We start from the raw sequence: 65,540 nt of genomic DNA on the forward strand, positions 1-65,540 counted from the left end.
ATAATATCAAAATCAATAGTATACTTAATACACCACAATAGAAACAATTATTTTAGTATATTATTTCTTAAATAGTTGTTTTATTTATTTATTAATTTTTTGATCTGAATTGTTGTGTGTTCATTATGCTGAATTTCAGAGCCGTCAATTTATATTTTACCATCAAGCAATTACAACAATATGTTTCAATAATACATATTTTATTGCAATGGTTATCAATTTACTATACAGGTTCGGTGATTTCCCACTTTTTAAGTATCGCCAATTATTTACGATATAAATGGCATCAGGACGTTACGAATACTCATTATTATTGTCGTGTTTTTTAGTTTTATATGTATTACTATGATGATGATAATGATAATAGTAATAATAATAATAATAATAATAATAATAATAATAATAATAATAATAATAATAATAATGATAATAATGATCAATTCTAATATACAATAAAATTATAATGACAGTATTGTTAGGAACATATTATGTGAGGTGTACTAATAATTAATACATATGACAGAGAAAAAAATTAAACATTATTTAATGTACAACATACATGTATACTTGTTAGAAATTAAAAATTTGACAATATATTAAACAATTAACTAACTTAATATTAAACTTTATAGTTAAGTAATAATCTAAAACTAGCAATTTAAAGAACTAAGAGTTATATTTAACAAATCCTGCTCCACCAGCTCTTCGAGCATGTATCACGCGTACTCGGTGTCGTAACCGAACACTGGTGTAAGTGCCGCACGCCCGGCCTGTCTTTGTATTTGTGATTTAAAAACATCTTTGTTTGTACTCGTATATGTTAAGGTGAATGATGACATTAATATTGGTGAATGTCAACATATTGAATAAATATAAAAAAATTACCAACAGTCACCGGTGAAAGTCAACATTCACAACGATTATCGGTGAGTGTTAACATTCACAATTGAGTTTTGGTGAATGTTGACATTCACAATATTAAGTTTTGATGAATTTTAAAAATGTTTTGTTAGAATTGGCAATGCAGGGTATTAATGAATTAAAAGTTAAAATTGAGTTAAAACGTTAAGTTAATGTTAATTAAGTTCATTAACTCATTACTTTTATTTCAAATTATCTTTTAACTTAACGAGTTACTTTTTTTTAAGATTAATATGTTAATTTCAAGTGAATTTTATTCAAAAATAAATTTTCGTCCAAAGAATAATGCAAATTTTTTTATGAGGATTTTAGAAAAGTATGTTTTTCGATAGCTAGTTAATGCTTTGATGTATCATTTTAAATTTCCCCAGTAATTTTCTTGGGCGTGAAGAAAAACTAACTAATAAACATTATTATGTGTTTGGAATTTTTTATTTTTCAAATTAGAAAATGTTAACTTTAAACTAAGTTAAGTTACTTTTTTTTTCTAAGTTAACGTTTAACTTAACGAGTTAACGAAAAAATATGAATAACTTTTAACTTAACTTTATTATTTTAAAACAACTTAACTTAACGAGTTTAAAAAAATCGTTAACTTTCCCAGCCTTGAAAATTGGAGTCTAGACGTTCAACGATTGGAGTGTGGTGTATCGTGTCACACGTAAAGATCGTGAATGTTTATAGATATGATATTGTTCACACAATAGCTGAAGGGAAAATTATGTTTCAGTAGAAACGTATAATAGTTTAATCGTACAGCGTTTAATGATCTATATAATATTATCAGAGATGCGTTCAACGACTTTAACACTTTAACGTTACGGTATCTGTCTATCTGTTTGTACCCATTATATAATTTATGTTTCATTATTAACCCTTTAATTAAAACTATTTTATCACTAGGTATTAGTATCTTTTTTTTACAGCATGTCAACATTCACCAGTGAATGTCTACATCTAAGAAGAAATTGACATTCACCAGGAATTTCGGCGAATGTGACATTCACCAAATGTCGTCATTCACCTTAACATTATACAATTTAATAATTTACTTCATGATAATGTCGCGATAGAAAATAAAAATAATAAAACGCATTTTTGGACATTAAATACCTATATTAATTATAAAAATATTGCAATATCGTTTTGGTGCTTTAGTACTACCGTGGCACTTTAACTTGTATTTGATGGATGGTCATTTTTCTTATTTGGATAATTCGCCGAACTCGTAAGAAATCGCTTATTGATAAATTGTTCAAGGGACAAAGCACCGTTAAACAGACGATTAAGTGAAACTCGAAATGGTTGTGATATTTATAGCTTAAAAGACCCGAATAGCCGAAACTGTCGACTATCGGAATCGATTAATTCAACAATGTTCACGAGACCATTAAGTATAAAACATTAATTACAATTCACGAGTGCACGTCATCATCGTCTGTTTATTTTTAAAAATATTTGTCCAGATTTTTGGGGAAGTTTGATAAATATGCCATGTTTCTTCCGTTTACATTGAAATTGTTATAAATAGATAAACAAATAATAACTATCTAGGTTTCTCCCATTGCGAAAAAAAGATCATTAATGCACGTATAATAAAATATATCCAATGTTATTTCTATTTGTTATTGCGATTATTTAGGTGGCATCAAGTATTAGTCATCATTATTAATACCAATTTATTATTATTATTCATCGGCAATTGTTGTTTGTTTACACAGGCTGGCGAGATTTGATGTTTTTCGTATGTTATAAAATCATTTGGGCCACTCTAGTTGTAGCTAATTTTCTTGACAAGTCTAGGGTCCAGCACTGATAACCGTAATTAATGTTTCATACACTACGGGAAATTATTTTGTTACGATAATCGATGGGAGATTTAACTGTGTGATTGGTGGCCCTGAAAAGGGCCTTTTTAGATGGGTTATACAGTTGGAGACTGCTTATTTGGAGCTGGTGTATTTGGTCACTGCCTTGGTGCCTTCACTGACGGCGTGCTTGGCCAATTCACCGGGCAACAAAAGTCTGACGGCAGTTTGGATTTCCCGGCTGGTAATGGTCGAACGCTTGTTGTAGTGGGCCAGACGACTGGATTCGGCGGCGATGCGCTCGAACAGATCGTTGACGAAACTGTTCATGATGCTCATGGCTTTGGACGACACACCGGTGTCGGGATGTACTTGTTTCAACACTTTGTAGATGTAGATGGCGTACGATTCTTTCCTCTTGGGCTTGCGCTTTTTGTCGGACTTGGCGATGTTCTTTTGTGCCTTGCCGGACGATTTCTTCATTGCTTTACCCGCGGATTTTCCTCCTGGAGCCATTTCGAATGATATTGTAAGTTTACTCGTGTGGACGACTGTACCGTTGAGAACTAAATGATAAACTGTACGCGATAACGGTGAGTATATATTCCCAAAACCCAAGCGATAACTCGTTTGTTTATTGGTCAATATAGTACAACGATGAACGGTATAAGTAGGATCGTCGACTTAGCCACAATAACTAAAAACGGTAGTTTATCCACGAGTATGTTTCACGATTATGCCGAATGAAAACCACATGGTTTGGTAGCGAATGTCGACCAGACGTTGTGATGGAGCATCGTCATACCGTTTGTTCCTCTGTCCAATCACAGAGTTGTCATTCACATTTTGTACTATATATACCGAAATGTCGGGGGTTTTACACATCAGTATTGTTTAGTAACGAGTTTTGACCTAACGATAGACTACCACCAACCACAATCATGAGCGGACGCGGTAAAGCAGGAAAATCCAAGGGAGGCAAATCCAAGACCAGGTCGTCACGTGCCGGACTCCAGTTCCCGGTGGGTCGTATCCATCGTCTGTTGAGAAAAGGAAACTACGCTGAACGTGTCGGAGCCGGAGCACCGGTATATCTGGCCGCCGTCATGGAGTACTTGGCGGCTGAAGTTTTGGAGTTGGCCGGTAATGCCGCCCGTGACAACAAGAAGTCTCGTATCATCCCCAGACATTTGCAATTGGCCATCAGAAACGACGAGGAGTTGAACAAATTGTTGTCCGGAGTTACCATCGCTCAAGGCGGTGTGTTGCCCAACATCCAAGCCGTTCTTTTGCCCAAGAAGACCGAGAAGAAAGCCTAATTCTCTCAGTTATCTGATACCGCCGAACACTATATTGAAAACGGCCCTTTTCAGGGCCACCAAAAATTAAAAAAAAAAATCTTCCATTCGGCGATAGATGAATTTTATTGCCATGATGCCGTGAACAACGAGTATTCCAAACCGGAAATTCATTAGAATAATTCAATCACAATACACACTCACACACACTGTGATCGTCGACCACTAATTATCACTTGATTGCCAATCTTTCAACGAGAAAAACCGGTGACAGCAAATTGTTCACCGATTACCGACCGGCAGGCTAAACAATAATAAAACTGTTGTCCGTTACGAATTCGTGTAGTGTATCCGTGAAACTTGTTCAGAGATTTTAAAAATTGAAAATAATAATGTGAAGGGAATTCTGTTACTTTTCAACTGAAGGAAGCACTACATTCAATCATACATCATGCATTCCGATCCGAAAAATTCCACAAACTTTAGTTGACCGGTTAGCATGTTTCATTTTCATCATCAAATATTAACATTGCCATCGGAATTGTAATCGAAGAACGTTCACCGATGGTAACTTTTGAATCCGAATTTCCATTAGATCCATTTCTACGAGATAAACGAAGAGACAATCTTTTCGGTAATCTAAAAGACCAGTCGAGGCGAAGAACCGACAATTGTTCGAGATATACGGATTTTATAACCATTTGGAAATAAATTTGTTTTCGATTATATAACCCCCATTCGACTGACTTGATAACCGACAATTGTATTGCAAGATTATAAAAGGTTTAATTGATGCGATATTCAATTAAATCGAATTACTATACTGTACTCGTGTCGATTATTCTTATAAATTGTTCTTGAATAGTTCATTATCTAAGATAAGAGGATTTTCAAAATAAACTCAGACCAGTTGTGACACTTTAAATTCCCATGGTTGCCATTTTATTCGATCGAGACCCGGTTACGGCAAGATTTTCAATTAAATATGGACAATATACAACTATCGTTTCAATGTAATTGAAATATTGTAAACATAGTCAATTTAAAACATACGAACAATATTCCAAGAACAACATTATATTACGTTAATGACGTATTAATCTTATCGTACGTAATATTATTCAGGGATTTAAAATTCGATAGTACAAAAAACTAAAAGAGCGCATTTGGGAGATATAATCGTTACTTTTTTTTCTAGTTTTGAGAAATATTGTGATAGCGTTCAAATTAAAATATCTAATCTTGTTATAGAACTGCCGCCTGGGACTCACTTTTTCGCTATGCCATTCGTTCCGTGAACGCACTATTAATAACCTATGGGGGTCTTTGTCTAACGATTTATATTTAGAATGTTTTTTTTTTCCCCATCATTCCGATCCTTGTTATCAATAGTGGGTAATACCCGCATAGATTTCTATTAATAATATAGTTGATGCCGTATTATATTACAGTATACGCTTTTTGTATTTTCAAGAAACATCGCAGACACAGATATTTCAATTCCATAACCAAACGGAGTAAAAGAAAATGTATGAACACGACTACATTTCCAGGTCTTTAAAGGCTCCGATTTAAATACTCAAGCCCACCCCCATGGAACGCGTGATTTTGAAAACTGTACAATACAGCGTTGATATCATATTTACCATAAACGAAACAATTGGCAAACCTCAGTGGTTACACTGGCAGTCCCAGGGTTAATTAGCAGGCATATATATCTGAACTGGTTATTAACAACTAAGAGTATTGGATTATAGACGGTATATGGTGGCCCTGAAAAGGGCCTTTTTAAGGTGTTATGAATTTCACAAGTAAAAAAATTACGTCGGTTCTTAACCTCCGAAACCGTACAGAGTACGGCCTTGTCGTTTAAGAGCGTACACGACGTCCATGGCGGTGACGGTCTTTCTCTTGGCGTGCTCGGTGTATGTGACTGCGTCGCGGATCACGTTTTCCAGGAACACTTTCAGGACACCGCGGGTTTCTTCGTAAATCAAACCGGATATACGTTTGACACCACCTCGGCGGGCTAACCGACGGATGGCAGGCTTGGTGATTCCCTGGATGTTATCGCGGAGCACTTTGCGATGACGTTTGGCGCCTCCTTTTCCCAAACCTTTTCCTCCTTTGCCTCGTCCTGTCATTTTGAATCGTGGAACTAGTAGTCGACTTGTTCTGGATGCGAACTGAACGTTGACTGATACCGTACCTCAGGACGGCGTCTCTTTTAAGCGTTCTTCACGAAACAACCACCACCAATCGGAACCACGGCCGGTTATCCCCCCGCTACCTGCCCAATCGTTAAACACGGACCAATGAGGACGACGTATACGGTATCGATTTGCGTATATATACGGGTTGGCAGTGCGTTCGTACCGCATCAGTCGTCTGATATTTACGTTTTTCAGCACAACTCAGTGTATCCCGATACTGTAGAGCAGCGCAATGGCACGTACCAAGCAGACAGCCCGTAAGTCGACCGGCGGAAAGGCGCCCAGGAAACAGTTGGCCACCAAAGCCGCACGTAAGAGTGCACCCGCCACCGGAGGAGTGAAGAAACCACATCGTTATCGTCCGGGAACCGTCGCCCTCCGTGAAATCCGTCGTTACCAGAAGAGCACGGAACTGTTGATCCGCAAATTGCCATTCCAACGTCTGGTACGTGAGATCGCCCAGGACTTCAAGACCGACCTGCGTTTCCAGAGCTCGGCCGTTATGGCGTTGCAAGAAGCTAGCGAGGCCTACTTGGTCGGTCTTTTCGAAGACACCAACTTGTGCGCCATCCACGCCAAGCGTGTCACGATCATGCCAAAGGATATCCAATTGGCCCGTCGTATCCGCGGCGAACGTGCCTAAATTCAATTATTAATAGCCAATAATAGTTGTTTCCATACCTTAAAAAGGCCCTTTTCAGGGCCACCAATATTTTTACCTACACTTTTGCTGGTCGTGTAATAAAAATGTTGCTGTAACCGGTATTCGGTAAAACCATATGCAACGCGCCAAGTGGGTTAATATGTTTGCATCCCATTTGTTTAGATTTCTTAAGAAATTTAATGTTGGCAGCCCAGGGGCTCTGTCGGATGGCGCATTTATTAGAAATTGTTTTCTTTATGCATTCGCAGTTGATAAACAGGAAGACCAAATAATCTAACATCAATGTAATACACGTTATAGTGTGATCAATGTGTAACGTTTTTTTTTTTTTTTTTTATCAAATAATATATACGTGTTATTAATTGTTACACAATATATAAAATTAAAAAAGCACAACAATAATAATTAGTATTCTAAAGGTCGAATCTTAAGCGGGAACGGTAGTTACAGTTTTTTACAAACGATTAAATTGAATATATATTTTGAACCCGAGAGTAGTCCGACCATTTAATTTGGGTGAAAAGTGCAATTCGACTATCCAGGAACGATTTTAGGTACAGAATATGTAGCGATGAAAATGGTCCGACCGTCGGAGGACACGAAAGCTTCCAGGATAAAAGGGCGATGGGGGCCATCAGCACGTTCAGTTCAAAAAAATATAAAAAATTTTATAAGTTTATTCGTTTTATCATATTGACAGAACATTGAACTTTAAATTAAAAACAATATCATATTCGGAACGTTCTGAGTATATTGGGTTATATTGGTATCATGGTTTACTGTTGGAAAAAAATAGTGGCCCAGAATAGTGTTCATAAAAAATTGTTGTTGGAAAATAATCAAATCAGACATGTTTTGTTTGTATTTCCTTTTCTAAAAAAAAAAAAACATGAAACAATAATAATGCATTAGATTCTTATAAAAACCGAGTGTCGTCGAATTGGACCATCCTATGCACAATAACACGGATAAAAAGAAAATAACGAAAACATCTGTCGTTCGGTTATGTAAGAATTATACTGAGATTGCCGTTTCTATTATGGTATGATTAGTGCACGTGAATTACTACCTACAATGGATATCGTTAATATTATTAATAGCCGTTCGTGCGGGTTAAACCGTCGATAACAAGAAATCGGAAAAAAAACATTCTAAAAATAACTAACCAATTAAAAATCCCAGAGCATAATATTGAAAATACTGAGTAAAAAAGTGTGTCCGATCACATAGAAAATGTAAATAAACCGCCGGTTGATTCGGTCATGGCTTGCGTTTGCTATCAAGCGTCTACATTATATTTTTCTACGACCACCAGTTACGGAAAGTCATACCACGCGGCCAGCTTGGCTAACCGTGTTGGAGTAGGCCGTGGCCCGGTCTGTTGGTTGTTGGTTTGCGATTAGATTACCAGCTAACGATATTACTCTGGAATATGATCAACACTCAAATGTTTTATTAATTTAATTTATACTTTTAATCTACGAGTTGTTTTTAGAATGTTTTTTCAATTTCTTGCTATCGACGGTAATACCGGCACAATGGCTTTTAATAACATTAATATATCTACCGTATTTGGTATATATTTAATATATTAGTATATATTATTACGGTTATTACAAATATAGTTTTACAAAAGTTGACTGATCGATTTCGAGTAGAGGAATTGAAATAAGTTTTCAGATATCCAATGTCACTATCGCGTCCCATCGGTATGAATGACAAAATATTGGCACATTTCGGTTAAAATAACTGTCCGTTTGCGATCCCGTTAAAATAAATAACCAATTTGTTATTGTTTCGATTAGGAGTTGGATTCCAAACAATAATTTGTTTTTAAACATTTTAAAAATTACCATTAAGGTACGTACTTTCAAATAATAGACGCCGTACAATATCATAAATTATTATCAGCTACTATACGTAAAAATAACGTATACTTGCTATGTGCATTTAAAATTGAGTATCGACCTTAATCCCGGAACAACGTGTTATTATAATTATTTATTCAAAATCATTAAGTCGGTTACGATTAATACGAGATTTATCGATAAAGTCTGGTTCGTAAAAGTTTTAAAGGTAGAAACCGGCAGGTAACGTCGCACCGTAGCGGAGTCCTAAAACCCTCATTTTCGAAAAGCTGCTGTTCATCTGGAAATCGATCGATTGTAAATCTCCAAACGCTACGATCTCGGTAAACTCGTGGAGAATTCGTCTAAAATATTTTTGACAGTTTTCAACAAGTTCCAATCATACGGAATACTTTCTTATATGGTCTACGAAAACCCCGTTGGAAGCGTGGAAATGACGGCCTGTGGTGGTTTCGTGTTACAGTGTGTCGATACAAAAATCACCGGCGATCGTTGAGAATTTAGTTGGCTTTCAAAAAAGATCAAAATCACATTTTTACAACCATTTCCCGTTGAGATATTGTAATAAACGATTGTACAACCATAGCCCGGAGAACGACGAGAATCGCTATGGTTTAATAGTCGGTACGGCGCACAGTATATATGTACAAATGTTCAAACTCACTCGGCATCACTGAAGTTAACAGTTGAATTTTTACCAGTACAACACGTAGTCCTCGACATGACAGACACCGTCACAACAACTCCGGCTCCAGTAGCCGCGTCGCCGGCCGCGAAGAAGTCACCTGCCAAGAAGAAGTTGGCCGCTAAAGCCGCGAAGCCCGCTGCATCTCATCCGACCACATCCGTGATGGTTACGTCGGCCATTAAAGAGCTCAAGGAGAAGAAAGGTTCGTCATTGCCAGCCATCAAAAAATACTTGGCTGCCAACTACAAAGTCGATCCCGCAAAGTTGGCGCCATTCATCAGAAAGTTTTTGAAAGCCGCCGTCGCCAACGGTACCGTCGTTCAGACAAAAGGCACCGGCGCTTCAGGTCACTTCAAATTGCCTGTCACTGAGGTTAAGCCGAAAAAGGCTGTTATAGCCAAAAAGAAGAAATCCATCGTCAAAAAAGTAAAAACCGCTGGAACACCGAAGAAGAAGAAGCTAGCGACCGCCAAGAAACCAGCGACCGGCGAACCCGCGGCCAAAAAAGCGAAAAAAGCAACTGCCGCCAAACCTAAGGCGACTACACCGAAGAAGGCTCCAGCCAAAGCGAAAAAGCCAGCTGCTGCCAAACCCAAATCGAAAAAAACTCCAACAAAGAAAACCGCAGCCCCCAAAAAGAAGTAAAGGAAAAATATTTCATTCCCCTCTGTAAAACGGTCCTTTTCAGGACCACCAATTTTATTACACAATTATTGCCAAGTATCATTAAAAAATGGGTACTTTTTTTTCAAGTACGGATGCGATTTTAAATTTAATGTTGTTTCCTTATGAGAATATGATAACACGATTGTTAGAAAATGATTCTTGAAAACCAAATTAACATAATAATATGTGCGATAATTTTTAGTAACATTTCATATTATGTAAAAATCTAGTAACATTATAAATTTTAATTGATGAATAACAATTTATTATGTTTTCAATTTTTTATCTATCAAAAACGTGTTATCATTTTCTGTTTAGAATTCAGGTATTTTTAGTCTTTCCTGTAATTTTAGACTTAATAAAAATAAAAAAAAATGTTTTATTAAATACTATTACTAACTCCCACTATGTATCATTTACATGAATTAATGAAAATTAAACAAAATATGTTCGTTACAACTAATTTGACGAATATAATATGGAAGAAAAAAATTTTTAAATGCCTCTTTAACAAAATTTTTGTTGAAATGAAATTGTTTAAACTTACTAAAATCATAAAAACAAGTGATAGACTCATGAGTGGCGCTCGGAATAAATGAACTTAAAACCATACAAATATGTTCTAAAAAATAGTCGAAAATGTCCTTACAAATACCATTTGTATATATTTTTTTTTATACAAATGGGTATTTTCATTTAGAATTATACATATTTATTATTTATCAAATTGGAAAAATTGACTTGTTGCTGTTATGATGTTGACACGCATATGTTTTGGGACAATTGCATTCATTAAAAACACATATCAATAAAAATAAACAATAATATACAGTAAAATATAATATATTAATAAATACGCTAAATTTGTATAGTATGCGTATTAAACAAAATATATGCATTAAAAACCATAGAAATTACCCAATAACGCTAAAAAAAAAGCGCTAAATTAAATTGTTAGCTTTGAAACACTCGTTACTTGAAACAAATTATGTACTTTTTTTATTTACGCATTTGTATTTATGTTATTTTTTTGTTCATTTTTGAGTAAATTATACTATCTTGATAAAACTAGAACATCTATGGATAATTTTATCACTGTTCTTTAACTTTGAAGAAACATCAGGATCAACTTAATTACGAAACAAATATAGATTAAAGTCGATTTGATTAAGATCCAAGGATGGAGACCGTTAGTTTTGAAACCATTCTTTGCTCAGCAGATCTAGTTTACCTCTGTTTATAGTGTGGGGCAATTATCTGGGGTGTTGGGTGTGTAATTCACAGGGACCACCGCATTTGGGGGCCCCACCTCCCGATACATTTTAAATATAACTCTTAGTTCTTTAAATTGCTAGTTTTAGATTATTACTTAACTATAAAGTTTAATATTAAGTTAGTTAATTGTTTAATATATTGTCAAATTTTTAATTTCTAACAAGTATACATGTATGTTGTACATTAAATAATGTTTAATTTTTTTCTCTGTCATATGTATTAATTATTAGTACACCTCACATAATATGTTCCTAACAATACTGTCATTAGAATTTTATTGTATATTAGAATTGATCATTATTATCATTATTATTATTATTATTATTATTATTATTATTATTATTATTATTATTATTACTATTATCATTATCATCATCATAGTAATACATATAAAACTAAAAAACACGACAATAATAATGAGTATTCGTAACGTCCTGATGCCATTTATATCGTAAATAATTGGCGATACTTAAAAAGTGGGAAATCACCGAACCTGTATAGTAAATTGATAACCATTGCAATAAAATATGTATTATTGAAACATATTGTTGTAATTGCTTGATGGTAAAATATAAATTGACGGCTCTGAAATTCAGCATAATGAACACACAACAATTCAGATCAAAAAATTAATAAATAAATAAAACAACTATTTAAGAAATAATATACTAAAATAATTGTTTCTATTGTGGTGTATTAAGTATACTATTGATTTTGATATTATTAATATATTATGTCGTGTGGGAATAACCGTCGATAACAAGAATTCGGAAAAAAACAAACATTCTAAAAATAACTAATCAACTAAAAATTCCCGAGCATTTTGGTTATAGAAAATTAAAGCAGTTATTACGATTGGACATAATTATAGACCTGAATAATATGTATTCGTAAATACGATTTTAGCATCAATGTTGAACAAAAACTTAAATGACAATTATTGTTCTTGATATATTAATAATTGTTGTGCAGGAATAACCATCATGAATTATGAACATGGCAGCAATCTTTACGACCACAGCGCAGCCTGTTACCACTAAATGTTTAATCACGAGACTCATTTCACGACATTTTCAGGAGCGGAATATGGTTCAATAATTTGTTCTTTTATTCTACTACCTACTCTTCACATCAATATATCGTACATATTCGTTTGATTATAAATTTATAAATAATTATTTAATAGTTATTTTTAATAATAAATTACACTTCGCTCATGTTGTGGGATTCATGTTTCAAAATAATGATTGACGATTGTTTGATACATTTATACTATTTTTTTACAGAAATATCTCTAATAGGAATATAGCTAGAAATTCGCTTGGTTAGACCGGTGTAAAATTCAATTAAAACACCGGGAATCCTGTGGTATAATAGACCATCGTTGATATTATGGTTTATGGACTTTTTCATCAAATACCTACAGTTCCTACAGCAGTTGGACACGCTTCGGTGTATCTACAATTGAGATAAGCAACTATGAAACTCTAAACATAATATTGGTAACGTCAAGTTCTTAAATTAGCTGTAATCTATTCAATAACTTGCTACAAAATTGAACTATCGTAATTATAAAACCCACATACAAACACAGATATTGATGTTCTAAACATCAATTTTAATAATAGGTCGATTCACTCTAATTTTTAAACTAACGGAGCTAATGGCGCAACTTGATAATAAGAGTCCTATGTGCTAATGTCCAGACTGAGGCTCTTACTTACCAATAAGAATGAAGAACAGTCCATATGCCTAATTATTATAACTAAAAAATATTATTTTTCATCCAATTCAGCTGTTACTGAAGATTATTTAAAATGTATCGGGAGGTGGGGCCCCCAAATGCGGTGGTCCCTGTGAATTACACACCCAACACCCCAGATAATTGCCCCACACTATAAACAGAGGTAAACTAGATCTGCTGAGCAAAGAATGGTTTCAAAACTAACGGTCTCCATCCTTGGATCTTAATCAAATCGACTTTAATCTATATTTGTTTCGTAATTAAGTTGATCCTGATGTTTCTTCAAAGTTAAAGAACAGTGATAAAATTATCCATAGATGTTCTAGTTTTATCAAGATAGTATAATTTACTCAAAAATGAACAAAAAAATAACATAAATACAAATGCGTAAATAAAAAAAGTACATAATTTGTTTCAAGTAACGAGTGTTTCAAAGCTAACAATTTAATTTAGCGCTTTTTTTTTAGCGTTATTGGGTAATTTCTATGGTTTTTAATGCATATATTTTGTTTAATACGCATACTATACAAATTTAGCGTATTTATTAATATATTATATTTTACTGTATATTATTGTTTATTTTTATTGATATGTGTTTTTAATGAATGCAATTGTCCCAAAACATATGCGTGTCAACATCATAACAGCAACAAGTCAATTTTTCCAATTTGATAAATAATAAATATGTATAATTCTAAATGAAAATACCCATTTGTATAAAAAAAAATATATACAAATGGTATTTGTAAGGACATTTTCGACTATTTTTTAGAACATATTTGTATGGTTTTAAGTTCATTTATTCCGAGCGCCACTCATGAGTCTATCACTTGTTTTTATGATTTTAGTAAGTTTAAACAATTTCATTTCAACAAAAATTTTGTTAAAGAGGCATTTAAAAATTTTTTTCTTCCATATTATATTCGTCAAATTAGTTGTAACGAACATATTTTGTTTAATTTTCATTAATTCATGTAAATGATACATAGTGGGAGTTAGTAATAGTATTTAATAAAACATTTTTTTTTATTTTTATTAAGTCTAAAATTACAGGAAAGACTAAAAATACCTGAATTCTAAACAGAAAATGATAACACGTTTTTGATAGATAAAAAATTGAAAACATAATAAATTGTTATTCATCAATTAAAATTTATAATGTTACTAGATTTTTACATAATATGAAATGTTACTAAAAATTATCGCACATATTATTATGTTAATTTGGTTTTCAAGAATCATTTTCTAACAATCGTGTTATCATATTCTCATAAGGAAACAACATTAAATTTAAAATCGCATCCGTACTTGAAAAAAAAGTACCCATTTTTTAATGATACTTGGCAATAATTGTGTAATAAAATTGGTGGTCCTGAAAAGGACCGTTTTACAGAGGGGAATGAAATATTTTTCCTTTACTTCTTTTTGGGGGCTGCGGTTTTCTTTGTTGGAGTTTTTTTCGATTTGGGTTTGGCAGCAGCTGGCTTTTTCGCTTTGGCTGGAGCCTTCTTCGGTGTAGTCGCCTTAGGTTTGGCGGCAGTTGCTTTTTTCGCTTTTTTGGCCGCGGGTTCGCCGGTCGCTGGTTTCTTGGCGGTCGCTAGCTTCTTCTTCTTCGGTGTTCCAGCGGTTTTTACTTTTTTGACGATGGATTTCTTCTTTTTGGCTATAACAGCCTTTTTCGGCTTAACCTCAGTGACAGGCAATTTGAAGTGACCTGAAGCGCCGGTGCCTTTTGTCTGAACGACGGTACCGTTGGCGACGGCGGCTTTCAAAAACTTTCTGATGAATGGCGCCAACTTTGCGGGATCGACTTTGTAGTTGGCAGCCAAGTATTTTTTGATGGCTGGCAATGACGAACCTTTCTTCTCCTTGAGCTCTTTAATGGCCGACGTAACCATCACGGATGTGGTCGGATGAGATGCAGCGGGCTTCGCGGCTTTAGCGGCCAACTTCTTCTTGGCAGGTGACTTCTTCGCGGCCGGCGACGCGGCTACTGGAGCCGGAGTTGTTGTGACGGTGTCTGTCATGTCGAGGACTACGTGTTGTACTGGTAAAAATTCAACTGTTAACTTCAGTGATGCCGAGTGAGTTTGAACATTTGTACATATATACTGTGCGCCGTACCGACTATTAAACCATAGCGATTCTCGTCGTTCTCCGGGCTATGGTTGTACAATCGTTTATTACAATATCTCAACGGGAAATGGTTGTAAAAATGTGATTTTGATCTTTTTTGAAAGCCAACTAAATTCTCAACGATCGCCGGTGATTTTTGTATCGACACACTGTAACACGAAACCACCACAGGCCGTCATTTCCACGCTTCCAACGGGGTTTTCGTAGACCATATAAGAAAGTATTCCGTATGATTGGAACTTGTTGAAAACTGTCAAAAATATTTTAGACGAATTCTCCACGAGTTTACCGAGATCGTAGCGTTTGGAGATTTACAATCGATCGATTTCCAGATGAACAGCAGCTTTTCGAAAATGAGGGTTTTAGGACTCCGCTACGGTGCGACGTTACCTGCCGGTTTCTACCTTTAAAACTTTTACGAACCAGACTTTATCGATAAATCTCGTATTAATCGTAACCGACTTAATGATTTTGAATAAATAATTATAATAACACGTTGTTCCGGGATTAAGGTCGATACTCAATTTTAAATGCACATAGCAAGTATACGTTATTTTTACGTATAGTAGCTGATAATAATTTATGATATTGTACGGCGTCTATTATTTGAAAGTACGTACCTTAATGGTAATTTTTAAAATGTTTAAAAACAAATTATTGTTTGGAATCCAACTCCTAATCGAAACAATAACAAATTGGTTATTTATTTTAACGGGATCGCAAACGGACAGTTATTTTAACCGAAATGTGCCAATATTTTGTCATTCATACCGATGGGACGCGATAGTGACATTGGATATCTGAAAACTTATTTCAATTCCTCTACTCGAAATCGATCAGTCAACTTTTGTAAAACTATATTTGTAATAACCGTAATAATATATACTAATATATTAAATATATACCAAATACGGTAGATATATTAATGTTATTAAAAGCCATTGTGCCGGTATTACCGTCGATAGCAAGAAATTGAAAAAACATTCTAAAAACAACTCGTAGATTAAAAGTATAAATTAAATTAATAAAACATTTGAGTGTTGATCATATTCCAGAGTAATATCGTTAGCTGGTAATCTAATCGCAAACCAACAACCAACAGACCGGGCCACGGCCTACTCCAACACGGTTAGCCAAGCTGGCCGCGTGGTATGACTTTCCGTAACTGGTGGTCGTAGAAAAATATAATGTAGACGCTTGATAGCAAACGCAAGCCATGACCGAATCAACCGGCGGTTTATTTACATTTTCTATGTGATCGGACACACTTTTTTACTCAGTATTTTCAATATTATGCTCTGGGATTTTTAATTGGTTAGTTATTTTTAGAATGTTTTTTTTCCGATTTCTTGTTATCGACGGTTTAACCCGCACGAACGGCTATTAATAATATTAACGATATCCATTGTAGGTAGTAATTCACGTGCACTAATCATACCATAATAGAAACGGCAATCTCAGTATAATTCTTACATAACCGAACGACAGATGTTTTCGTTATTTTCTTTTTATCCGTGTTATTGTGCATAGGATGGTCCAATTCGACGACACTCGGTTTTTATAAGAATCTAATGCATTATTATTGTTTCATGTTTTTTTTTTTTTAGAAAAGGAAATACAAACAAAACATGTCTGATTTGATTATTTTCCAACAACAATTTTTTATGAACACTATTCTGGGCCACTATTTTTTTCCAACAGTAAACCATGATACCAATATAACCCAATATACTCAGAACGTTCCGAATATGATATTGTTTTTAATTTAAAGTTCAATGTTCTGTCAATATGATAAAACGAATAAACTTATAAAATTTTTTATATTTTTTTGAACTGAACGTGCTGATGGCCCCCATCGCCCTTTTATCCTGGAAGCTTTCGTGTCCTCCGACGGTCGGACCATTTTCATCGCTACATATTCTGTACCTAAAATCGTTCCTGGATAGTCGAATTGCACTTTTCACCCAAATTAAATGGTCGGACTACTCTCGGGTTCAAAATATATATTCAATTTAATCGTTTGTAAAAAACTGTAACTACCGTTCCCGCTTAAGATTCGACCTTTAGAATACTAATTATTATTGTTGTGCTTTTTTAATTTTATATATTGTGTAACAATTAATAACACGTATATATTATTTGATAAAAAAAAAAAAAAAAAACGTTACACATTGATCACACTATAACGTGTATTACATTGATGTTAGATTATTTGGTCTTCCTGTTTATCAACTGCGAATGCATAAAGAAAACAATTTCTAATAAATGCGCCATCCGACAGAGCCCCTGGGCTGCCAACATTAAATTTCTTAAGAAATCTAAACAAATGGGATGCAAACATATTAACCCACTTGGTGCGTTGCATATGGTTTTACCGAATACCGGTTACAGCAACATTTTTATTACACGACCAGCAAAAGTGTAGGTAAAAATATTGGTGGCCCTGAAAAGGGCCTTTTTAAGGTATGGAAACAACTATTATTGGCTATTAATAATTGAATTTAGGCACGTTCGCCGCGGATACGACGGGCCAATTGGATATCCTTTGGCATGATCGTGACACGCTTGGCGTGGATGGCGCACAAGTTGGTGTCTTCGAAAAGACCGACCAAGTAGGCCTCGCTAGCTTCTTGCAACGCCATAACGGCCGAGCTCTGGAAACGCAGGTCGGTCTTGAAGTCCTGGGCGATCTCACGTACCAGACGTTGGAATGGCAATTTGCGGATCAACAGTTCCGTGCTCTTCTGGTAACGACGGATTTCACGGAGGGCGACGGTTCCCGGACGATAACGATGTGGTTTCTTCACTCCTCCGGTGGCGGGTGCACTCTTACGTGCGGCTTTGGTGGCCAACTGTTTCCTGGGCGCCTTTCCGCCGGTCGACTTACGGGCTGTCTGCTTGGTACGTGCCATTGCGCTGCTCTACAGTATCGGGATACACTGAGTTGTGCTGAAAAACGTAAATATCAGACGACTGATGCGGTACGAACGCACTGCCAACCCGTATATATACGCAAATCGATACCGTATACGTCGTCCTCATTGGTCCGTGTTTAACGATTGGGCAGGTAGCGGGGGGATAACCGGCCGTGGTTCCGATTGGTGGTGGTTGTTTCGTGAAGAACGCTTAAAAGAGACGCCGTCCTGAGGTACGGTATCAGTCAACGTTCAGTTCGCATCCAGAACAAGTCGACTACTAGTTCCACGATTCAAAATGACAGGACGAGGCAAAGGAGGAAAAGGTTTGGGAAAAGGAGGCGCCAAACGTCATCGCAAAGTGCTCCGCGATAACATCCAGGGAATCACCAAGCCTGCCATCCGTCGGTTAGCCCGCCGAGGTGGTGTCAAACGTATATCCGGTTTGATTTACGAAGAAACCCGCGGTGTCCTGAAAGTGTTCCTGGAAAACGTGATCCGCGACGCAGTCACATACACCGAGCACGCCAAGAGAAAGACCGTCACCGCCATGGACGTCGTGTACGCTCTTAAACGACAAGGCCGTACTCTGTACGGTTTCGGAGGTTAAGAACCGACGTAATTTTTTTACTTGTGAAATTCATAACACCTTAAAAAGGCCCTTTTCAGGGCCACCATATACCGTCTATAATCCAATACTCTTAGTTGTTAATAACCAGTTCAGATATATATGCCTGCTAATTAACCCTGGGACTGCCAGTGTAACCACTGAGGTTTGCCAATTGTTTCGTTTATGGTAAATATGATATCAACGCTGTATTGTACAGTTTTCAAAATCACGCGTTCCATGGGGGTGGGCTTGAGTATTTAAATCGGAGCCTTTAAAGACCTGGAAATGTAGTCGTGTTCATACATTTTCTTTTACTCCGTTTGGTTATGGAATTGAAATATCTGTGTCTGCGATGTTTCTTGAAAATACAAAAAGCGTATACTGTAATATAATACGGCATCAACTATATTATTAATAGAAATCTATGCGGGTATTACCCACTATTGATAACAAGGATCGGAATGATGGGGAAAAAAAAAACATTCTAAATATAAATCGTTAGACAAAGACCCCCATAGGTTATTAATAGTGCGTTCACGGAACGAATGGCATAGCGAAAAAGTGAGTCCCAGGCGGCAGTTCTATAACAAGATTAGATATTTTAATTTGAACGCTATCACAATATTTCTCAAAACTAGAAAAAAAAGTAACGATTATATCTCCCAAATGCGCTCTTTTAGTTTTTTGTACTATCGAATTTTAAATCCCTGAATAATATTACGTACGATAAGATTAATACGTCATTAACGTAATATAATGTTGTTCTTGGAATATTGTTCGTATGTTTTAAATTGACTATGTTTACAATATTTCAATTACATTGAAACGATAGTTGTATATTGTCCATATTTAATTGAAAATCTTGCCGTAACCGGGTCTCGATCGAATAAAATGGCAACCATGGGAATTTAAAGTGTCACAACTGGTCTGAGTTTATTTTGAAAATCCTCTTATCTTAGATAATGAACTATTCAAGAACAATTTATAAGAATAATCGACACGAGTACAGTATAGTAATTCGATTTAATTGAATATCGCATCAATTAAACCTTTTATAATCTTGCAATACAATTGTCGGTTATCAAGTCAGTCGAATGGGGGTTATATAATCGAAAACAAATTTATTTCCAAATGGTTATAAAATCCGTATATCTCGAACAATTGTCGGTTCTTCGCCTCGACTGGTCTTTTAGATTACCGAAAAGATTGTCTCTTCGTTTATCTCGTAGAAATGGATCTAATGGAAATTCGGATTCAAAAGTTACCATCGGTGAACGTTCTTCGATTACAATTCCGATGGCAATGTTAATATTTGATGATGAAAATGAAACATGCTAACCGGTCAACTAAAGTTTGTGGAATTTTTCGGATCGGAATGCATGATGTATGATTGAATGTAGTGCTTCCTTCAGTTGAAAAGTAACAGAATTCCCTTCACATTATTATTTTCAATTTTTAAAATCTCTGAACAAGTTTCACGGATACACTACACGAATTCGTAACGGACAACAGTTTTATTATTGTTTAGCCTGCCGGTCGGTAATCGGTGAACAATTTGCTGTCACCGGTTTTTCTCGTTGAAAGATTGGCAATCAAGTGATAATTAGTGGTCGACGATCACAGTGTGTGTGAGTGTGTATTGTGATTGAATTATTCTAATGAATTTCCGGTTTGGAATACTCGTTGTTCACGGCATCATGGCAATAAAATTCATCTATCGCCGAATGGAAGATTTTTTTTTTTAATTTTTGGTGGCCCTGAAAAGGGCCGTTTTCAATATAGTGTTCGGCGGTATCAGATAACTGAGAGAATTAGGCTTTCTTCTCGGTCTTCTTGGGCAAAAGAACGGCTTGGATGTTGGGCAACACACCGCCTTGAGCGATGGTAACTCCGGACAACAATTTGTTCAACTCCTCGTCGTTTCTGATGGCCAATTGCAAATGTCTGGGGATGATACGAGACTTCTTGTTGTCACGGGCGGCATTACCGGCCAACTCCAAAACTTCAGCCGCCAAGTACTCCATGACGGCGGCCAGATATACCGGTGCTCCGGCTCCGACACGTTCAGCGTAGTTTCCTTTTCTCAACAGACGATGGATACGACCCACCGGGAACTGGAGTCCGGCACGTGACGACCTGGTCTTGGATTTGCCTCCCTTGGATTTTCCTGCTTTACCGCGTCCGCTCATGATTGTGGTTGGTGGTAGTCTATCGTTAGGTCAAAACTCGTTACTAAACAATACTGATGTGTAAAACCCCCGACATTTCGGTATATATAGTACAAAATGTGAATGACAACTCTGTGATTGGACAGAGGAACAAACGGTATGACGATGCTCCATCACAACGTCTGGTCGACATTCGCTACCAAACCATGTGGTTTTCATTCGGCATAATCGTGAAACATACTCGTGGATAAACTACCGTTTTTAGTTATTGTGGCTAAGTCGACGATCCTACTTATACCGTTCATCGTTGTACTATATTGACCAATAAACAAACGAGTTATCGCTTGGGTTTTGGGAATATATACTCACCGTTATCGCGTACAGTTTATCATTTAGTTCTCAACGGTACAGTCGTCCACACGAGTAAACTTACAATATCATTCGAAATGGCTCCAGGAGGAAAATCCGCGGGTAAAGCAATGAAGAAATCGTCCGGCAAGGCACAAAAGAACATCGCCAAGTCCGACAAAAAGCGCAAGCCCAAGAGGAAAGAATCGTACGCCATCTACATCTACAAAGTGTTGAAACAAGTACATCCCGACACCGGTGTGTCGTCCAAAGCCATGAGCATCATGAACAGTTTCGTCAACGATCTGTTCGAGCGCATCGCCGCCGAATCCAGTCGTCTGGCCCACTACAACAAGCGTTCGACCATTACCAGCCGGGAAATCCAAACTGCCGTCAGACTTTTGTTGCCCGGTGAATTGGCCAAGCACGCCGTCAGTGAAGGCACCAAGGCAGTGACCAAATACACCAGCTCCAAATAAGCAGTCTCCAACTGTATAACCCATCTAAAAAGGCCCTTTTCAGGGCCACCAATCACACAGTTAAATCTCCCATCGATTATCGTAACAAAATAATTTCCCGTAGTGTATGAAACATTAATTACGGTTATCAGTGCTGGACCCTAGACTTGTCAAGAAAATTAGCTACAACTAGAGTGGCCCAAATGATTTTATAACATACGAAAAACATCAAATCTCGCCAGCCTGTGTAAACAAACAACAATTGCCGATGAATAATAATAATAAATTGGTATTAATAATGATGACTAATACTTGATGCCACCTAAATAATCGCAATAACAAATAGAAATAACATTGGATATATTTTATTATACGTGCATTAATGATCTTTTTTTCGCAATGGGAGAAACCTAGATAGTTATTATTTGTTTATCTATTTATAACAATTTCAATGTAAACGGAAGAAACATGGCATATTTATCAAACTTCCCCAAAAATCTGGACAAATATTTTTAAAAATAAACAGACGATGATGACGTGCACTCGTGAATTGTAATTAATGTTTTATACTTAATGGTCTCGTGAACATTGTTGAATTAATCGATTCCGATAGTCGACAGTTTCGGCTATTCGGGTCTTTTAAGCTATAAATATCACAACCATTTCGAGTTTCACTTAATCGTCTGTTTAACGGTGCTTTGTCCCTTGAACAATTTATCAATAAGCGATTTCTTACGAGTTCGGCGAATTATCCAAATAAGAAAAATGACCATCCATCAAATACAAGTTAAAGTGCCACGGTAGTACTAAAGCACCAAAACGATATTGCAATATTTTTATAATTAATATAGGTATTTAATGTCCAAAAATGCGTTTTATTATTTTTATTTTCTATCGCGACATTATCATGAAGTAAATTATTAAATTGTATAATGTTAAGGTGAATGACGACATTTGGTGAATGTCACATTCGCCGAAATTCCTGGTGAATGTCAATTTCTTCTTAGATGTAGACATTCACTGGTGAATGTTGACATGCTGTAAAAAAAAGATACTAATACCTAGTGATAAAATAGTTTTAATTAAAGGGTTAATAATGAAACATAAATTATATAATGGGTACAAACAGATAGACAGATACCGTAACGTTAAAGTGTTAAAGTCGTTGAACGCATCTCTGATAATATTATATAGATCATTAAACGCTGTACGATTAAACTATTATACGTTTCTACTGAAACATAATTTTCCCTTCAGCTATTGTGTGAACAATATCATATCTATAAACATTCACGATCTTTACGTGTGACACGATACACCACACTCCAATCGTTGAACGTCTAGACTCCAATTTTCAAGGCTGGGAAAGTTAACGATTTTTTTAAACTCGTTAAGTTAAGTTGTTTTAAAATAATAAAGTTAAGTTAAAAGTTATTCATATTTTTTCGTTAACTCGTTAAGTTAAACGTTAACTTAGAAAAAAAAAGTAACTTAACTTAGTTTAAAGTTAACATTTTCTAATTTGAAAAATAAAAAATTCCAAACACATAATAATGTTTATTAGTTAGTTTTTCTTCACGCCCAAGAAAATTACTGGGGAAATTTAAAATGATACATCAAAGCATTAACTAGCTATCGAAAAACATACTTTTCTAAAATCCTCATAAAAAAATTTGCATTATTCTTTGGACGAAAATTTATTTTTGAATAAAATTCACTTGAAATTAACATATTAATCTTAAAAAAAAGTAACTCGTTAAGTTAAAAGATAATTTGAAATAAAAGTAATGAGTTAATGAACTTAATTAACATTAACTTAACGTTTTAACTCAATTTTAACTTTTAATTCATTAATACCCTGCATTGCCAATTCTAACAAAACATTTTTAAAATTCATCAAAACTTAATATTGTGAATGTCAACATTCACCAAAACTCAATTGTGAATGTTAACACTCACCGATAATCGTTGTGAATGTTGACTTTCACCGGTGACTGTTGGTAATTTTTTTATATTTATTCAATATGTTGACATTCACCAATATTAATGTCATCATTCACCTTAACATATACGAGTACAAACAAAGATGTTTTTAAATCACAAATACAAAGACAGGCCGGGCGTGCGGCACTTACACCAGTGTTCGGTTACGACACCGAGTACGCGTGATACATGCTCGAAGAGCTGGTGGAGCAGGATTTGTTAAATATAACTCTTAGTTCTTTAAATTGCTAGTTTTAGATTATTACTTAACTATAAAGTTTAATATTAAGTTAGTTAATTGTTTAATATATTGTCAAATTTTTAATTTCTAACAAGTATACATGTATGTTGTACATTAAATAATGTTTAATTTTTTTCTCTGTCATATGTATTAATTATTAGTACACCTCACATAATATGTTCCTAACAATACTGTCATTAGAATTTTATTGTATATTAGAATTGATCATTATTATCATTATTATTATTATTATTATTATTATTATTATTATTATTATTATTACTATTATCATTATCATCATCATAGTAATACATATAAAACTAAAAAACACGACAATAATAATGAGTATTCGTAACGTCCTGATGCCATTTATATCGTAAATAATTGGCGATACTTAAAAAGTGGGAAATCACCGAACCTGTATAGTAAATTGATAACCATTGCAATAAAATATGTATTATTGAAACATATTGTTGTAATTGCTTGATGGTAAAATATAAATTGACGGCTCTGAAATTCAGCATAATGAACACACAACAATTCAGATCAAAAAATTAATAAATAAATAAAACAACTATTTAAGAAATAATATACTAAAATAATTGTTTCTATTGTGGTGTATTAAGTATACTATTGATTTTGATATTATTAATATATTATGTCGTGTGGGAATAACCGTCGATAACAAGAATTCGGAAAAAAACAAACATTCTAAAAATAACTAATCAACTAAAAATTCCCGAGCATTTTGGTTATAGAAAATTAAAGCAGTTATTACGATTGGACATAATTATAGACCTGAATAATATGTATTCGTAAATACGATTTTAGCATCAATGTTGAACAAAAACTTAAATGACAATTATTGTTCTTGATATATTAATAATTGTTGTGCAGGAATAACCATCATGAATTATGAACATGGCAGCAATCTTTACGACCACAGCGCAGCCTGTTACCACTAAATGTTTAATCACGAGACTCATTTCACGACATTTTCAGGAGCGGAATATGGTTCAATAATTTGTTCTTTTATTCTACTACCTACTCTTCACATCAATATATCGTACATATTCGTTTGATTATAAATTTATAAATAATTATTTAATAGTTATTTTTAATAATAAATTACACTTCGCTCATGTTGTGGGATTCATGTTTCAAAATAATGATTGACGATTGTTTGATACATTTATACTATTTTTTTACAGAAATATCTCTAATAGGAATATAGCTAGAAATTCGCTTGGTTAGACCGGTGTAAAATTCAATTAAAACACCGGGAATCCTGTGGTATAATAGACCATCGTTGATATTATGGTTTATGGACTTTTTCATCAAATACCTACAGTTCCTACAGCAGTTGGACACGCTTCGGTGTATCTACAATTGAGATAAGCAACTATGAAACTCTAAACATAATATTGGTAACGTCAAGTTCTTAAATTAGCTGTAATCTATTCAATAACTTGCTACAAAATTGAACTATCGTAATTATAAAACCCACATACAAACACAGATATTGATGTTCTAAACATCAATTTTAATAATAGGTCGATTCACTCTAATTTTTAAACTAACGGAGCTAATGGCGCAACTTGATAATAAGAGTCCTATGTGCTAATGTCCAGACTGAGGCTCTTACTTACCAATAAGAATGAAGAACAGTCCATATGCCTAATTATTATAACTAAAAAATATTATTTTTCATCCAATTCAGCTGTTACTGAAGATTATTTAAAATGTATCGGGAGGTGGGGCCCCCAAATGCGGTGGTCCCTGTGAATTACACACCCAACACCCCAGATAATTGCCCCACACTATAAACAGAGGTAAACTAGATCTGCTGAGCAAAGAATGGTTTCAAAACTAACGGTCTCCATCCTTGGATCTTAATCAAATCGACTTTAATCTATATTTGTTTCGTAATTAAGTTGATCCTGATGTTTCTTCAAAGTTAAAGAACAGTGATAAAATTATCCATAGATGTTCTAGTTTTATCAAGATAGTATAATTTACTCAAAAATGAACAAAAAAATAACATAAATACAAATGCGTAAATAAAAAAAGTACATAATTTGTTTCAAGTAACGAGTGTTTCAAAGCTAACAATTTAATTTAGCGCTTTTTTTTTAGCGTTATTGGGTAATTTCTATGGTTTTTAATGCATATATTTTGTTTAATACGCATACTATACAAATTTAGCGTATTTATTAATATATTATATTTTACTGTATATTATTGTTTATTTTTATTGATATGTGTTTTTAATGAATGCAATTGTCCCAAAACATATGCGTGTCAACATCATAACAGCAACAAGTCAATTTTTCCAATTTGATAAATAATAAATATGTATAATTCTAAATGAAAATACCCATTTGTATAAAAAAAAATATATACAAATGGTATTTGTAAGGACATTTTCGACTATTTTTTAGAACATATTTGTATGGTTTTAAGTTCATTTATTCCGAGCGCCACTCATGAGTCTATCACTTGTTTTTATGATTTTAGTAAGTTTAAACAATTTCATTTCAACAAAAATTTTGTTAAAGAGGCATTTAAAAATTTTTTTCTTCCATATTATATTCGTCAAATTAGTTGTAACGAACATATTTTGTTTAATTTTCATTAATTCATGTAAATGATACATAGTGGGAGTTAGTAATAGTATTTAATAAAACATTTTTTTTTATTTTTATTAAGTCTAAAATTACAGGAAAGACTAAAAATACCTGAATTCTAAACAGAAAATGATAACACGTTTTTGATAGATAAAAAATTGAAAACATAATAAATTGTTATTCATCAATTAAAATTTATAATGTTACTAGATTTTTACATAATATGAAATGTTACTAAAAATTATCGCACATATTATTATGTTAATTTGGTTTTCAAGAATCATTTTCTAACAATCGTGTTATCATATTCTCATAAGGAAACAACATTAAATTTAAAATCGCATCCGTACTTGAAAAAAAAGTACCCATTTTTTAATGATACTTGGCAATAATTGTGTAATAAAATTGGTGGTCCTGAAAAGGACCGTTTTACAGAGGGGAATGAAATATTTTTCCTTTACTTCTTTTTGGGGGCTGCGGTTTTCTTTGTTGGAGTTTTTTTCGATTTGGGTTTGGCAGCAGCTGGCTTTTTCGCTTTGGCTGGAGCCTTCTTCGGTGTAGTCGCCTTAGGTTTGGCGGCAGTTGCTTTTTTCGCTTTTTTGGCCGCGGGTTCGCCGGTCGCTGGTTTCTTGGCGGTCGCTAGCTTCTTCTTCTTCGGTGTTCCAGCGGTTTTTACTTTTTTGACGATGGATTTCTTCTTTTTGGCTATAACAGCCTTTTTCGGCTTAACCTCAGTGACAGGCAATTTGAAGTGACCTGAAGCGCCGGTGCCTTTTGTCTGAACGACGGTACCGTTGGCGACGGCGGCTTTCAAAAACTTTCTGATGAATGGCGCCAACTTTGCGGGATCGACTTTGTAGTTGGCAGCCAAGTATTTTTTGATGGCTGGCAATGACGAACCTTTCTTCTCCTTGAGCTCTTTAATGGCCGACGTAACCATCACGGATGTGGTCGGATGAGATGCAGCGGGCTTCGCGGCTTTAGCGGCCAACTTCTTCTTGGCAGGTGACTTCTTCGCGGCCGGCGACGCGGCTACTGGAGCCGGAGTTGTTGTGACGGTGTCTGTCATGTCGAGGACTACGTGTTGTACTGGTAAAAATTCAACTGTTAACTTCAGTGATGCCGAGTGAGTTTGAACATTTGTACATATATACTGTGCGCCGTACCGACTATTAAACCATAGCGATTCTCGTCGTTCTCCGGGCTATGGTTGTACAATCGTTTATTACAATATCTCAACGGGAAATGGTTGTAAAAATGTGATTTTGATCTTTTTTGAAAGCCAACTAAATTCTCAACGATCGCCGGTGATTTTTGTATCGACACACTGTAACACGAAACCACCACAGGCCGTCATTTCCACGCTTCCAACGGGGTTTTCGTAGACCATATAAGAAAGTATTCCGTATGATTGGAACTTGTTGAAAACTGTCAAAAATATTTTAGACGAATTCTCCACGAGTTTACCGAGATCGTAGCGTTTGGAGATTTACAATCGATCGATTTCCAGATGAACAGCAGCTTTTCGAAAATGAGGGTTTTAGGACTCCGCTACGGTGCGACGTTACCTGCCGGTTTCTACCTTTAAAACTTTTACGAACCAGACTTTATCGATAAATCTCGTATTAATCGTAACCGACTTAATGATTTTGAATAAATAATTATAATAACACGTTGTTCCGGGATTAAGGTCGATACTCAATTTTAAATGCACATAGCAAGTATACGTTATTTTTACGTATAGTAGCTGATAATAATTTATGATATTGTACGGCGTCTATTATTTGAAAGTACGTACCTTAATGGTAATTTTTAAAATGTTTAAAAACAAATTATTGTTTGGAATCCAACTCCTAATCGAAACAATAACAAATTGGTTATTTATTTTAACGGGATCGCAAACGGACAGTTATTTTAACCGAAATGTGCCAATATTTTGTCATTCATACCGATGGGACGCGATAGTGACATTGGATATCTGAAAACTTATTTCAATTCCTCTACTCGAAATCGATCAGTCAACTTTTGTAAAACTATATTTGTAATAACCGTAATAATATATACTAATATATTAAATATATACCAAATACGGTAGATATATTAATGTTATTAAAAGCCATTGTGCCGGTATTACCGTCGATAGCAAGAAATTGAAAAAACATTCTAAAAACAACTCGTAGATTAAAAGTATAAATTAAATTAATAAAACATTTGAGTGTTGATCATATTCCAGAGTAATATCGTTAGCTGGTAATCTAATCGCAAACCAACAACCAACAGACCGGGCCACGGCCTACTCCAACACGGTTAGCCAAGCTGGCCGCGTGGTATGACTTTCCGTAACTGGTGGTCGTAGAAAAATATAATGTAGACGCTTGATAGCAAACGCAAGCCATGACCGAATCAACCGGCGGTTTATTTACATTTTCTATGTGATCGGACACACTTTTTTACTCAGTATTTTCAATATTATGCTCTGGGATTTTTAATTGGTTAGTTATTTTTAGAATGTTTTTTTTCCGATTTCTTGTTATCGACGGTTTAACCCGCACGAACGGCTATTAATAATATTAACGATATCCATTGTAGGTAGTAATTCACGTGCACTAATCATACCATAATAGAAACGGCAATCTCAGTATAATTCTTACATAACCGAACGACAGATGTTTTCGTTATTTTCTTTTTATCCGTGTTATTGTGCATAGGATGGTCCAATTCGACGACACTCGGTTTTTATAAGAATCTAATGCATTATTATTGTTTCATGTTTTTTTTTTTTTAGAAAAGGAAATACAAACAAAACATGTCTGATTTGATTATTTTCCAACAACAATTTTTTATGAACACTATTCTGGGCCACTATTTTTTTCCAACAGTAAACCATGATACCAATATAACCCAATATACTCAGAACGTTCCGAATATGATATTGTTTTTAATTTAAAGTTCAATGTTCTGTCAATATGATAAAACGAATAAACTTATAAAATTTTTTATATTTTTTTGAACTGAACGTGCTGATGGCCCCCATCGCCCTTTTATCCTGGAAGCTTTCGTGTCCTCCGACGGTCGGACCATTTTCATCGCTACATATTCTGTACCTAAAATCGTTCCTGGATAGTCGAATTGCACTTTTCACCCAAATTAAATGGTCGGACTACTCTCGGGTTCAAAATATATATTCAATTTAATCGTTTGTAAAAAACTGTAACTACCGTTCCCGCTTAAGATTCGACCTTTAGAATACTAATTATTATTGTTGTGCTTTTTTAATTTTATATATTGTGTAACAATTAATAACACGTATATATTATTTGATAAAAAAAAAAAAAAAAAACGTTACACATTGATCACACTATAACATGTATTACATTGATGTTAGATTATTTGGTCTTCCTGTTTATCAACTGCGAATGCATAAAGAAAACAATTTCTAATAAATGCGCCATCCGACAGAGCCCCTGGGCTGCCAACATTAAATTTCTTAAGAAATCTAAACAAATGGGATGCAAACATATTAACCCACTTGGCGCGTTGCATATGGTTTTACCGAATACCGGTTACAGCAACATTTTTATTACACGACCAGCAAAAGTGTAGGTAAAAATATTGGTGGCCCTGAAAAGGGCCTTTTTAAGGTATGGAAACAACTATTATTGGCTATTAATAATTGAATTTAGGCACGTTCGCCGCGGATACGACGGGCCAATTGGATATCCTTTGGCATGATCGTGACACGCTTGGCGTGGATGGCGCACAAGTTGGTGTCTTCGAAAAGACCGACCAAGTAGGCCTCGCTAGCTTCTTGCAACGCCATAACGGCCGAGCTCTGGAAACGCAGGTCGGTCTTGAAGTCCTGGGCGATCTCACGTACCAGACGTTGGAATGGCAATTTGCGGATCAACAGTTCCGTGCTCTTCTGGTAACGACGGATTTCACGGAGGGCGACGGTTCCCGGACGATAACGATGTGGTTTCTTCACTCCTCCGGTGGCGGGTGCACTCTTACGTGCGGCTTTGGTGGCCAACTGTTTCCTGGGCGCCTTTCCGCCGGTCGACTTACGGGCTGTCTGCTTGGTACGTGCCATTGCGCTGCTCTACAGTATCGGGATACACTGAGTTGTGCTGAAAAACGTAAATATCAGACGACTGATGCGGTACGAACGCACTGCCAACCCGTATATATACGCAAATCGATACCGTATACGTCGTCCTCATTGGTCCGTGTTTAACGATTGGGCAGGTAGCGGGGGGATAACCGGCCGTGGTTCCGATTGGTGGTGGTTGTTTCGTGAAGAACGCTTAAAAGAGACGCCGTCCTGAGGTACGGTATCAGTCAACGTTCAGTTCGCATCCAGAACAAGTCGACTACTAGTTCCACGATTCAAAATGACAGGACGAGGCAAAGGAGGAAAAGGTTTGGGAAAAGGAGGCGCCAAACGTCATCGCAAAGTGCTCCGCGATAACATCCAGGGAATCACCAAGCCTGCCATCCGTCGGTTAGCCCGCCGAGGTGGTGTCAAACGTATATCCGGTTTGATTTACGAAGAAACCCGCGGTGTCCTGAAAGTGTTCCTGGAAAACGTGATCCGCGACGCAGTCACATACACCGAGCACGCCAAGAGAAAGACCGTCACCGCCATGGACGTCGTGTACGCTCTTAAACGACAAGGCCGTACTCTGTACGGTTTCGGAGGTTAAGAACCGACGTAATTTTTTTACTTGTGAAATTCATAACACCTTAAAAAGGCCCTTTTCAGGGCCACCATATACCGTCTATAATCCAATACTCTTAGTTGTTAATAACCAGTTCAGATATATATGCCTGCTAATTAACCCTGGGACTGCCAGTGTAACCACTGAGGTTTGCCAATTGTTTCGTTTATGGTAAATATGATATCAACGCTGTATTGTACAGTTTTCAAAATCACGCGTTCCATGGGGGTGGGCTTGAGTATTTAAATCGGAGCCTTTAAAGACCTGGAAATGTAGTCGTGTTCATACATTTTCTTTTACTCCGTTTGGTTATGGAATTGAAATATCTGTGTCTGCGATGTTTCTTGAAAATACAAAAAGCGTATACTGTAATATAATACGGCATCAACTATATTATTAATAGAAATCTATGCGGGTATTACCCACTATTGATAACAAGGATCGGAATGATGGGGAAAAAAAAAACATTCTAAATATAAATCGTTAGACAAAGACCCCCATAGGTTATTAATAGTGCGTTCACGGAACGAATGGCATAGCGAAAAAGTGAGTCCCAGGCGGCAGTTCTATAACAAGATTAGATATTTTAATTTGAACGCTATCACAATATTTCTCAAAACTAGAAAAAAAAGTAACGATTATATCTCCCAAATGCGCTCTTTTAGTTTTTTGTACTATCGAATTTTAAATCCCTGAATAATATTACGTACGATAAGATTAATACGTCATTAACGTAATATAATGTTGTTCTTGGAATATTGTTCGTATGTTTTAAATTGACTATGTTTACAATATTTCAATTACATTGAAACGATAGTTGTATATTGTCCATATTTAATTGAAAATCTTGCCGTAACCGGGTCTCGATCGAATAAAATGGCAACCATGGGAATTTAAAGTGTCACAACTGGTCTGAGTTTATTTTGAAAATCCTCTTATCTTAGATAATGAACTATTCAAGAACAATTTATAAGAATAATCGACACGAGTACAGTATAGTAATTCGATTTAATTGAATATCGCATCAATTAAACCTTTTATAATCTTGCAATACAATTGTCGGTTATCAAGTCAGTCGAATGGGGGTTATATAATCGAAAACAAATTTATTTCCAAATGGTTATAAAATCCGTATATCTCGAACAATTGTCGGTTCTTCGCCTCGACTGGTCTTTTAGATTACCGAAAAGATTGTCTCTTCGTTTATCTCGTAGAAATGGATCTAATGGAAATTCGGATTCAAAAGTTACCATCGGTGAACGTTCTTCGATTACAATTCCGATGGCAATGTTAATATTTGATGATGAAAATGAAACATGCTAACCGGTCAACTAAAGTTTGTGGAATTTTTCGGATCGGAATGCATGATGTATGATTGAATGTAGTGCTTCCTTCAGTTGAAAAGTAACAGAATTCCCTTCACATTATTATTTTCAATTTTTAAAATCTCTGAACAAGTTTCACGGATACACTACACGAATTCGTAACGGACAACAGTTTTATTATTGTTTAGCCTGCCGGTCGGTAATCGGTGAACAATTTGCTGTCACCGGTTTTTCTCGTTGAAAGATTGGCAATCAAGTGATAATTAGTGGTCGACGATCACAGTGTGTGTGAGTGTGTATTGTGATTGAATTATTCTAATGAATTTCCGGTTTGGAATACTCGTTGTTCACGGCATCATGGCAATAAAATTCATCTATCGCCGAATGGAAGATTTTTTTTTTTAATTTTTGGTGGCCCTGAAAAGGGCCGTTTTCAATATAGTGTTCGGCGGTATCAGATAACTGAGAGAATTAGGCTTTCTTCTCGGTCTTCTTGGGCAAAAGAACGGCTTGGATGTTGGGCAACACACCGCCTTGAGCGATGGTAACTCCGGACAACAATTTGTTCAACTCCTCGTCGTTTCTGATGGCCAATTGCAAATGTCTGGGGATGATACGAGACTTCTTGTTGTCACGGGCGGCATTACCGGCCAACTCCAAAACTTCAGCCGCCAAGTACTCCATGACGGCGGCCAGATATACCGGTGCTCCGGCTCCGACACGTTCAGCGTAGTTTCCTTTTCTCAACAGACGATGGATACGACCCACCGGGAACTGGAGTCCGGCACGTGACGACCTGGTCTTGGATTTGCCTCCCTTGGATTTTCCTGCTTTACCGCGTCCGCTCATGATTGTGGTTGGTGGTAGTCTATCGTTAGGTCAAAACTCGTTACTAAACAATACTGATGTGTAAAACCCCCGACATTTCGGTATATATAGTACAAAATGTGAATGACAACTCTGTGATTGGACAGAGGAACAAACGGTATGACGATGCTCCATCACAACGTCTGGTCGACATTCGCTACCAAACCATGTGGTTTTCATTCGGCATAATCGTGAAACATACTCGTGGATAAACTACCGTTTTTAGTTATTGTGGCTAAGTCGACGATCCTACTTATACCGTTCATCGTTGTACTATATTGACCAATAAACAAACGAGTTATCGCTTGGGTTTTGGGAATATATACTCACCGTTATCGCGTACAGTTTATCATTTAGTTCTCAACGGTACAGTCGTCCACACGAGTAAACTTACAATATCATTCGAAATGGCTCCAGGAGGAAAATCCGCGGGTAAAGCAATGAAGAAATCGTCCGGCAAGGCACAAAAGAACATCGCCAAGTCCGACAAAAAGCGCAAGCCCAAGAGGAAAGAATCGTACGCCATCTACATCTACAAAGTGTTGAAACAAGTACATCCCGACACCGGTGTGTCGTCCAAAGCCATGAGCATCATGAACAGTTTCGTCAACGATCTGTTCGAGCGCATCGCCGCCGAATCCAGTCGTCTGGCCCACTACAACAAGCGTTCGACCATTACCAGCCGGGAAATCCAAACTGCCGTCAGACTTTTGTTGCCCGGTGAATTGGCCAAGCACGCCGTCAGTGAAGGCACCAAGGCAGTGACCAAATACACCAGCTCCAAATAAGCAGTCTCCAACTGTATAACCCATCTAAAAAGGCCCTTTTCAGGGCCACCAATCACACAGTTAAATCTCCCATCGATTATCGTAACAAAATAATTTCCCGTAGTGTATGAAACATTAATTACGGTTATCAGTGCTGGACCCTAGACTTGTCAAGAAAATTAGCTACAACTAGAGTGGCCCAAATGATTTTATAACATACGAAAAACATCAAATCTCGCCAGCCTGTGTAAACAAACAACAATTGCCGATGAATAATAATAATAAATTGGTATTAATAATGATGACTAATACTTGATGCCACCTAAATAATCGCAATAACAAATAGAAATAACATTGGATATATTTTATTATACGTGCATTAATGATCTTTTTTTCGCAATGGGAGAAACCTAGATAGTTATTATTTGTTTATCTATTTATAACAATTTCAATGTAAACGGAAGAAACATGGCATATTTATCAAACTTCCCCAAAAATCTGGACAAATATTTTTAAAAATAAACAGACGATGATGACGTGCACTCGTGAATTGTAATTAATGTTTTATACTTAATGGTCTCGTGAACATTGTTGAATTAATCGATTCCGATAGTCGACAGTTTCGGCTATTCGGGTCTTTTAAGCTATAAATATCACAACCATTTCGAGTTTCACTTAATCGTCTGTTTAACGGTGCTTTGTCCCTTGAACAATTTATCAATAAGCGATTTCTTACGAGTTCGGCGAATTATCCAAATAAGAAAAATGACCATCCATCAAATACAAGTTAAAGTGCCACGGTAGTACTAAAGCACCAAAACGATATTGCAATATTTTTATAATTAATATAGGTATTTAATGTCCAAAAATGCGTTTTATTATTTTTATTTTCTATCGCGACATTATCATGAAGTAAATTATTAAATTGTATAATGTTAAGGTGAATGACGACATTTGGTGAATGTCACATTCGCCGAAATTCCTGGTGAATGTCAATTTCTTCTTAGATGTAGACATTCACTGGTGAATGTTGACATGCTGTAAAAAAAAGATACTAATACCTAGTGATAAAATAGTTTTAATTAAAGGGTTAATAATGAAACATAAATTATATAATGGGTACAAACAGATAGACAGATACCGTAACGTTAAAGTGTTAAAGTCGTTGAACGCATCTCTGATAATATTATATAGATCATTAAACGCTGTACGATTAAACTATTATACGTTTCTACTGAAACATAATTTTCCCTTCAGCTATTGTGTGAACAATATCATATCTATAAACATTCACGATCTTTACGTGTGACACGATACACCACACTCCAATCGTTGAACGTCTAGACTCCAATTTTCAAGGCTGGGAAAGTTAACGATTTTTTTAAACTCGTTAAGTTAAGTTGTTTTAAAATAATAAAGTTAAGTTAAAAGTTATTCATATTTTTTCGTTAACTCGTTAAGTTAAACGTTAACTTAGAAAAAAAAAGTAACTTAACTTAGTTTAAAGTTAACATTTTCTAATTTGAAAAATAAAAAATTCCAAACACATAATAATGTTTATTAGTTAGTTTTTCTTCACGCCCAAGAAAATTACTGGGGAAATTTAAAATGATACATCAAAGCATTAACTAGCTATCGAAAAACATACTTTTCTAAAATCCTCATAAAAAAATTTGCATTATTCTTTGGACGAAAATTTATTTTTGAATAAAATTCACTTGAAATTAACATATTAATCTTAAAAAAAAGTAACTCGTTAAGTTAAAAGATAATTTGAAATAAAAGTAATGAGTTAATGAACTTAATTAACATTAACTTAACGTTTTAACTCAATTTTAACTTTTAATTCATTAATACCCTGCATTGCCAATTCTAACAAAACATTTTTAAAATTCATCAAAACTTAATATTGTGAATGTCAACATTCACCAAAACTCAATTGTGAATGTTAACACTCACCGATAATCGTTGTGAATGTTGACTTTCACCGGTGACTGTTGGTAATTTTTTTATATTTATTCAATATGTTGACATTCACCAATATTAATGTCATCATTCACCTTAACATATACGAGTACAAACAAAGATGTTTTTAAATCACAAATACAAAGACAGGCCGGGCGTGCGGCACTTACACCAGTGTTCGGTTACGACACCGAGTACGCGTGATACATGCTCGAAGAGCTGGTGGAGCAGGATTTGTTAAATATAACTCTTAGTTCTTTAAATTGCTAGTTTTAGATTATTACTTAACTATAAAGTTTAATATTAAGTTAGTTAATTGTTTAATATATTGTCAAATTTTTAATTTCTAACAAGTATACATGTATGTTGTACATTAAATAATGTTTAATTTTTTTCTCTGTCATATGTATTAATTATTAGTACACCTCACATAATATGTTCCTAACAATACTGTCATTAGAATTTTATTGTATATTAGAATTGATCATTATTATCATTATTATTATTATTATTATTATTATTATTATTATTATTATTATTACTATTATCATTATCATCATCATAGTAATACATATAAAACTAAAAAACACGACAATAATAATGAGTATTCGTAACGTCCTGATGCCATTTATATCGTAAATAATTGGCGATACTTAAAAAGTGGGAAATCACCGAACCTGTATAGTAAATTGATAACCATTGCAATAAAATATGTATTATTGAAACATATTGTTGTAATTGCTTGATGGTAAAATATAAATTGACGGCTCTGAAATTCAGCATAATGAACACACAACAATTCAGATCAAAAAATTAATAAATAAATAAAACAACTATTTAAGAAATAATATACTAAAATAATTGTTTCTATTGTGGTGTATTAAGTATACTATTGATTTTGATATTATTAATATATTATGTCGTGTGGGAATAACCGTCGATAACAAGAATTCGGAAAAAAACAAACATTCTAAAAATAACTAATCAACTAAAAATTCCCGAGCATTTTGGTTATAGAAAATTAAAGCAGTTATTACGATTGGACATAATTATAGACCTGAATAATATGTATTCGTAAATACGATTTTAGCATCAATGTTGAACAAAAACTTAAATGACAATTATTGTTCTTGATATATTAATAATTGTTGTGCAGGAATAACCATCATGAATTATGAACATGGCAGCAATCTTTACGACCACAGCGCAGCCTGTTACCACTAAATGTTTAATCACGAGACTCATTTCACGACATTTTCAGGAGCGGAATATGGTTCAATAATTTGTTCTTTTATTCTACTACCTACTCTTCACATCAATATATCGTACATATTCGTTTGATTATAAATTTATAAATAATTATTTAATAGTTATTTTTAATAATAAATTACACTTCGCTCATGTTGTGGGATTCATGTTTCAAAATAATGATTGACGATTGTTTGATACATTTATACTATTTTTTTACAGAAATATCTCTAATAGGAATATAGCTAGAAATTCGCTTGGTTAGACCGGTGTAAAATTCAATTAAAACACCGGGAATCCTGTGGTATAATAGACCATCGTTGATATTATGGTTTATGGACTTTTTCATCAAATACCTACAGTTCCTACAGCAGTTGGACACGCTTCGGTGTATCTACAATTGAGATAAGCAACTATGAAACTCTAAACATAATATTGGTAACGTCAAGTTCTTAAATTAGCTGTAATCTATTCAATAACTTGCTACAAAATTGAACTATCGTAATTATAAAACCCACATACAAACACAGATATTGATGTTCTAAACATCAATTTTAATAATAGGTCGATTCACTCTAATTTTTAAACTAACGGAGCTAATGGCGCAACTTGATAATAAGAGTCCTATGTGCTAATGTCCAGACTGAGGCTCTTACTTACCAATAAGAATGAAGAACAGTCCATATGCCTAATTATTATAACTAAAAAATATTATTTTTCATCCAATTCAGCTGTTACTGAAGATTATTTAAAATGTATCGGGAGGTGGGGCCCCCAAATGCGGTGGTCCCTGTGAATTACACACCCAACACCCCAGATAATTGCCCCACACTATAAACAGAGGTAAACTAGATCTGCTGAGCAAAGAATGGTTTCAAAACTAACGGTCTCCATCCTTGGATCTTAATCAAATCGACTTTAATCTATATTTGTTTCGTAATTAAGTTGATCCTGATGTTTCTTCAAAGTTAAAGAACAGTGATAAAATTATCCATAGATGTTCTAGTTTTATCAAGATAGTATAATTTACTCAAAAATGAACAAAAAAATAACATAAATACAAATGCGTAAATAAAAAAAGTACATAATTTGTTTCAAGTAACGAGTGTTTCAAAGCTAACAATTTAATTTAGCGCTTTTTTTTTAGCGTTATTGGGTAATTTCTATGGTTTTTAATGCATATATTTTGTTTAATACGCATACTATACAAATTTAGCGTATTTATTAATATATTATATTTTACTGTATATTATTGTTTATTTTTATTGATATGTGTTTTTAATGAATGCAATTGTCCCAAAACATATGCGTGTCAACATCATAACAGCAACAAGTCAATTTTTCCAATTTGATAAATAATAAATATGTATAATTCTAAATGAAAATACCCATTTGTATAAAAAAAAATATATACAAATGGTATTTGTAAGGACATTTTCGACTATTTTTTAGAACATATTTGTATGGTTTTAAGTTCATTTATTCCGAGCGCCACTCATGAGTCTATCACTTGTTTTTATGATTTTAGTAAGTTTAAACAATTTCATTTCAACAAAAATTTTGTTAAAGAGGCATTTAAAAATTTTTTTCTTCCATATTATATTCGTCAAATTAGTTGTAACGAACATATTTTGTTTAATTTTCATTAATTCATGTAAATGATACATAGTGGGAGTTAGTAATAGTATTTAATAAAACATTTTTTTTTATTTTTATTAAGTCTAAAATTACAGGAAAGACTAAAAATACCTGAATTCTAAACAGAAAATGATAACACGTTTTTGATAGATAAAAAATTGTTATTCATCAATTAAAATTTATAATGTTACTAGATTTTTACATAATATGAAATGTTACTAAAAATTATCGCACATATTATTATGTTAATTTGGTTTTCAAGAATCATTTTCTAACAATCGTGTTATCATATTCTCATAAGGAAACAACATTAAATTTAAAATTCTTCCCATTTAAAGGTCATACTTGAAAAAAAAAAGTACCCAATTTTTAATGATACCAATAAGCTAAACCCATTTTAGACGGATAAAAATATGAAATTGAGTTTAAAATTTACGTTTAAAAAAAAAATATATATATATTTAATTTAAACAACAATGTTTAGTTAAAACAGATTTCTAATGGTATAATCTATCTTTGATCATAATTCAGAATATTAGTACTATCACTAGGTATAATGTCTGAAAAATAAATTTATAATGTTATATTACAACAAAAGTGATGTGTAGCATTGTTTCTAACAATTGCGCGTATTCTAAATGATTTTAATAATTCAGATGAGGTGTCATCAATTAGTAGGGTAGTAGAGTATCAGTAGAATAGAACTAGTTGTCAATCAACTCAGATTTTATTGGAAAATCGAAAAAAAAAACAAGAAATAATGGTAATATCATATCATTGTTTACAGAATGGATTATACCACACATAAAATACCTAAGGCTAAATGGCTGTCAAACTGCAACACCATATATTATACATTATTCACTTGAGATGATCAAACAGGTCTTTTGCGATACATTTATCAACGACTTCCAGAAAATCCCAGAATTCTTCAACACAGGTTTCAGCCGTTGCTTTTCTAGAATTTACCCGAGTGTTGCATTCTTGCAGCTTGGCAAACCGTTCTTGCGCTTCTTTTTGTTGTTCACACTTAGCCTAAAAATACACATAACATTGATTTCGGTGTCGTAGTGTAGTATCACCAAACTTACCCTCAACACCTTGGCAGGGTCAACTAATTCTTCTTCTTCGGCTCTGACCACGCCAAAAGGAGACTGCACAAGCTTGGAGAGCGTTTCTTTTATACCGGCGAACAACATCCTGAAACAAATTATGTCAGTCGTCAATGATGACGGTTCCTTGTGTTGACCTTTGACTACGACGTCCCTCCTTTACAGAAAGGCGTTAGTCACGTGTATCATCAAACGAAAATTGGTTAAAAAAAAATACTCACTTATGTCGACTGATTCTTACTCTTTATGGACGATATTAAAATAATTTGGTATGTATATTACTAATCTCGTAGGAACGAGGTCGGAAAATTCTCTGTGAAGTCGATCTTTCGGCTTTGAAAAGAAATCTCTGCAATCAGTTTTCTAAACAGCTGTGGCCGTCCGTATTATCGGCCTGACTCTTGGAGAAATAAACGTCGATATCGTTGGCTCCATAGAATAAAAGAGCGATAAATATGCATAGATCTGTGTAAAAAGAAATTATGATAAATTCGCCGCGCCGATAAGGCGATAACATTGTGGACATGGTTATGAATGATAATAAATAATATTAAACATTTTATATTTAGACTGACGTCGTACTCTTTAGTCTATTAGTCTTTACTCGTGTGACGTGTAGTTTTATCTCATGCTCATCTCTCGTATTCTTTACTAATTTTCTGTGGTCAAACGCTCGAACTACCGTCATCTAAGTATCTCGTATTCCGAAATTCGGTAGGTTCAATTACGAATTCAAACCATTTAAACAACATATTATTAACATCTATTGTTGGTTTTTCATTCTAGTTTTCAATTCCCATTTCTTCGACGTTCTGTAACTGCGCTATGTGACACATCCGGTTTGAGTCCTCGACGAAACGATGGAGTCCTGCTCGTCAGGTTACCAAAATCTAAACGAATCTGACCGCAGAATCAGCAATGCCTTTAGCTCCAAGAAACAAGCACAAGACTTTGAAATGAGTAACGTGACCGTTGTGCCGGATGGTAAGTACTGTTTTCACGATCGTTATATTAGGCTATGAGGCCATTTGCCAACAAAAACTGAAAAACATCATTCAGTTATGCCTACAAGTTGGTTGTATAAGACCTGTGGCTCGCAAACAGTTTTAACGTTTTTCTATTCTACTCCTGGCAGAAACATATACGGTCGCTCAAGCTGTAGATGCTTTTGGATTCGGTAGATTTCAAGTGAAATTGTCGTTATTCACTGGACTTTGTTGGATGGCTGATAGCATGGAAACGACCATACTGAGCATTTTATCACCCACTTTGCAATATGAATGGCAGATAACACTGTTTCAACAAGCTTTAGCAACAACTGTGAGTTTACCTTAAGTGTTCAACTAATTCTGTATGTTATTGGTTTTTATAAGTTAAGTTACTTACAGTAGAGCCTTTATTAACCGTTGTACTTAGTTAACCATCAGCGTCTACAATCCCTTATTAACACAATGCAAATTACTCACACATTGGAGTAAAATCTTGTCACCTTTTGTGTGTGCAGGTGTATCCGTTACATTCCTACAATATATGCTAGATAATTGATGTAATCGATTCTTGAGCGAGGTAAATGCATCAATAAGTATTAGTAATTATGCGCCAAAATATATAAATTCTTGAAGAAAATATTAATGTATACCTTTATAGGTATATTATTGTGTTTAATATTTCCAATTTCTCGCTTATCTTGGATTATCCATCAAAATTCTACTGTTAAAATTTGTAATATAATATTGTTTTGTATTCTGTTTTTATACTTATATTAATTGTTTTTAGGTTGTTTTTATGGGTATGATGTTGAGTTTACCATTTTGGGGATCATTCAGCGACAAGTTTGGCCGAAAAACGGTATGCTTATTGATTACTTTACTAAGTCAAAGAGGGATTAAATGACTATTTGGTCCATAATAATATAGCCTAACAGACCATTTTCATCAAAAACATATAGCCATTTGTACTTGAATAGATTCAATAATAATTAATGATTAATTAATACTTTGATACGAGTCCTTCTGGGACCCATACGAGTATTTATATTCATGATATTATTGTTATGAAATTATGATATAAAAAAAAACTATTGAAGTTGTTAAATTAGTTTAGAATTAAGTTTAACTCCAAATTAAAAACACTACAAAGTACAAATGTCACTTAGTCCCTTTTAATTTACTATCAAAAATTAATGAAAAACATTTATTTTTTATTCCATATTAATTTTAATGAAACTTATACTATAATGTTCTATATTTTACAGGCTTTAACTCTATGTTCAGTGCTATTGTTCTATTTTGGCATTCTTAGCTCAATATCACCAAACTATACATGGTTATTGGTTTTACGAGGATTAGTCGGATTTGCTATTGGTTGTTCTCCACAGTCGTATGTTAAAATAATTATATTACGTAACAATTGTTTCATTTAGTATCTTGACATATTTTGTTTGTGATGTATTGTATATTTGTTAGTGTTACGTTATATGCAGAATTTTTACCTTGTAAACAGCGGGCGAAATGTGTAGTGCTACTTGATGTAAGTTTGGGCATTAGTTATATTGGAATAGATAATATTATGTGTTTATAGTCATATTGTATTGTTACGTAACTTACGTATGATTATATCAATAACAAATAGAGGCGTTGTGAGAAAAAATTTTCAAATGACATTTTTTTCATGTTTGTTACACATTATTTGATTGATATAAACTAAATTATGTATTCATAACTGCCATAATGAAAATCTATCTCAGACCGCCTCATGAAAATTATAAATACCTAATCAAAAATTAATATTTTTGTTTCAATTTTTATTTAGTGTTTTTGGGCGCTCGGAGCATGCTTCGAAGTTCTCTTGGCCTTAATAGTGATGCCCACATTAGGCTGGAAATGGCTTTTAGTACTATCCACAGCACCATTGCTTGGTTTCGCATGTGTGTGTCCGGTAATGAAACCTCATAAATGCTTTTTGCATGATCTTTAATATCACTGATTACATCACAAAGATCTAACAGGCAATATAATATGCTCTGTTCAAATTCAAATGGTTAGATTTTTGTGATATAAATGATTTAAGTTTAAAAATACAAATAACTTATACAACATTAAATCTTTTATATTTTATTATTACACTATACATCAGTTTGAAAGTTTTAAGTATAACACAGTAAAATAGTTTAAGGTTTTTAATGATATTATTGCACATGTCCTAAACTGTGCAAAAACGATAAAAAATAAAGCACCGTTCAAATAAAATATTCTAATTATACCATAATATGCAAAAAAAAATTCCAAATTGTATTGATTGTAATTTTTATTTTATTTATTGACTAAGTTGAAACCTTAAGCACTTAGTTTTAGTTGCAATGGTAGATACTTCACATTGTTTTTTCTAGGTTAGAACTTAGCATATTGTATAAATAAAACAGTAATTATTATAGTAATCAATAATGATCAAACACATATTTGTTTTTACAATTTTTAGTGGTTACCAGAATCAGCCAAGTATTTAGTAACTAATGGTCAAACAGATAAGGCAATTGAAACATTAAAAAAAGTTGCACACGATAATGGAAAACCAATGCTCTTAGGTAGATTGGTTGTTGACGATGTAGTTCTAGAAGAAAAACATGGTCATTTTACTGACCTCCTGTTGCCGCAACTCAGAGTCTCATCTATTTTACTCTGGTTCATTTGGTGATTCATTCAAAACACAAATTTACTCATGTTGTTTTAATACTTAAACATATAAAAAATAGGTTGGTCTGTGCATTTTGCTACTACGGAATTGTGTTGATGTCTACCGGCCTATTTGAGAGCAGTAACAATATTAGGACGTGTTCGTCAAACTTGGACAGTGGAATTTTTAAGACTGTGCAGTCTTGTACTGCCGAATCTCATTATTTGACAACTCGTGACTACATTGATCTTCTGTGGACAACACTAGCAGAATTTCCTGGTAATAACAATAGTCTTAAGTGAAAATGAACTTCCATTGAACAAAAATATACACATTTTTACAGGGATATTTGCCACCATTTTAGTGATAGATAGATTTGGTCGAAAGATTACATTGGTTTTTCAATTCACATTATTTGCTATTACTTTATTTTTACTATTTCAGTATGCAAAACAGTAAGAACTTAATTTTAAACTTCATCTATAACACAGTTATTTGCTTTACTTAAATTTATTACTTTATATTTGTTTTTAGTCGTGTACTGTTAACAATCACATTGTTTTTAGCAAGAGGTATTATTGCAGGAGTATTCCAAGCCATATATGTTTATACTCCAGAGGTAATTTCAGCAATTGTGATATATTAAATTTGTATTGTTTTTTTTTTTTATATAACTGATGTTATAGGTTTATCCAACACCATTGAAATCCATAGGTGTCGGAACTTGCAGTGCTATGGCCCGCCTAGGTGCTATGGTTACGCCATATGTTGCACAGGTATGCCTGATAGCCAAAATACAATTCCTATCACTCAGATGTTCAAGTACACCATTGAATAGAAAATGATTAATTATTATATTATATTTTAGGTATTGCTCAAGTCATCATTTAATACATCGATAATCATATACATAACTGCAGCTCTAATGGCTGCTATAGCGAGTTCATTATTGCCAATAGAAACTAAAGGAAGGGATATGAAAGAAGAATATGTGGAAAAAGAATAGCTTTAAAAATAATATTTTATTTATGTAAAATGTACTATTTCTTTTATCAGAAGTGTAGTTTACCATTCACCTAGGGATTTTGATTATTATTACCTAAGTTTTGATTATGTTTTACTGTAAGTAATATTTTTTAGAGCAGTTACACAACTAGTATGTTTATATAATGGAGATAAAAAGGTTTTGTTTCTATAGGTACTTTTATTTTTTATACTGGTAAATAAAAAAACTTAAACTATAGAATATATTTTATTTTAACTATTTAAAATATAGAAGCAAGTATTCATGGATTCAGACCATTTTAGTCCTATCTTATAAACATACTAAATGTAGCAATTACACACTTTTCTAAATAATTATGGAAAATCCCTGTGACAGTAGGACCACTGTGATTTTCTGTTCACAAGTGACAGTCTGTTCACAAAAAATCTTTATGGTTAAAATCATGTTTACTATTAGTTCTTAGCCCTAGCATGAAATAATTCTGATTGAACCTTAATTTTAACTTGTATTAAATACACAATTCAAAGCAGCATGGTAAACTACACTTGATCCATATTTTAATTTATTAAATTGTAAATACAGTTATGATTTCTTGGTTTGATAGGAATGAATATTGACTTTATGAGAAATTAAAACTTATTTTATTTTTACTTACTTGCTTTAAATAGAACCAAGTATCTATTTATTGTTAATTGTAATTATATTTTTTACCGCCCAAAAATGTTTATGGATTTCTGTAGATTTAATGATAACAAAAAAAAAAAAAAATTGTATTTTCCAAATGTCTCGTGTCTTTATTTTACTGAATGACGACAGATATTATAAGAAGAGAAAAAATCAACAACAAAGTAGAAACAAAACATCGAGATATCTAAAAAAATCGTGCTCATTAGTTAGACTCAAAAGATCAAAAATGTCCACAAAAAACATAGTATGTCTATATCAAAGGCAAGTCCATTATTGTCTATAAACAAAAGAAACTTACAATTGTCCAAAAGAAAGTCTAATTTTAAGGTCTTCAAAAAGGACTTGCATAACTACATGGGCAGTGGCCTTCATTATAAATATCTAAAACAAAAATATTAAAACTTAAAAAACATTTTCCTTATAGTCACAAAAATAGTAATTATTTAACACTCACGAGATTATTTCTGTGGACTAGAATTATTTGTGGATTGCCCATAAACCGGCCCCCAAATATATGATGTCCATAAATTGTATCCAGGGTCATTGCTTGAAAATGGTATGATGTCAGTGGAACTGTCGTAGTTTGATGTACTTGTAGCCGCAACAGTGTCAATTATTGAAAGATTTGATTCTAAGAAAATTTACAAATATCATCTAATATCATTGAATGCTTATAATAATTTTAAAAAAACAAACCTGACTCTTTTTTTAGAGGTTCGAGTAAAACTAAATTGGAATCAGATTTGGTCACTTTTTCCTCATTTTTACGATCTCTACCTGAACCCACAGGTCCTAAAATGAAAACTAACAATTTCATAGAAATTAATTTCATTTAAATAGACAATTTATTTCTACTAAAGTTAAAAACAATTTGATTTAAATACTTCCAGAATTGAATTAAAAATTATATACAATAAATGTAAAAATTTAAGTATCTTAAGATCCTAAATAAATGTAAAGTATTTATATGGTTAATATATTATAAATTATAAAATGGTACTTTCAGTAATCGTAATAAAGGCCAATAATTGGCAAGCATGTAGAATGTTTTGTACTGAGATCTATTAAGTATTTACTTAGTTATCACTTCTTACAGTAAATATGGATATTTTATAATCATATTGTCTAATTAATAAGCTTTTTTAAGGCTATTAATAAATTTAAAAGGAATACTATAACCAAAAAGTATCAACAAAATATTTGTTTTTGTCTCAAATTATTATTTTCAATTTCATTTAATAGTGTCATATTTTTAGTGATAATTGGAACGGAATACTTTATTTTTAAATGAATCAAATGTACATAATTTGTTTTTAAAACCTATAAACGTTATTTTGGTTTTTTTTTTTTATTTAAAAAACGTTAGCTCTATTATCCAAATACATTTAGAATGCCGGTTAAATAATCTTTCATAGTAGTTCAATATTGTATTAAAATATGCAACTCAATAAAATATTACCATGCTTATTTGTTATTGTTGGTGAAAGATCAACATGTTTTTCATCGGAACTTCTTTTCAATACAGTAATTTTTCTTTTGAAATCTAATTGTTGATCGGTCTGGGGCTTATCAAGTGATACAAAATCTTTTTTATCTTTTTCTGTGGTGGCAGGAACAATATCTTCGTTAACATTATATTTCATAACTTCTGGAGAATTACACCTTTCCAATGTTTGAACCTTTGACCTTATCAATTCTGAAGATGTAGATTTTTCCACCGTCAGTTTGGGTTTCATTGCATCTGGTGAATTGAACCGTTCCACTGTTTGTGCCTTTATTTTTGTGGCTTCTGGAGATGTGCTTCTTTCTGTAGATTGAATTTTCGGTTTTATCACTTCTGATGAAGTTAAGTTCTCAAGACTTTGATCCTTTGATTTGACTACTTCTGATGAATCACAAGTATCAACAGTTTGAACTTTTGGTTTTAAAACTTCTGGCGAACTGAACTTTACTGAAGGTTGTACTTTTGGTTTTGTGATGTCTGGCAAATTGAATCTTTCCATAGCCTGAACATTTGGCTTTATTACTTCTGCTCCGTTGAATCTTTCTACATTTTGAACTTTCTGTTTAGTAACTTCTGATGAAATAAACCTTTCTACCGCTTGAACTTTTGGTTTCGCTATATCTGGCACATTTAATTTTTCCACACTTTGAACCTTTGGCTTAACAACTATAGGTTGTGCTATTAATGGTGGAACTGGTGATGCTACTGGTGGTGTAGAAGGAGGTAATGAACCCTTTCTCTCCGTCTTATTTTTCTTCTTCATACACTTATATTCTGCCAATAGTCCATCATCATCAATAATTGATTTCTTCGATATTGCTGACCGCATTGCTGCTGGTTCTTTTTCAATTTTATTCTGTACAGCTTGTATTGATTTTGATTTTGAAACATTAAACTTTTCGATCATACGTTCTGGCTGTACAATTGTCACAATTGGCTGTTTAGGAAGAACAATTTGGTAGGGTGCAACTGAAGCAATAGGTTTTTTAACCACTTCAAGTGATGGGGAAGTCAAAACTGCTATTGGAGATTCTGTACTATTAATAGGTTTTATGACTGGAAGACTTATGGTAGAAACTTTTTTATTGCTTTTCACAGTTTTTACTATTTTAAGATCTGGTTTAGTTTCTACCGTAACTTTTGGTTCTGGACTTGGACTAGTTTTCTCTGTCACTGGAAGTTCCTCATAATATTTAGCTGCGTTAAGAGCTTTCTTGTGTTTTCTCCAACTATCAACTGGTTTTAATCCATACTGTTTTTTTAGTAATTTTTCAGCACGTCTACGATTTTCCATTTCAAATTTTCCCTCTTCAGCTTTAGAATTTTTGTTTAATTGAGAATCTATTACAAATCCAGGAGATCTATAGGAAAATCAATAAAAAGTCATCATTATGAAATGATTTGAAATTAGTTTATCACCAAACAAAGTTATTTTTATTAAGGTGTAACAGGGCTATTTAACAAATTTTCATTACAAACATTACTATATTTGTCAAATAGTACTATTACATCTTGTATAGCATGGTTTTCAAATATTGTTTAGTTGTAACTTTTCCATTACAAAAAAAAAAACAAACAAACAAACAAACAGAAATTTATAATAATTATACAATTAAATAATGCTTTTTTTATATTAGTCAAATTTATCGTGTCAATCTCTTAAAATTCTAAGTGAACGCATTATTTTATTAGAAATTTAATTTTTATAATGAAATAAAATAGTCTAAGACACACATTATTTTGAGTAAATAACAATTTCAATGTTAGTCTTATAAGATTAAATAAAATGAAAATTATGTTATTTCTGATATGTTTAAAAAAATTATTAATAAAATTAATAAATTTAAAAATAAATAAATTTTTCAATAAAATTGCAAAATAAAAGAATTACATAAAACCATACCTATTTCTCGCGATTTGCCATGAAGATACATTGTACTTTTGACTAGAATCAGTTTCTGAAACCACTGTTTGGCTTAAATAACGTCTTTTTGTTTTTTCTTTAGGATGATTATCAAGTAAATGAGATCTACTTCGATCTTTTTCAAATTTCTAAAAAGTTTATTTTATATAATTATGTCAAAAGAAGGAGGAAAAAAATTACTTGTTCTGGTTCTGGTTCTGGTTCTGTATTACGCAACATAAAACTCCAAATGGGTGTAGAGTCTGACGGCTTGACATAACTATTTTCACTCTGTGATATACCCAAAGAAGTTGGATCCGGTATTACTTCATTACGTTTTTCATCATTGCCTTCTTTGTGCTTGGAATTCCTGTTGATTTGTTAATTAAATATTAGCACCTGTCACATGGCCAATACTACAAATGAAGTATTTGGTATTACATACTTGAATTCGCTTTTCTTAGCATTTCCTGATTGTGCTAAAACAGACTGAAATGACCGTTTTCCATGAGCTCCAACACATGGAGGACCAAGGTTTTTAGATAAAAAATCCTTATCGATGGTATGCACAGCAGCAATTGAAACAATCCAAGCAACTACCATGAGTATTCCAGCAGCCAAGAGCATAATTTGGCCTATCGAAGATTCCCACTCTGGTCGAATCCAACTATCACCTCGGCGGAACTCTTGCCACGTATATTTTTCTTGGCATAATTCCCATTCTGGTGGTACAATACCCCACAGCTGGTATATGAAAATACGACTGGTGGTTTCTGATCCAATTGTTTCTTCAGTATTTATTTCTAACTGGCGAATAACAGATCTCAACGTGAAATCAGCAGTAAACTCAACTGATACCTAAAAAAAATGTCTATTAATTTTAAAAACAGGCTATTAAATGTAAGCAAATTATACTTCTCTAGATTGATTAGGCAGAAGAGAAAATTTTCTGCAATCTAAAATTCTAAAGCCATACCCACTGCAAAGTACGCTATTTATAGTCATAGATGTAATCCTAACTGTATGTTTGCCAGGATTCTTTATTAAAAATATTCTGGTCTCTGATGGCAATAAAGTTTTATCTGAAAAAAATAAATATTTTATGCTTTGATACTAAGTGGAAAAAAATTAAGTTTTAAATCACTCACTTTTACTACACATAAGATCAATCATAGGACTAGATTCCAAATCAAAAATTAATGGAGGTAGTTTTCTTTTAGAACCAAATGATAATACAGGATAGGCTCCCATCCCTTTTAGTAATATACTTTCTAGAATAGATACATCATTTCTGAAAATCAAAATATCAAATTCCAAATAATATTCATAAATTGTATAAAGTAAAATATATGATTCATTTTGATGTAAATAATATTACCTGATAAAGAGTATTGATGTACTAACACCAGGTTTTTTTGGCTGAAATCTAACTAATACTTCAAGTTCCTTTTGAGGCGGCAAAACAAATATCATCGTTTTCTTATGTGGAACATAGACAGAGTTCTTGACATTTAACACTTTCCTACGATAAGGACTCGAATTATTCAATACTAATTCCCAATCATCTCTTGATATTAACAAAGAATTAACCCTACATACAAATAATTCAAAAACATTACATAATTGTTGATTATTTTATTGATTATTACATATTCATACTCATGTTCAAATAGATCTATGAATTCGGTGATATTACACCAGTATGGATGGGGATACATAGCCAAATGCAATGTTATATTTTGTGTATGAAATGTATTTTTCACCAAGATTTTTTGATAATAAGGTTTTCCTTTCACCTCCATGGTTGGCAACTCGAATGTAGTTTGCTGTCGATTTTCACCTGGTTCTTGTATGAACTTTGGCCATTTTAAATGAAGATGCACACTGAACTGACAAGTTTCAGCACTACCTGAATAAAATTATCATAATTCATTCAATTATAAGATGAATAAAAAAATAAAGATATTTTTTGAATATTCTCTTAGACTATTTTTAAATTAAGCTTGACTAGTCTTAAACAACGGCTTAAATAAAAATGTGATGCTAGCTTTCATCATCTATTTAAATTTTAATTAAATAATGATTTATCTTTAAAATACCAACCAGTCTCTAATGTAAATTGATGTCTTAGAGTGCGATTGTCTTCTTCTGCATAATATTTCCCCATTCGACGATAAAACCAGGAAAAATCCATATAACTTGTCTCAGAAGAATTTGTTAAATGAAAGCTTGACAACCACATTGCTCTTTCTACGTACATCAATATAGATATATACACTTTATAGTATTAAGATTTTATTATTAATCAAAATATATCACCTGCTTATACGTACCAGCTTTACTGAACAAACCTATCCAACCCGAAGAGTTTTTATGGTGGGCGGGAATCCATTCTATATGTCCAACTAAGGACACCATTTGAGGTTGTATAAGAGATGGTCTTGTGGGAACAAATCGAACATTTTCACTAACGAATTCACTTGTTACAGACGTCAGCGCTAATGTTCTATCCAACCACGACATAACATTTACTTCAGCAGTGCATACAGCACCCTAAAAATTATTAAGATAAAATATTATTAATAGGCATTATGACCAAAGTAAAATTATTACATAATTTTATAACTATACACTTACTGGATGGCAGTTTTCAAATGCTAATGGTTCAGCTATTACTTGTAAATTCTTATCAAATACTGACACTTTCAATGGTATACTGTAATGCTGATGTTGAGTTTGAATCCATATTTTAACAGTTAGATTTTGATCAGGATTTGGCGTAGACACCAACAATTGGAATATAGCATAGTGTTTAACTGGTAAAGCCACAGGCTATTAAAACAATATAAAAATACATACTTAAACATTATATTTTAAACATTATTAAAATAAATAAAAAGGAAATACTTACAGCTGGTATTTGATCATCACGTATCATTGGCCGAGACCAACTGTCTGCACTATTGCGACGCATCGAAGAGTTAAATTTTCCTATTTCCACTAAGTTTAATGAGACGTGTGGAGTGTATGTTGTACCCCAATCTTTAACCATTATAGCAACAGGATTTTCGTTAGCAACAACAATGTAAGTATGACGGGGTGAACTAATTCTTATTGGTGGCAATGTAATGATATTAGTAGCTGGTAAAACCTAAATTATAAAGCCATAATATTTTTATTAACACATTTATTATATTATATATATTAGTGTCTTGTACATTAAGTTTTACATACCTGTGAGAGTTGTCCGTCATACACCATTAATGGGATTGTAAAATCTGAAGCATTGGTTTTAAATTCTAAATATGATATTATATCCATTTTTGAATTATTTGGGTTTACATATCCAACACGAAATAATGTTTTATTTTGACCCGGTTTTAAAACTACAGGATTAAAATCTCTAATCTAAAAAATAAAACAAAAACCATAAAACGTATAGTTTTATAACATGTAATTAAAATGTTGAGATAAAAAACTTAGAATTATTTACTTTAAAATACTGTGTGGCATTTTTTGGAATTCCTATTTGAGAAATAGCAACGGGAGTGGATGAAAAATTATTCAGCAATGAGAAAGTTTTAATAATACTCGTTGAACGGATTGCTTTTGACATTACAAAATGCAATGATTGTTCTTCATACACCAAATCACCCTCCAATGTTCTTCCATGGTATGGTATATTTAACTCATTGCCTTTGTTACTTTTAACTGTTAACTGTCCATAATGAGTTTCACCATACGAATAACCAACATAGTCCCCTAAAAAAAAATAATAAAATAATTCCATTTAATATATAAAATAATTATAAAAGACAGTCATTAATGGTGTTAAACATAATTCACAGCTCTTACAGTGATAACTAATATGAGCAACTTGGCCTGCTGTACATGACTGTGGAGGTACTTCTACTTCGTGAGGAAAATCCACAGTCACAAAGTGAGAATCAGATGTTACGTTCTTAAAAGAAATATTAATAAAAAAAATAATTTATGTACAGGCTTTGTAAATATATTCTACAGTTTTTTATCTTCTATAACATACCTGAACAATAATACTAGACTTAGCTGAGTTACACAAGTTTAATGCTTTTGATGTAACTAAACCATTTCTACTGGCAACACCAAAATCAATTATGTGTTCAGAACTATAAAGACCTGGTTTTGATACCATCACAATGTTTATAGGTACATTTATGTATTCATGATTACTTAAAAACAACCTATTGGGAATAAAAAAACACATTCATTAAGTATATATATATTTTTTAAATCAATTAGAACAATTAGTACAAACCCAATTTTTGTGGAGTGGTTTTTCTTAGACCGTTCTGCAAATGTGAATCTAATCAATGGTTTTGTTTGGTATGGCATAATATCCCAAACATTTCTTTGATCTTCCATTTGGCCAGATGGTAGACTTAAGTGAAATCCGGGGCCGCCACCAAATACTTTCACAACCTAAAGTTATGATTTACAAATTAATTAATTTATATGAAAAACAATTAATGTATCAAATTAATTATTTTATTGTTAAATGTTAGACAAACTTGTAAAACTTCTGAGTATGGATTAAATATTGAGATCGCTGCTGAAAATGTTGCTCTCAGTGGTAACACGAGATTATTTAAATAAGGAACCTTGTAAAAGTCTAAACGGTTTCTATGTTTTTCCTAAGAATATTAAATTATTTCATTAGTAAGCAAATTATTTAAGAATTATATGCTAAATAAAAATAATGCTTGATGTTTTTATTTTATTTTTATTTACCGGTGCAGTGTTAAGGAAATCTTCAAAAATTGTTACATCTAAGCGCTGACCCACAATTGAACTTTTATTATTCTGTGGATTTTTAGGAGCAAAGTAATACATTTCATCTGGGCTATAACAAAATTAAATAAAATTATCTTCAACTAAATAAATAATAAATGTCACTAATATATTTTTAAATTATTATCTTTTTAACAATTATTTTAATGTTTATTTTAACATATGCAACATGGTTTTAAAATATAAATTTAGTTTTTTGGAATCAGGAATATTTAAATTTGATCAATACATATTTAAAAAATTTTATCATAAGCAATAACTAGAAGTCGGATTTTTATGATTTTAAATATTTGTTTCTAGTCTTTGCAGTTAAATGGGAGTGAGAAATCATTACAATTCATGAAATACTGAATTCATAGGAAAAAATTTATTTTGCATAAAAAAGCATATTTTATGGGATAGAGAATATTTAACACATTGGAGAATATTTGAGAATATTTTTGTAATATCCGCATATAATGAATATATTTCACGTATACCAGCACTTTGATAGGTATAATGTTCACTAAATAATTCTGTTTATAAATAATTGAATAATTGAACAATATATAGTTATTAATTGTTATTGTAAAATTAATTAAATTAAATATACTTAAAACCAAATAAATAAAAAATAAATTTAAACTGATTTTTTTTTAATATTAAAAGAATATTTTGCATATTTGAGGACATAAAACATCTTATATCTGGTATTTTAAAAGAATATTAAGAGAATATATTGCCTGATATGATATGATAAAAACATCATATTTTAAGGATTTTAAGAAAATATAAATCCAACCTCTAGTAATAACCAATAGATAATAACAGTGGCGCCAAAAGCTCTATAAAAAGTACTTTTGTCAGATTTATTTTCAGAAAGTACCACCCACCAAAAATATTCAAACCAAATACGTCGTTGTTATAAATCTGCTGTTGTTAAAAATGTGGAGATTATTATTATACTATTATATTACTTTTCGATATTATCTAAGTTATATGAGCAGCTTTAAGGTCCTAATGACCATTAGGGGCTAAACTACTAGGACCAGCCATCCTGTTTAAGCTATTGTTTTAACAACAATTGTCAGGGGCCACTGGATACTAATAAAAAAATAATAAATACTTAGGCAATGTGTCAACTATTAAATTGTAACAAAAAATTCTACTTGGTTTAGTTTAATGTTATAGTCATACTTATTTTTAATCTTAATATAAAAGAATTTACCCAATAGCTGTATCCGGTTGAAGTTCATCGAGTCCAGGTGGGTGAGGACCTGTGTTGATGTTTATGAGTATCATATCAGGATCTTTAGCCTCGTTTCTAAAAAAAATAAAGTATTTTTATTAAAAATTCAGATATGTATACATTAGTAGATATACTCCTGAAGAAATATTTTAGTATCTTTTCATCAAATCTTTTTTAATTTTATACGTTTACACTTAATTAAAACACTTGTTTTTTTGTTGAAATAATTTCATAAGAAAAATGAACTTCATGTGCAATTTTAGTTAAGCTTAAAGTTGTGGGTAGTTAATAACTATTAATTGATTGATTTTTGTAATCTAAATAGATACTTTAAATTTTAACTAAATAATTAATTCCCATAGTTTAATAAAAATAAATTCGTAATTTAATTTATTGTTTTAATTTATAAACTATGGATTTATGGATTGATAAACACATAACTATGCAAACAAATATATTTTATACTCTCTTAATTGAATCGCACTTAATTAATTAATTCAAACACTATGAAAACTTTCCAAGAATACAGGTCAACCTGTAAATTGAATGAAAAATAAAAATGAATACTTTGACATATTTGTCAATTCATTACAAAGATATGTATCTACCATTTTGTTTCTATAGGTACAAACATAATGATTTAAAAAAAACAATAAGAAATTCATTAAATATTAACTTACTGAGGAGAATTTGATCGATCATGAGATACTTGTTCCTAAAAAGATTTTGATAAATGATTTAGTAAATACTACTATTTTAAATTGATTATACAATGGACTTACTTTATTTGAATGCTGAGAAATATCTTCAACAACATAAGATCCGTATGGAGCATTCTGAGGTTGAATATAAACTATAATAAATTAAAATTAGGTAGGTAGGTAGGTAAGTAAGTAAGTACATACTATATTAAATTTACATTTTTTAACAATGGAAAATTTAAATCTAAATTTTAAATTTTGTTTTGCACATTGTATCTAAATATTTACTTATAACCAATCAATTTAAAGTAAACGAATACGTTAATATTTTATTGTCATTATCAATCTATCTTTGCAGGTATCTGATCAATATAAGCAATTTTAGAGTATATTTTTTATTTTAACTAAATATGATCTGTTTTTAATGTAGAAATAAATTTAAGCATATGACTTAAACACAATTTAATATTAGTCTACAATTCTACATATTAGATAAAAATTGAATTATGATAATACAATTGAAACTCACTTATTAAAAGTACCTACTGGTTACTGACCATAAGACTAAAGAAAATTATCAATCAAATGATCAATACACCAAAATAGAATGACAAATAGCAATTGAAATAAAAATGGTTAACAGTTAGAAACACAGACCAAAGTATGCCCAAGAGGGTTCTTGTGCTGTAGTCAAGTAAGTATGAAGATAGTACGAGAAGATAAACACTAAGTAAGTACATACAAAATATATTGTACATATATATATATATATATATATATATATATATATATATATATATATATATATATATATAGGTAAGAAGTAGCAGAGGACTTACCAGAATCGTGGTGATACGAAACCGAAGGTGTCTGACCGGACGACAGGGGCAGTTGGACCGCGATACTTATGCATACTGCATAAATGGTGAGGATGATGCGAACACAGGGTGTTAATAATAATACGGAGATCATGGTTTACGGTTTTTTTTAAAATGAGAAGTTTAAATTAAAATTATAATATTAATAATAAAAGTAATAGGTACAAACAGTAATATCAATAATAGTAAAAAAAATTAACAATTCAATAATAATAATAATAACGGTGACGATATTGTAACAATGATGATTACGATTTAAAAGGTGGATAGCGCGAGAGGAAAGAAAAATTATATTGTAAAACGACAAAACGAAGCGGCGGCGGCGCACACACACACACACCACTTGTCTTCTCTATTGTGTGAATTACGGCGCGTTACAATATATAGCACATTTTGTACCTGCGACGGCGGAGTCTTTCTGGTCTCTGCGCGCGTAAAGTGACAGACAAACGCACACTCGGGAGATGATACAAGTAAGCGACCCTTGTTCAGGGGATTGGCGAGCGTGCGATGATTATACACGGCAATGCACAGAGTAGAGGTCGCGCGTAGGTACCTCTACTCGTATTGTTACAATTTTTCCCGGCGATTATGGTGATGTGGACGAGTAGACGGGTGGCGAAGAAGGTGGTGGTGGTGGTGGGAAGAGGGTCGGTTTCGGGAATATTGTAATAAATCTCTCGACTTTCTTCCGCTCAACTCTGCGCCGACGATGATGAAGAACTATCGTGCGAAATTTCTCCGATCCGTGAGAAAATCGTTGACGACGTTATTTGAAAAATGTTATCGTCTCGAATTTTTTTTTGCTATTCAATCCGTAAGGTAGTTGCAGGATAAGAATATAAATTTTTATGCTCATACGTCTCCCCCCGTCGTTTTCGATTTTCGTCCCCGGAACGCGACGACCACGAGTCTACGACCACGGCGACGAAGACGACGACGACGAAGACGACGACGACGACAACGACGAGCCAACAGCTCCGACAGCAGCAACACACAGCGCGCCGCCAGCAGGACCACAGCTGGGATGTTTGCAGAAATTATTGATCTGTTCGGGTGAGCGCGTGTGTGTACTACTCGTGTGAATGCGCATGCGCAGCGGATCGTATCATCCCACCACCACCGACCATTCAGCGAGAGAAGTGTTACAACGGTGGTGGTGGTGGTGGTGGTGATGACGGCGGCGGCAGTTAAGCGCCAGGCGGACCGTGCGCCACCGACGCCGACTCGTCGGGAAATAAAATTGGCGGGCGCTGCCCGTGGCCCGTCGGGCACTTGAGCGTCAAGCGTTCGCGTCGCCATGGTTGTTCGCGGTAAACGGTCGTCCCTCTGGTATAATATAGACATATTATAGTATATACCTACCAGCACCGGAAATCGGGACGTCTCTCTACTAACACAAGTCTCCAAAGTCCGCTCTTATCAGCTGACAACTGGTGCTCAGTATCCGCGCGCTTTTTGGCGTCATATAGACCATATAGACGTCGTCATCACTTTGTTACGTCTTCGCACCGACCGATTACCATATAAATCGTTTGTTTATATCGTATTATCGTAAGAGTGTAAGACAAATACCCTAAGTATTGCTATTTTAAAGGACCGCTGTTTGCTATGAAATATGAATTATAATATTTTAAGAAATCATGAAAGTTTAAGTAGTCATTATTATAATATAAAGTATTGATGTGTGTTTGACGTTTGTGACATACTGGCAGTCACTGGTGGAAACCGATCGCTTCATATTTTTTAGTTTTTTGCTATTAATTTTTCACACATCATTCACTGATTTATTTCGTGGTAGGACTATTATAAAAATATAATAAAACTATGTTAACATATTATAATAAAAATAATACAATAATGTTCTATACGGTATACATTAGTATTTTTAATTAATTATGCTATTCTAGCTTATACCTCCTACTTTTTTTTGAAAGAGAGTTTTCCGGCTTTTAAGACCATCCCGTACAACATATATTCCTCCACCTCTCTCTGTCTTCTGCTACTTCCTTCCAGTTTGCTCTTGGATCTACAGTTTTTACGTCTCTCTTCACACAATCTTCCCATCTAAGACAGATGTTCTTCATACCGGCTCCTCTTCGATTACTGCTTTTATCATCGTGTCCTTTTTCCTCCAGGCGTGTCCAGCCCACATTAACCTTCTATTTGCGGCTCCTTAATATGCATGGTTTTTGGAACATGTTTTGAAGCTCCTCATTGGTTCGTATTTACCATTTTCCGGTTCGAAGGTCAAGATATATGGTCCATATATTCGTCTTATAACTTTTCTTTCAAAAGTGTTTAATATTACTCCCTCTGTCATCTTAGTGCCTATGTTTCTGAGCCATACAGGATGATGGAGCGTATTAATGTCATGTATTTTAATTTTTAAATGTACAGATATCGACCTAGATTTTAGCAGGATTCCAGCTCTGAAATATCATTTATTTGCTAATTGTAATCTTCTTGATATCTCCAACTTTAACTCATTGTCTTGAGTTACGATAACACCTAAGTATTTAAATTGTGGTACTCTGTAGAAGATGTGTCCTTCCACGTCTACACTTTCTCCTCGTTGATACATTTTATCCCTTCTGCTAAGTTTCATATATTCTGTCTTTTCGTCATTTATCACGAGACCGCCTTTATTCGCAGCATCCAATAGCTTCTTACAATGTGTCTTCATTATCTCTATGTTGTGTCCTATGATGGCAATATTGTCTGCATATACCAGAAGACCTATCTTTAACTGACCTAATATTATGCCTTCTGATATATTCATCTCTCTAACTATTTTTTCCAATACTAGATTAAAAAGAATCGGAGAGAGTGCGTCCTCTTGTTTCAGACCAGTGGCTACTCTAAGCGATTGAGATGTAGAATTTGCAGTCTTAATTTTTATCTCTGAATTCTTCATGCAGTCTTTAATGAGATTGATTAGTTTTTTTGGAAAATTAAACTCTTTTAATATATTGAATAGGGTAGGCTCATGTTTCTCAGTCAACAAACCTTGTATGGGTACTTTCTACTTTTTAATTTAAAAAATCTATAATATACTGCTTCATTTAAATTTATTTTGTTTACGTCTTTTTTTTCTGCCGCTATGATCATTAAATCGCTTAATTGTTCATCACTCATTGAAGTTTAGAGATCTAAGATAAGATTTTACTCTTTTGAGTGAAGAAAAAAATCCTTTAATTTGATACCAGTGGAAGAGTGATTATAATTAACGATTGAACCCCGTTGACGCATTGTGAATTGTAATCCAGCTCAATAAAACACAGCAAAAAATAGGGAAGCCAAAGTATACCCAACCCCACATCCCAAATGGCGCCACTGGATGAAAGATCACGTTCAAACCAAACAGATCTAAAAGGGTTTTTTTATCACGAGCAACGATGTCATGGAGAAGACCAACCCCTTTCGTCTTAGATTTTGGATGGATCTTCAAAGGTTTTACAATGTCTCACAATATCAGACTGCATTCGCATCAACATACCAAATAGTATTCGCATTGATGTCTAGATACTAAGGTATTATGTATAGGTAATGCATTATTATTCTTTTCATCCTTTTGTTGTGTCTTATTATTTATAATATAAACTGGGGTCTGTGGTTTTAGATCGAAAAAATATAATAGTATTTGTTACCCATCTATATTCTATACCTATAATGTAATAAAAAATGAAATGCTTACATGGTGTTTATTTATTCGTTCGTAACTTGAAAACGATTTGACCGATATTGTAATTTTTTTTTCTCAAAAAAAAGAAAAATTGTTTAACTTATTTTTAGGCTTGACATTGATTAATGGTTACCAAACATCCACGGGAAGGTGGTGAGTAACGAATACATTCGGTTAGGTATTCGTACAAGTACTCCATTGTCACCATTTCCACTACTCAGCGAGTATCCATGAATACCAAAATTATGTTAAAACTAACAGTTGGCCCAACTTAGTATAATTTATCTATACGTATATTGTATAAATATATAAAAATTAAAAGAATATTTGATAAATGTATACATTTAAAATATCAAATGAATATTCTTATTTAAGTTTTTTGTAGGTGCTCTAGTAAATAATGATTGGATGTTTGATATATAATTAAAAGAAATTATTTAATACTAATTATGGAATACAATATTTCAGAAACGGACATTTAAATAGAGTGACCAATAAATAATACAAATAATAAATTAGATAGTAATTTAATTGTTTTGTGTAGGTAAATTATATGTTATTTTATTTTAAGCTAGGTATTCATGAAAATTTTAAATTTCATTAGTTTATTTCCGATAAATATTAACAATAATATGCTGCCTGTAAAAAAACCTTATAAATTTAATTCAAGCTATCTTACAATAATATTTGTCTATTACAATCATTTTCAATACATAATGCAATTTTCATAATATTTCAACCAATTTATAGTTTTTATTTAACAGTTTTTTCGCTGCACCTTATATGAATTGTTTTGGATTTTTTTAAAAGCTTATGTTATAGAAGAAAAATTTTAAAAATATTGAATTAAAATATGAATGTTTATTTATGGTCATTAACTTTTTATCAATAATGCAAAATCACTATTTTAAAAGTGTACAGACCAGTGCAGTGGCGTAATGTATTTAAGCATAGGGGTACAACTAATTTTTCGGACCTCTTATAAAGTTTCAGTTGCTACTTGTTGATTACGCCAATTAGGGGCTCAAGGATTCCATTTATAAAACACAGCTAAAAGGACCTGGTGCGTTGAAATGGTAAGTTAATGAAATTGTGGGAGGCTACACCTCTCTCTCTATACTGTTGGTAAAATTTTACTTTAAACAAAGTAGGCACATTTTTGCGTATTTAATATATCACATTACCTAATACCTAATACGTAACACTATATTATATTTAATAGGTAAACAAAAAAATGAATAACTTTTAAAAATTATTTTTTTTGATAGTTAGGTACTCTCTAATTCTCATAATAACCTTTGAATCAAATAATGAACTTATTAACTAAAAATGTATATAATTATATTTATATAATTAAATAAATTCTTCTATTCTTAGTAAGGAAATACAGTGGCATTTATGCAATACAATGATCCCGCATCCAGGGTCGCCGTTATAGGTTTTGCGTCTTTGCGAGGTCCTAGGCAAAATATTCTCGAGGGTACAATAAATGGTGGTCGCATGCCAAACTGAACCGTACATACCATTCACAAGTTTATAAGAAGTAAAATCTACAATACTTCGTGAAAATACAATTTATTTACCTACTTTAATCTTTTTTTTTTCGGGAAAGGGAAAATTAATCTGAAATTTTTCTGTCTAGAAGAACGTACGCGTAAAATATGAATAATAATTGTTGAATTTTACGGGGCATAAGGGTGTACTATTTATAATACTATAACCAAAAAAGCGGGAAAGTGGATGTCGCTCTGTTGTACAGTAGGTTAGAAGTGGGTTGCACTGTAATGGATGGAATTAAATTTAAATCCAATGATATTATATCATTGTATATTTGTATACGAAAAACGATTCTGAGCGAAGACGGTTTATCTGTTTAGGATATAATATTATAGATTATTAAAAATTTTCAAATCTTAGATTTAAAAAAAAATTTTTTTATGAATTTCTAGCTTAAAATAATTTGCGAATTTTTGTGATTTTTACGTATGTTGTCAAAATTAAAATTTGAATGATTGTAAAAAAAAATTGTGACCATGTATTTCTTTTATTTTTCAACTGCTATTGTAAAAATATGTTAGGAACTTTGTATACATTTTCAAATCTTAGATCTAAAAAGAAAAACTTTTATGAATTTCTATCTAAGATAATTTGAACATTGCAGTAATTTTTACGTATTTAGTCAAAATTTGAACTTTAAATGCTTATAAAAAAAAAACGTACCAATGTATTTTTAATATTTTTTAACTGCTATTATTACAATGTGTTAGAAGCCTTGTATTACAATTTCAACCTTTTCTACCCAACAAATAAATTTTTATCGATATTTATAGAAAAAAAAACTAAAAAAGTTGAAAAATTAAAATGTCAGTAAACAGCTCAAAACAAATCAAAATATTTTTAAAATTTTATAAAATATATGAAATGCCTATATAAACATTCAATGAAAATTTCAAGTATCTGTGCGGTCATTTGTTTTAGAGTTACACCAAAATAAGAAAATCGCTAAACGTGAAATCCAGTGAAAATCTAATGTTTTTTTAAAAAAAAAAATTTTAATTTCAAACGCTCATAAAAATTTAATTTGAATTTCAGGTGAACATTTCTTTTGTGAAAAAAATTGACAAACTTGTAAAGAATCTTGTATTAAATTTTCAAATCTTAGATTTAAAAAGAAAATTTTTATGAATTTCTAGTTTAAAATAATTTGTGAATTTTTGTGATTTTTACGTATTTTGTCAAAATTCAAACTTTGAATGCTTATAAAAAAGAATTGTGACAATGAATTTCTTTTATTTTTCAACTGCTATTGTAACAATATGTTAAGAGCCTTGTATTAAATTTTCAAGCTTTTCTGCCTAACAAATAAATTTTTATCAATATTAATTTAAAAAAAACTAATAATGATCGAAAATTTCAAATGCCTATGAATAGTTCAACTTAAGTCGAACATTTTTGAAAATTGCACGGAGTATATTCTACTTATATAAACATTCGGTGAAAATTGCATGTATCTATGGTAATATGTTTTAAAATTACATCAAAAACCAAAATCGATTTTGTCGAAAAATAAGTGTGTGTAAAATTTTCCGTTTTTCCCTTAATTTTTAGTTTGTTTTTCTCGATTATTTAGAGTAGTATTAAGAATTTTTTACTTTTGACCTCCCCCAAGTACCAACTAGATTCACTTTCTGATCGAACGAGGTACTGAAGTCGAAAATCGAAGCACTTTTACTGCCCCAAAACGTAATGACAGACACAAAAAAAAACAAACACACATGGTAAAATCAATACATTCTACGCTCCGCTCAGAATCTAAAATATTATTATTATATTATGAGTGGGCCACGGCATATACTTTATATACTTAATGAGTACCTACCTAAACAATAACTAGACAACCGCCAAGCTGCTGTATATAGTTTTTTCGTGGATTTTATATGCATTCCGCGCTTCGGTATTTATGATGTTTGTCCATTTCAAAATATTTGTTATATATTTATATTAGGCCATTCGCAACAAAAGAATATAAAAAACTTACAAAAATATTAATTCTTCTAGTGAAATGTCAGTTTGTGCGGTTACAAACGCTACAACGCATCATATCCGCCACTCTGAACAGGATGTAGGTAGGTACCTACATGTACAATGATTTTTTTTAAACTAATTATCTACCCGAACAGAATATATTAAATTGACTATTGCCATAGATTTATACTTTTATAGGTAAATTATTATATCATCAATCAGTAATTGTAAATACTTTTTAAGTCTTTGAAGATATTTTATCATACACATATACTATTAAAACTACTATTTTATTTACTGTATAATTGAATACAATAAAACGTCACGACCCACCAACCTACACTAGCTTGCCACAATCAGCAGGCTGGATTACATGGCTGTGTACATGACACAATTGACAAGGATGTAGGGCCGTAATAAAATGCAATGCAATAAATAAAATACAATATAAAATAAAATTTTAAGTTATCGCTCATCCGCAAAGACGAGGAGGTGGCAATATTTTGATAAAAAAATTGTTGTCAACATTAATGAACAATGTAAAAAGTTAATTAAGGGGAATGGTGTCTGCTAATTTTATAACACCAGAGGTGAAGCTGTGATGACGGTCTAGGTCATAGTTATAGGAGGGAGGAGGGAATCAATCAAAAATCCGACAATCGAAATGTCAGTGAATTGCAAAAACTTTAAAATATTGTTAGGTATTATACTGTTGAATCATATAATTTATTAGGTATGTATAGGGATGCACTACGCTATGGATTTTATGAAATTTTGATTAAAAGGCGCACAACAAATGGGCAATTACCTAAGGGTAAATATATAGTGTTTAACTTGATTAAAAATTTAAAAATGGATATAGGTTCAAATAATAATGTACTACTAATATATTTTACGATATGAATACATAATATTATAGTTTTATATTATTTAATAATACACAAAAGTTGTTAACAGTGATATTGACTCATGGCTGGGCATTAATGAGTTAAAAATTTAAAGTTAAGTTACTTTTAACTAAGTTACTTAACGTCTTACTTTTATTTTTATAAGTAACTTAAAACTCAACGATTTTCTCATTTTTTAAAACAACTTCTAACTTAACGAGTTTATTTATTTATTTTTCCTACTACGAATTTCATAGGTTTAAAATAGTATTTTGATTTTTACAACTTATTTATATTATATATAAATATATATTATAATTGTGAGAATAACCAAATATTATTCACGTAATAGTATGTGAGGTTAGGTACCTGGCAATTGGCATATACCGTAATTCTGACAAAGTACAGATTGCACATTTGCAATTTTATAAAATTCTATATCATTAATAATAATTATCAAAGATTTGTTAAATTTAACTATTATTTACAATTTACAATGTTAATAATAGCTCATTTATTTATCTTTTGTTTTGATTAATAGAACTACAATTAGTACACACAGCAAAATTATCTTTAATATTTATGTGCACCCTGTTCTATGATTTGCAACCAAAATGTACATTTATACCAGTGAAGTTGTATCAAGGAGTAAAGGACTAATAGGAACATTTTATAGATATAGATCTATGATTATATTTAAACAACTTAAAATTGTAAAAATTAAGACAAATTATAAAAAAATATAATAGAAAATATGTACGTT

At 32.8% G+C, this 65,540-nt stretch overlaps 18 protein-coding genes across 18 annotated transcripts; 8 read left to right on the forward strand and 10 right to left on the reverse strand.

Moving 5' to 3' along the window:
* Nucleotides 1–2,812: 2,812 nt before the first annotated feature.
* Nucleotides 2,813–3,285, reverse strand: LOC149055615 (histone H2B). Its single transcript, XM_089227687.1, has one exon. The coding sequence runs from the start codon at nt 3,243–3,245 to the stop codon at nt 2,865–2,867; it is 381 nt and encodes a 126-aa protein (XP_089083813.1). The 5' UTR covers nt 3,246–3,285; the 3' UTR covers nt 2,813–2,864.
* Nucleotides 3,286–3,635: 350 nt separating this feature from the next.
* LOC149055616 (histone H2A-like) lies at nt 3,636–4,126 on the forward strand. The gene has a single exon (XM_089227688.1). The coding sequence runs from the start codon at nt 3,671–3,673 to the stop codon at nt 4,046–4,048; it is 378 nt and encodes a 125-aa protein (XP_089083814.1). The 5' UTR covers nt 3,636–3,670; the 3' UTR covers nt 4,049–4,126.
* A 1,666-nt stretch (nt 4,127–5,792) lies between these two features.
* Nucleotides 5,793–6,215, reverse strand: LOC149055617 (histone H4). Its single transcript, XM_089227690.1, has one exon. It carries the CDS (start codon nt 6,169–6,171, stop codon nt 5,860–5,862), a length of 312 nt encoding a protein of 103 aa, XP_089083816.1. The 5' UTR covers nt 6,172–6,215; the 3' UTR covers nt 5,793–5,859.
* Nucleotides 6,216–6,421: 206 nt separating this feature from the next.
* LOC149055618 (histone H3) lies at nt 6,422–6,950 on the forward strand. The gene has a single exon (XM_089225973.1). It carries the CDS (start codon nt 6,473–6,475, stop codon nt 6,881–6,883), a length of 411 nt encoding a protein of 136 aa, XP_089082099.1. The 5' UTR covers nt 6,422–6,472; the 3' UTR covers nt 6,884–6,950.
* A 2,501-nt stretch (nt 6,951–9,451) lies between these two features.
* On the forward strand, nt 9,452–11,200 carry LOC149055619 (histone H1-like). The gene has a single exon (XM_089227616.1). It carries the CDS (start codon nt 9,494–9,496, stop codon nt 10,103–10,105), a length of 612 nt encoding a protein of 203 aa, XP_089083742.1. The 5' UTR covers nt 9,452–9,493; the 3' UTR covers nt 10,106–11,200.
* A 2,265-nt stretch (nt 11,201–13,465) lies between these two features.
* Nucleotides 13,466–15,214, reverse strand: LOC149055620 (histone H1-like). The gene has a single exon (XM_089227613.1). The coding sequence runs from the start codon at nt 15,170–15,172 to the stop codon at nt 14,561–14,563; it is 612 nt and encodes a 203-aa protein (XP_089083739.1). The 5' UTR covers nt 15,173–15,214; the 3' UTR covers nt 13,466–14,560.
* A 2,501-nt stretch (nt 15,215–17,715) lies between these two features.
* LOC149055621 (histone H3) lies at nt 17,716–18,264 on the reverse strand. Its single transcript, XM_089227470.1, has one exon. It carries the CDS (start codon nt 18,191–18,193, stop codon nt 17,783–17,785), a length of 411 nt encoding a protein of 136 aa, XP_089083596.1. The 5' UTR covers nt 18,194–18,264; the 3' UTR covers nt 17,716–17,782.
* A 186-nt stretch (nt 18,265–18,450) lies between these two features.
* LOC149055622 (histone H4) lies at nt 18,451–18,873 on the forward strand. Its single transcript, XM_089227471.1, has one exon. The coding sequence runs from the start codon at nt 18,495–18,497 to the stop codon at nt 18,804–18,806; it is 312 nt and encodes a 103-aa protein (XP_089083597.1). The 5' UTR covers nt 18,451–18,494; the 3' UTR covers nt 18,807–18,873.
* Nucleotides 18,874–20,539: 1,666 nt separating this feature from the next.
* LOC149055623 (histone H2A-like) lies at nt 20,540–21,030 on the reverse strand. Its single transcript, XM_089226361.1, has one exon. The coding sequence runs from the start codon at nt 20,993–20,995 to the stop codon at nt 20,618–20,620; it is 378 nt and encodes a 125-aa protein (XP_089082487.1). The 5' UTR covers nt 20,996–21,030; the 3' UTR covers nt 20,540–20,617.
* Nucleotides 21,031–21,380: 350 nt separating this feature from the next.
* Nucleotides 21,381–21,853, forward strand: LOC149055624 (histone H2B). Its single transcript, XM_089226219.1, has one exon. The coding sequence runs from the start codon at nt 21,421–21,423 to the stop codon at nt 21,799–21,801; it is 381 nt and encodes a 126-aa protein (XP_089082345.1). The 5' UTR covers nt 21,381–21,420; the 3' UTR covers nt 21,802–21,853.
* A 4,140-nt stretch (nt 21,854–25,993) lies between these two features.
* LOC149055625 (histone H1-like) lies at nt 25,994–27,742 on the reverse strand. The gene has a single exon (XM_089227612.1). The coding sequence runs from the start codon at nt 27,698–27,700 to the stop codon at nt 27,089–27,091; it is 612 nt and encodes a 203-aa protein (XP_089083738.1). The 5' UTR covers nt 27,701–27,742; the 3' UTR covers nt 25,994–27,088.
* Nucleotides 27,743–30,243: 2,501 nt separating this feature from the next.
* On the reverse strand, nt 30,244–30,792 carry LOC149055626 (histone H3). Its single transcript, XM_089227464.1, has one exon. The coding sequence runs from the start codon at nt 30,719–30,721 to the stop codon at nt 30,311–30,313; it is 411 nt and encodes a 136-aa protein (XP_089083590.1). The 5' UTR covers nt 30,722–30,792; the 3' UTR covers nt 30,244–30,310.
* A 186-nt stretch (nt 30,793–30,978) lies between these two features.
* LOC149055627 (histone H4) lies at nt 30,979–31,401 on the forward strand. Its single transcript, XM_089227465.1, has one exon. The coding sequence runs from the start codon at nt 31,023–31,025 to the stop codon at nt 31,332–31,334; it is 312 nt and encodes a 103-aa protein (XP_089083591.1). The 5' UTR covers nt 30,979–31,022; the 3' UTR covers nt 31,335–31,401.
* A 1,666-nt stretch (nt 31,402–33,067) lies between these two features.
* Nucleotides 33,068–33,558, reverse strand: LOC149055628 (histone H2A-like). The gene has a single exon (XM_089226360.1). It carries the CDS (start codon nt 33,521–33,523, stop codon nt 33,146–33,148), a length of 378 nt encoding a protein of 125 aa, XP_089082486.1. The 5' UTR covers nt 33,524–33,558; the 3' UTR covers nt 33,068–33,145.
* A 350-nt stretch (nt 33,559–33,908) lies between these two features.
* On the forward strand, nt 33,909–34,381 carry LOC149055629 (histone H2B). Its single transcript, XM_089226220.1, has one exon. The coding sequence runs from the start codon at nt 33,949–33,951 to the stop codon at nt 34,327–34,329; it is 381 nt and encodes a 126-aa protein (XP_089082346.1). The 5' UTR covers nt 33,909–33,948; the 3' UTR covers nt 34,330–34,381.
* Nucleotides 34,382–39,867: 5,486 nt separating this feature from the next.
* Nucleotides 39,868–40,652, reverse strand: LOC107171046 (cytochrome b-c1 complex subunit 6, mitochondrial-like). Its single transcript, XM_015521278.2, has 3 exons — nt 40,493–40,652; nt 40,251–40,359; nt 39,868–40,194 (listed from the first exon to the last, which is right to left on the reverse strand). Exons 2-3 carry the CDS (start codon nt 40,356–40,358, stop codon nt 40,021–40,023), a joined length of 282 nt encoding a protein of 93 aa, XP_015376764.1. The 5' UTR covers nt 40,359; nt 40,493–40,652; the 3' UTR covers nt 39,868–40,020.
* A 153-nt stretch (nt 40,653–40,805) lies between these two features.
* Nucleotides 40,806–45,641, forward strand: LOC107171048 (synaptic vesicle 2-related protein). The gene is made up of 13 exons (XM_015521279.2): nt 40,806–40,985; nt 41,058–41,255; nt 41,407–41,591; nt 42,048–42,119; nt 42,526–42,650; nt 42,737–42,800; nt 43,083–43,208; nt 43,749–43,960; nt 44,023–44,222; nt 44,287–44,398; nt 44,478–44,562; nt 44,630–44,719; nt 44,812–45,641. Exons 2-13 carry the CDS (start codon nt 41,132–41,134, stop codon nt 44,947–44,949), a joined length of 1,533 nt encoding a protein of 510 aa, XP_015376765.2. The 5' UTR covers nt 40,806–40,985; nt 41,058–41,131; the 3' UTR covers nt 44,950–45,641.
* Nucleotides 45,642–45,717: 76 nt separating this feature from the next.
* Tmem131 (Transmembrane protein 131) lies at nt 45,718–57,711 on the reverse strand. The gene is made up of 26 exons (XM_089225870.1): nt 56,642–57,711; nt 55,884–55,954; nt 55,782–55,816; nt 55,081–55,176; nt 53,814–53,925; nt 53,594–53,716; nt 53,341–53,504; nt 53,089–53,266; nt 52,899–53,004; nt 52,537–52,805; nt 52,278–52,451; nt 51,955–52,194; nt 51,681–51,875; nt 51,377–51,596; nt 51,147–51,293; nt 50,703–50,952; nt 50,422–50,634; nt 50,192–50,334; nt 49,959–50,125; nt 49,489–49,901; nt 49,245–49,413; nt 49,044–49,192; nt 47,096–48,501; nt 46,333–46,440; nt 46,091–46,267; nt 45,718–46,017 (listed from the first exon to the last, which is right to left on the reverse strand). The coding sequence occupies exons 1-25, from the start codon at nt 56,772–56,774 to the stop codon at nt 46,095–46,097; spliced, it is 5,454 nt and encodes a 1,817-aa protein (XP_089081996.1). The 5' UTR covers nt 56,775–57,711; the 3' UTR covers nt 45,718–46,017; nt 46,091–46,094.
* Nucleotides 57,712–65,540: the final 7,829 nt, after the last annotated feature.

The sequence above is a fragment of the Diuraphis noxia genome, unplaced genomic scaffold, assembly GCF_037042655.1.
Source record: "Diuraphis noxia isolate RWA-SAM2 unplaced genomic scaffold, SU_Dnox_SAM2 contig0004, whole genome shotgun sequence".
NCBI classification, from domain to species: Eukaryota; Metazoa; Arthropoda; class Insecta; order Hemiptera; family Aphididae; genus Diuraphis; species Diuraphis noxia.

Excerpts from the sequence above, each read along its gene's own strand:
- LOC149055625 (XM_089227612.1), bottom strand. The coding sequence starts at position 27,700 with ATGACAGACACCGTCACAACAACTCCGGCTCCAGTAGCCGCGTCGCCG.
- LOC149055620 (XM_089227613.1), bottom strand. The coding sequence starts at position 15,172 with ATGACAGACACCGTCACAACAACTCCGGCTCCAGTAGCCGCGTCGCCG.
- LOC149055629 (XM_089226220.1), top strand. The coding sequence starts at position 33,949 with ATGGCTCCAGGAGGAAAATCCGCGGGTAAAGCAATGAAGAAATCGTCC.
- LOC149055627 (XM_089227465.1), top strand. The coding sequence starts at position 31,023 with ATGACAGGACGAGGCAAAGGAGGAAAAGGTTTGGGAAAAGGAGGCGCC.
- LOC149055617 (XM_089227690.1), bottom strand. The coding sequence starts at position 6,171 with ATGACAGGACGAGGCAAAGGAGGAAAAGGTTTGGGAAAAGGAGGCGCC.
- Tmem131 (XM_089225870.1), bottom strand. The coding sequence starts at position 56,774 with ATGATCTCCGTATTATTATTAACACCCTGTGTTCGCATCATCCTCACC. Across the intron at positions 53,267-53,340 it reads AACCACTCCACAAAAATTGG|GTTGTTTTTAAGTAATCATG; the intron begins GTTTGTACTAAT and ends TATTCCCAATAG. Across the intron at positions 52,806-52,898 it reads TGCTCATATTAGTTATCACT|GGGACTATGTTGGTTATTCG; the intron begins GTAAGAGCTGTG and ends ATTTTTTTTTAG.
- LOC149055616 (XM_089227688.1), top strand. The coding sequence starts at position 3,671 with ATGAGCGGACGCGGTAAAGCAGGAAAATCCAAGGGAGGCAAATCCAAG.
- LOC149055618 (XM_089225973.1), top strand. The coding sequence starts at position 6,473 with ATGGCACGTACCAAGCAGACAGCCCGTAAGTCGACCGGCGGAAAGGCG.
- LOC149055622 (XM_089227471.1), top strand. The coding sequence starts at position 18,495 with ATGACAGGACGAGGCAAAGGAGGAAAAGGTTTGGGAAAAGGAGGCGCC.
- LOC149055626 (XM_089227464.1), bottom strand. The coding sequence starts at position 30,721 with ATGGCACGTACCAAGCAGACAGCCCGTAAGTCGACCGGCGGAAAGGCG.
- LOC149055621 (XM_089227470.1), bottom strand. The coding sequence starts at position 18,193 with ATGGCACGTACCAAGCAGACAGCCCGTAAGTCGACCGGCGGAAAGGCG.
- LOC149055615 (XM_089227687.1), bottom strand. The coding sequence starts at position 3,245 with ATGGCTCCAGGAGGAAAATCCGCGGGTAAAGCAATGAAGAAATCGTCC.
- LOC149055623 (XM_089226361.1), bottom strand. The coding sequence starts at position 20,995 with ATGAGCGGACGCGGTAAAGCAGGAAAATCCAAGGGAGGCAAATCCAAG.
- LOC107171046 (XM_015521278.2), bottom strand. The coding sequence starts at position 40,358 with ATGTTGTTCGCCGGTATAAAAGAAACGCTCTCCAAGCTTGTGCAGTCT. Across the intron at positions 40,195-40,250 it reads ACCCTGCCAAGGTGTTGAGG|GCTAAGTGTGAACAACAAAA; the intron begins GTAAGTTTGGTG and ends GTGTATTTTTAG.
- LOC107171048 (XM_015521279.2), top strand. The coding sequence starts at position 41,132 with ATGGAGTCCTGCTCGTCAGGTTACCAAAATCTAAACGAATCTGACCGC. Across the intron at positions 42,651-42,736 it reads ATTGGTTGTTCTCCACAGTC|TGTTACGTTATATGCAGAAT; the intron begins GTATGTTAAAAT and ends TATATTTGTTAG. Across the intron at positions 43,961-44,022 it reads ATTTTACTCTGGTTCATTTG|GTTGGTCTGTGCATTTTGCT; the intron begins GTGATTCATTCA and ends TATAAAAAATAG.
- LOC149055619 (XM_089227616.1), top strand. The coding sequence starts at position 9,494 with ATGACAGACACCGTCACAACAACTCCGGCTCCAGTAGCCGCGTCGCCG.
- LOC149055624 (XM_089226219.1), top strand. The coding sequence starts at position 21,421 with ATGGCTCCAGGAGGAAAATCCGCGGGTAAAGCAATGAAGAAATCGTCC.
- LOC149055628 (XM_089226360.1), bottom strand. The coding sequence starts at position 33,523 with ATGAGCGGACGCGGTAAAGCAGGAAAATCCAAGGGAGGCAAATCCAAG.